Source organism: Pelophylax lessonae, assembly GCF_965119305.1.
Source record: "Pelophylax lessonae genome assembly, chromosome: 11".
NCBI classification, from domain to species: domain Eukaryota; kingdom Metazoa; phylum Chordata; class Amphibia; order Anura; family Ranidae; genus Pelophylax; species Pelophylax lessonae.
The window spans coordinates 7842964-7915052 of record NC_138778.1 but is presented as its reverse complement, the minus strand read 5'-3'; the positions used below and the strand labels follow the sequence as shown (position 1 = coordinate 7915052).

General features: G+C 46.4%; 2 protein-coding genes across 3 annotated transcripts in view; both read right to left on the bottom strand.

The window, feature by feature from the left end:
* The window catches only part of ARHGDIA (Rho GDP dissociation inhibitor alpha), a 31317-nt gene extending 27712 nt beyond the window's left edge, over positions 1-3605 (bottom strand). For both annotated transcript variants that reach the window (XM_082272363.1, XM_082272364.1), the window contains exon 1: positions 3508-3605. The gene's annotated coding sequence lies outside the window, so the exon portion shown is untranslated. The remainder of the gene's footprint in view (positions 1-3507) is intronic.
* Positions 3606-39962: 36357 nt separating this feature from the next.
* On the bottom strand, positions 39963-52024 carry ALYREF (Aly/REF export factor; the record flags this gene model as incomplete). Its single annotated transcript, XM_082271185.1, has 4 exons — positions 51642-52024; positions 43225-43356; positions 40264-40478; positions 39963-40161 (listed from the first exon to the last, which is right to left on the bottom strand). The coding sequence occupies exons 1-4, from the start codon at positions 51888-51890 to the stop codon at positions 39963-39965; spliced, it is 795 nt and encodes a 264-aa protein (XP_082127311.1). The 5' UTR covers positions 51891-52024.
* Between the last annotated feature and the right edge of the window lie 20065 nt (positions 52025-72089).

Below are 72089 nucleotides of genomic sequence, written 5' to 3'. Positions count from 1 at the left end.
TTTGTTTTTGTTTTGTTTTTGAATGTCAGAAATGTATATTTGTCCTGTTCGGCCGCGAGTAGGGGGTGTGACGTCACGCGCGCGTCCCGCTCATATATGCTCAGCATGTCCCTTAGCATAAAATAAGGGGCACGCTGATGGCCACATTTTATGTCAAGGGAGCACTCTGTTGGGCACATTTTTTTTCTTTTTTTTTTTTTTTTTTTAAGGGGCACTTTATAGGGCACTCTAATGTAATGAGCATGGCAAGTGGCAACAACATATGGCAGTCTGCACACTAATGCTTGTGCAGCTAACGTATTCTCCCCCAAATGTGCTCAGCTCCACATACCTGAACTGCAGCCAGGTCGGAGCCAAAAGCCGCAAACAGGGGGGCGGGGCGTGCACATAATGTCACGCTCGCTGGACCTAGTGTGAAGGAGCCGCAGTCAGGAGCAGGGGGCGGGACGCACGCGTGACGTCACACCCCCTACTCGCGGCCGGACAGGACACCGGCGGCGTGTGAGAAGGGAGCTGGGAGCTGCAATGAGGAAGGGGAGCGGTCCGGGCGGAAGCTGACATTGTTCGGCACAAAATTTTTCGGCCTTTTGACTTATTCGGCCGAACACCGAAAGTGCTATTTTCTCTATTTTCGGCCGAATAATGTTCGGCCGCCGAATATTCGGTGCATCCCTACTAAAAACTACTTCCAAAAATAGTCAGCTTTGATATTAATGAGTTTTTTGGGTTCATTGAGAACATGGCTGTTGTTCAATAATAAAATTAATCCTCAAAAATACTCATTTGCCTAATAATTCTGCACTCCCTGTATGGCTCCTGTTCACATAGGAGCGTATTGTCGCCTGAAGCTCAGAAAAGTACATGAGCTTCTTTTTTGGCAGATTACAGGCGTTTTGTTAGATGTCAATGCAAACACCTGCAAAAAATGCCTGAACAAAACGCCAGAAAAAAGCCCCCCCAAAAAAAATAAAAAAGCCTGAAAATATACGTTCAGGTGTGAATGGAGCCTAAAGTGATTGTGAAGTCTTGTTTTGAAAATAAAAAAAAAACCATGTTACACTTCCCTCCTCTGTGTAGTTGGTTTTGCACAGAGCAGCTCCAATCCTCCTCTTCTCGGGTCTCTCTTCTGTGCTCCTGGCCCCTCCCTCCAGTTGAGTGCCCCCACAGCAGGCAGATTACTATGGGGGAACCTGAGCCGAGCTGCAGCTCCGTTTGGCCATTGAGACACTGAGCTGTGGCTTGGCCCCACCTCATTCCTCTCCTGATTGGCTAACAGACTTTGACAGCCACTGGTGCCGAGGCTGTGTCTCAGCCAATCAAGAGTGAGAGTCCCGGACAGCTGAGGGACTCGTGGACATCGCTGGACAAAGATGGGGCTCAGGTAAGTATTAGGGGGGCTGATGCACACAGGTGTTTGATACCTTCCTGTGCTGACTTATTAACTGCATTGTTCTCTGAGGACTACAGGACCACGCCCATCTATAGTACAGGGAATAGGAGGGAGGTGGGGTTCTGTAGTACTATCGTTTTTCTGATGCCCTGATACAGTACTGTGAGTGTTGTCACCCTGAGACAGGAAGTGCGTCATTTCCCACTCTCTTTATTTTTACCCAATGAGTAATAGATGTGAAATAAAGAGAAATAGATGTGAAAGCTTCATCCACTTGATTGGTGAGATCTGCCCACTATTTGCAGTCAATATGAGCGTGTCCCCCCTCCCCCCCTTTTTTTTGCCCTCCACCTGAGTATGCCCCCCTGCGCCCCTTCACCCGAGTGCGTTCACCCTTCTGTCCCCCTTCGCCGGAGTCCAACCTTCTGCCCTTCACCCGAGTGCGTCCCCCCTCCGCCCGAGTGCGTCCACCCTTCACCCGAGTGCGTCCCCCCTCCGCCCGAGTGCGTCCCCCCAGCTGCCCTTCACCCGAGTGCGTCCCCCCTCCGCCCGAGTGCGTCCACCCTTCTGCCCTTCACCCGAGTGCGTCCCCCCTCCGCCCGAGTGCGTCCCCCCAGCTGCCCTTCACCCGAGTGCGTCCACCCTTCTGCCCTTCATCCGAGTGCGTCCCCCCAGCTGCCCTTCACCCGAGTGCGTCCCCCCTCCGCCCGAGTGCGTCCACCCTTCTGCCCTTCACCCGAGTGCGTCCCCCCAGCTGCCCTTCACCTGAGTGCGTCCCCCCTCCGCCTGAGTACATCCACCCTTCAGTCCTCCATCTGAGTTGCCCCCCCCCCCCCCCCGCCTGAGTGCGTCCACTTAGGGTAACCACCTCATCCCTTTAATCCAGGACACATATTAATTACACCGGTTCTGAGGCTGATATAATGCACATAAAGCACTAAGTGAGTTTAATTACCACCCTAATCAGCCAGAGAACGGTGTAATTAATGTGTGTCCTGGATTAAAGGGATGAGGTGGCAACCCTAGCGTCCACCCTTCAGTCCTCCATCTGAGTATGTCCCCAACCTGAGTATGTCCCCCCCGCCTGAGTGCCTCCACCCTTCAGTCCTTCACCCGAGTGTGTCCACCCTTTAGTCCTCCAACCGAAAGCACCCCCCTTCTATCCTCCACCCGAGTGAGCCCCCTCCGCCTGAGTACATTCCCCCCTCCACCCTTCTGTCCTCCACCTGAGTATGTCCACCCTTCACCGAGTGTGCCCCCCACCGCTTGAGTGCGTCCGCCCTCCACCTAAGTACACCCCCATCCTTCCTGTGCCCTACACCCACCATTTCACTGCGCTCCCCTCCACCCGAGTGCATCTGTCCGTCCCCCTACTACCTCTGCCCAACACCTGAGTGCCCCCTTCTTCCTCTGCCCACCACCTGAGTGCCCCCTTCTTCCTCTGCCCACCACCTGAGTCCGCCCCCTTCTTCCTCTGCCCACCACCTGAGTGCCCCCTTCTTCCTCTGCCCACCACCTGAGTGGCACAGGGCAATAAAAGTCAGGGAACCCAGGCCTCTCACCTCTTCAATTCTTAGAGCTATAAGAATATGGCGGAGGCCCCCCAGTCTGCTCCTATAACTGACATGTGACTTTACAATGGGTTCCCCCTTTAGCTGCAGCGGCCGGTCTCTCCATGGCATGGAATCCGGGCGTACATTGGGGTCACCGGGGCCATGTGCCACTCCTTTCTTGTGTTAATAATGGCGGTCAGACTGGGGCGGAGCCCAGCGCCTTTCCTCATTGGTTTAGCATTGTGAGGCCAATTCAGCCTCTGAACAACTACAAGTCCCAGCAAAGCCTCTGATTGACAGGTGACAGCAGCTGCTGCAGGCAGCCATGGGGACCTCTGCCCTCCCCAGGGCTCAGAGCATGTCTGTGCTGACCATAGTAACCAATCAGTTTCCAGCTCTCATTTACATTAGCCCTAATGGGTTGCTAGGGGCAACAGCCAGACTTCCCCTTTTCTTCCCCACTTGGGCGTCTCTATGGTGACTCCCCTGTCACGTGACAGCCGCGGCGGCATCCCCCCGCTCCTCCCTTCAGCAATCACTGCGAAGCCAGGCGCGCGCACTTACCGGTGCCGGTTCGGTTCCCCGCTCTTACAGCTCCCACCCTCAGGAATGGCGAATGAAGGCCGTACACGCCCCGTCGTGCGCGCTCCTCTGCTTTTCCGGGATGTGCGTCATTTCCGGCGGCGGCCATCTTAGTACACCCAAAGGCTGAGGCTCTTCAGCAGAGAAGGGAGTCGAGGTAAGGAAGCCGTGTCACAGTAAGTGGGTGGGGGTGGGGTGAGGATGTGAGCGAGAAGACAGACAGACAGACAATACAGAGAGCTGTGGGCGCCTTCTGAGAGATTCAGGCCTGAGGCTGCAGAGGGTGGACAGGCCTGACTAGGCCTCAGAGGCAAATAGAACAGTCAGAGGCCAGGGCCTGTCAGGAGAACAGCCACAAATACCTGACAACATTACCCATAAATATATAGAGCAGGGGCATTATAATTCAAGGAGGACCAGTAACTGAAATAAATCCCAGGTTTGTGTTATCAGAGTTCCCCCTTACATCAGGTGTCCCCATCAGAGTTCCCCCTTACATCAGGTGTCCCCATCAGAGTGTCCCCTTACATCAGGTGTCCCCATCAGAGTGCTCCCTTACATCAGTGTCCCCATCAGAGAGCCCCCTTACATCAGGTGTCCCCATCAGAGTTCCCCTTTACATCAGTGTCCCCATCAGAGTCCCCCTTACATCAGTGTCCCCATCAGAGAGCCCCCTTACATCAGGTGTCCCCATCAGAGTTCCCCTTTACATCAGTGTCCCCATCAGAGAGCCCCCTTACATCAGGTGTCCCCATCAGAGTTCCCCTTTACATCAGTGTCCCCATCAGAGTCCCCCTTACATCAGGTGTCCCCATCAGAGTTCCCCTTTACATCAGGTGTCCCCATCAGAGTGCCCCCTTACATCAGGTGTCCCCATCAGAGTGTCCCCTTACATCAGGTGTCCCCATCAGAGAGCCCCTTTACATCAGGTGTCCCCATCAGAGTGCTCCCTTACATCAGGTGTCCCCATCAGAGAGCCCCCTTACATCAGGTGTCCCCATCAGAGTTCCCCTTTACATCAGTGTCCCCATCAGAGTCCCCTTTACATCAGGTGTCCCCATCAGAGTTCCCCTTTACATCAGGTGTCCCCATCAGAGTGCCCCCTTACATCAGGTGTCCCCATCAGAGTGTCCCCTTACATCAGGTGTCCCCATCAGAGAGCCCCTTTACATCAGGTGTCCCCATCAGAGAGCCCCCTTACATCAGGTGTCCCCATCAGAGTTCCCCTTTACATCAGTTTCCCCATCAGAGTCCCCCTTTACATCAGGTGTCCCCATCAGAGAGCCCCCTTACATCAGGTGTCCCCATCAGAGAGCCCCCTTACATCAGGTGTCCCCATCAGAGTGTCCCCTTACATCAGGTGTCCCCATCAGAGTGCTCCCTTACATCAGTGTCCCCATCAGAGAGCCCCGTTACATCAGGTGTCCCCATCAGAGTTCCCCTTTACATCAGTGTCCCCATCAGAGTCCCCCTTACATCAGTGTCCCCATCAGAGAGCCCCCTTACATCAGGTGTCCCCATCAGAGTTCCCCTTTACATCAGTGTCCCCATCAGAGAGCCCCCTTACATCAGGTGTCCCCATCAGAGTTCCCCTTTACATCAGTGTCCCCATCAGAGTCCCCCTTACATCAGGTGTCCCCATCAGAGTTCCCCTTTACATCAGGTGTCCCCATCAGAGTGCCCCCTTACATCAGGTGTCCCCATCAGAGTGTCCCCTTACATCAGGTGTCCCCATCAGAGAGCCCCTTTACATCAGGTGTCCCCATCAGAGAGCCCCCTTACATCAGGTGTCCCCATCAGAGTTCCCCTTTACATCAGTGTCCCCATCAGAGTCCCCTTTACATCAGGTGTCCCCATCAGAGTTCCCCTTTACATCAGGTGTCCCCATCAGAGTGCCCCCTTACATCAGGTGTCCCCATCAGAGTGTCCCCTTACATCAGGTGTCCCCATCAGAGAGCCCCTTTACATCAGGTGTCCCCATCAGAGAGCCCCCTTACATCAGGTGTCCCCATCAGAGTTCCCCTTTACATCAGTGTCCCCATCAGAGTCCCCCTTTACATCAGGTGTCCCCATCAGAGAGCCCCCTTACATCAGGTGTCCCCATCAGAGAGCCCCCTTACATCAGGTGTCCCCATCAGAGTTCCCCTTTACATCAGGTGTCCCCATCAGAGTTCCCCTTTACATCAGGTGTCCCCATCAGAGTTCCCCTTTACATCAGGTGTCCCCATCAGAGAGCCCCCTTACATCAGGTGTCCCCATCAGAGTGCCCCCTTACATCAGGTATCCCCATCAGAGTGCCCCCTTACATCAGGTATCCCCATCAGAGTGCCCCCTTACATCAGGTGTCCCCATCAGAGTGCTCCCTTACATCAGTGTCCCCATCAGAGAGCCCCCTTACATCAGGTGTCCCCATCAGAGTACTCCCTTACATCAAGTGTCCCCATCAGAGTGCCCCCTTACATCAGGTGTCCCCATCAGAGTGCCCCCTTACATCAGGTGTCCCCATCAGAGTGCCCCCTTACATTAGGTGTCCCCATCAGAGTGCTCCCTTACATTAGGTGTCCCCATCAGAGTACTCCCTTACATCAAGTGTCCCCATCAGAGTGCCCCCTTACATCAGGTGTCCCCATCAGAGTGCCCCCTTACATCAGGTGTCCCCATCAGAGTGCCCCCTTACATCAGGTGTCCCCATCAGAGTGCTCCCTTACATTAGGTGTCCCCATCAGAGTGCTCCCTTACATTAGGTGTCCCCATCAGGGAGCCTCCTTACATTAGGTGTCCCCATCAGAGTTCCCCCTTACATCAGGTGTCCCCATCAGAGTGTCCCCTTACATCAGGTGTCCCCATCAGAGAGCCCCTTTACATCAGGTGTCCCCATCAGAGTGCTCCCTTACATCAGTGTCCCCATCAGAGAGCCCCCTTACATCAGGTGTCCCCATCAGAGTTCCCCTTTACATCAGTGTCCCCATCAGAGTCCCCCTTTACATCAGGTGTCCCCATCAGAGTGCCCCCTTACATCAGGTGTCCCCATCAGAGAGCCCCCTTACATCAGGTGTCCCCATCAGAGTTCCCCTTTACATCAGGTGTCCCCATCAGAGTTCCCCTTTACATCAGGTGTCCCCATCAGAGTGCCCCCTTACATCAGGTGTCCCCATCAGAGTGCCCCCTTACATCAGGTGTCCCCATCAGGGAGCCTCCTTACATTAGGTGTCCCCATCAGAGTGCTCCCTTACATCAGGTGTCCCCATCAGAGTGCCCCCTTACATCAGGTGTCCCCATCAGAGTGCCCCCTTACATTAGGTGTCCCCATCAGAGTGCCCCCTTACATTAGGTGTCCCCATCAGAGTGTCCCCTTACATCAGGTGTCCCCATCAGAGTGTCCCCTTACATCAGGTGTCCCCATCAGAGTGCCCCCTTACATTAGGTGTCCCCATCAGAGTGCCCCCTTACATCAGGTGTCCCCATCAGAGAGCCCCCTTACATCAGGTGTCCCCATCAGAGTTCCCCTTTACATCAGGTGTCCCCATCAGAGTTCCCCTTTACATCAGGTGTCCCCATCAGAGTGCCCCCTTACATCAGGTGTCCCCATCAGAGTGCCCCCTTACATCAGGTGTCCCCATCAGGGAGCCTCCTTACATTAGGTGTCCCCATCAGAGTGCTCCCTTACATTAGGTGTCCCCATCAGGGAGCCTCCTTACATTAGGTGTCCCCATCAGGGAGCCTCCTTACATTAGGTGTCCCCATCAGAGTGTCCCCTTACATTAGGTGTCATCATCAGAGTGCCCCCTTACATTAGGTGTCCCCATCAGGGAGCCTCCTTACATTAGGTGTCCCCATCAGAGTGCCCCCTTACATCAGGTGTCCCCATCAGAGTGTCCCCTTACATTAGGTGTCCCCATCAGAGTGCTCCCTTACATCAGGTGTCCCCATCAGAGTGCCCCCTTACATTAGGTGTCCCCATCAGAGTGCCCCCTTACATTAGGTGTCCCCATCAGAGTGTCCCCTTACATCAGGTGTCCCCATCAGAGAGCCCCTTTACATCAGGTGTCCCCATCAGAGTGCTCCCTTACATTAGGTGTCCCCATCAGGGAGCCTCCTTACATCAGGTGTCCCCATCAGAGTGCCCCTTTACATCCGATGTCTCTCCGCTCTCACTTGACATGAAGACATGACAGATATGAAGGAATACATATTGTTTTTTTTTTTTTTTTGGGGGGGGGGGAGTGTTATAGTCTTGTAAAATGATTTTATTTTTTTTATCCTTGTTTATAGGATTTTCTTTTTTTTATGCAACCGATAAAAAAAAAAATTATATATATATTATATATAAGGTAAAAGTAAGTAAAAATAAATACTTCTTCTGTTTTGCTCAGTTTGTTGCTGTAGATAACAAGTATATATTTTATTTATTGTCTTTATTACATATACATTTTACTCAATATTTTTCCCTATTAAAAATAACGATTCTGGTACAAAGCATTGCAAAGTTCTTTACAGATGAAATAATATAAGGTCAAAATTGGGTGCCCTGTGCATTGCCCACCATTAATAGACTTTAGCACTGGCACCCAAAAGCCAATCCACAAATAACCCTCTGCGGCCAGAAGATGGCAGTGTTCCTCTGAATAACGCATTACTTGCAGGATGGACACAAATAAAAGCCTACGATATTTTAAAAAATAATAAAAATAAGCAGGGTATTTATTAAATTAGAAAAACTCCACTTTTATTTTTGTTTTATTTAAACACTGGCTCACCAAGCTGTAATTGCAGGGAAAGGCGGTCCTACAAAGTATTGACTCCGGGGGGGGGGGGGGGGGGGGTGAATACAAATGCATCCACACTTTTCACAGATTTATTTGTAAAAAATTTGGGAAACCATTTATCATTTTCCTTCCACTTCACAATTCTGTGCCACTTTGTGTTGGTCTATCACATAAAACCCCAATAAAATATGTTTACGTTTTTGGTTGGAAATTTCAAGGGGTGTGAATACTTTTTCAAGGCACTGTATCTGTAATTATGTGCAGCCCCAATTCCAATAAAAAGTTGGGCGCTGTGTAAAATCTACATAAAAAAACAGAATGCAATGATTTGCAAATCTTATAAATCCATATTTTATTCACAATAGAAAACATATCAAATGTTTAAATTAACCACTTTACCACCGGAGGATTTTGCTGTCTTCCGTCCAGGCCACTTTTTGCGATTCGGCGCTGTGCGACTTTAACTGACAATTGCGCGGTTGTGCGACGCCGTACCCAAACGAAATTTACGTCCTTTTTTTCCCACAAACAGAGCTTTCTTTTGGTGGTATTTGATCACCTGTGCGATTTCTACTTTTTGCGCTATAAACAAAAAAAGAGCGTTTATTTTGAAAAAATAACAATATTTCTCTCTCGCTCATTGACAGACGTAGTCTTCTTGATTCTCAAGAGCTGGGTTATGTTGTCTCCGCAGGAGTAGGACTAGGCAGAAAGACAAAACGTTCTGGCTCCACCCTAGGGGGCAGTCCCTGAGGGTATATCCTCCCTCTCTCTGCTACAGGGAATCAGTTTTTTTCTGTCTAGTCAGGAGTAAGGACCTAAGTTCCTTGCTGGGATCTTTTGGTCCTGGCAAGACTTTTTTTCTTTAAGAAAAAGACATTTTTTTAGGTAGTTTTCTCCAGTGTTTTTTTCCTGTGAGATCTTCAAGCAAAAATGCCGGACTGGGCGACACTTGTGGTCACCCCAGCCGGCCTACGAGCGCGCGCAGACCATGGCATTGCGCTTGGTCGGCCGCGACATATTCAAGTAAGTATGCGGGGCCGGGCGACGGGCTGGATGTTGAGATCCAGTGGTCACCCCGGTTTCTGCCTACGAGCGCGTGCAGACCAGAGCTCCGCGCTGGGTCGGCCGCGACGGAGTCCCAGTGGAGGGACTGACCTTGCGAGTTAAAAGTCTCGCTTGGACGCCAGGTACCAGAGAGTCGAGGCGTCCGGAGTGGTCCACAAACCCCCACCCCGGTGGAGAGGGTATTGTGAAGAGAGGGTGCCTGTCGGTTCGGAAACTGCACTGCATCGGTTGGTGAGCCTTGGGGGTCCCTCTCTCTCTCTGTGGGATCGAGAAGCAGGTACTCTGAGGGGCGCTATTGCGCTAGGGGGAGACACACAAAAAAAAAAGAAAAAGTTTTTTTGTTTTTCTGGCAAAGGTGTCCTGTATTAACATGGACCCTGCCACTCATGTATCTCCTCCGGATCCCCTCGAGGGGTCTGCGGGATCCTCCAGCACCCCATTGACAATTGAATCTTTGTCAGCTATTATGGAAACTTTTGTGTCCCGGGTGGAAGTGGCTTGTCAGGGACAGGGCGCGAGAAAGCGACCCCCGCCTAACCCCTTATTATCTGTAACCTCGGATTCAGACTCTGAGCCTATTTCTGCAGTTGCAGGTACTTCATCTGGGATTGGTGTCTCGGGTCCTGTCTCTTCAGACAGTGAGGAGGATGTTTCGGCATCAGCCATAGCCCGAGAGGAAGCGTTGGTAAACGCACTCATTGTATCTGTGCAAGAGACCTTAAGGTTACAGGGTATTCCATCAGAAATAGCTGAAACTGAAATCCCTTTTGGGACTAAAAAACGCATCAAAGTGGCGAAGGTTTTTCCATTGCCCAAATGTTTTGGCAATCCAATCGAAGAAGAATGGCGTCTGCCAAAACGCACTTTTACTATTTCTAAACGCATTGACAGGCGTTATCCGTTTGAGGAAACCCTTATTAAGAAATGGACAGAACCACCTGTGGTGGATTCACCAATTGCTAGACTGAATAAAGCCACGGTTATTCCTTTAGAAGACGCTCCGTCTTTTAAAGATCCAGTGGATCGCAAGATAGAAGCTATGTCTCGCACCATGTTTTCCTTGATTGGATCAGCTTTCAGACCTATAATAGCTATTGGTCTGGTTTCGCAGGCTGTAACTGAATGGACCAAGTGGTTACGCCGGGACTTAGAAGAGGTCCCTCAGGCGGTATCAGATTTGTTGGAACAAATGATACAGGGGTTACAGTTTGTGTGTGATGCGGCGTTAGACGCCACTCCATTATTGGCGCGAGCATCTGTCTCAGCAGTGGTTCTCAGGCGTACACTGTGGCTAAAAGGTTGGCTAGCCGACCAAGGTTCCAAAAAAGCATTGGCAAATATCCCCGTTTCAGGAGAGCGTCTATTTGGAACCAACTTAGATGAGATCATCAAAGATCTCACGGGTGGAAAGAGCACCTTTTTACCGCAAAATTTTAAAGGTAGAGGAACTCGTCAAAGACGAGGGCCTTCTTTTTCTGCTCACAAGAGGTTTTTTCGTCCCGCGGGTGAAAAAACTAAGTCCTCCAAAGCTCCTGCAGGAGGCGTCAGGGGTCGTTGGTCGGGCAAGCAAAAGCCCGCCCCCTCCAGACCTGAAGATAAACCATCCAAAGCCTGAAGGTGCGCCCCCACCCATAACTGGGGTGGGGGGACGTCTTCGCCGGTTCCCGGATCCATGGCTTTCCAGAATCCCGGACAAATGGGTTTGCGAAGTCATAAGGTCAGGGTACAAGATCGAGTTTCGATCTCTCCCACCGGCGCGATTCTTCCCTTCCAATATCCGACTATCCTCAGATCGTTTAGAAGATCTGCAGAGAGCAGTCACAGATTTACTACAACAAGGAGTGGTAGTCCACGTTCCTTGGACAGAACGGTTTCAAGGGTTTTATTCAAACCTGTTTACAATACCCAGGAAAGAGGGCAAAGTGCGTCCAATTCTGGACTTAAGAGCACTCAATTCTTTCGTCAACATAAGAAGATTCAGAATGGAGTCCATTCGCACGGTAGCAGCCTTCCTGCATCCAGGGGATGTCCTAGCGTCCATAGACATCAAGGACGCCTATCTTCACATTCCCATTTTCGCAGGACATCAGCGGTTTCTACGCTTTTCCGTAGAGGAGAACCACTATCAGTTCGTGGCGTTACCTTTCGGTCTCGCCACGGCTCCGCGGGTCTTCACAAAGGTGTTGGCCCCAATGTTGGCACTTCTGCGCCAAAGAGGTATATCGATCCTTGGTTACCTAGACGATCTTCTGCTTCATGCAGAGTCTCCTCAGACCTTGCTACAAAACATAGAAATTACTATGATTTCTTTACAGGAATTCGGGTGGCTGGTGAACCAGCAAAAGTCATTTCTGGTTCCCACCCAGAGGCTCGAATATCTGGGTCTAATTCTAGACACAGTCAGGACAAGAGTTTTTCTTTCGGTAGGGAAACTCCGAAAGATTCAATCAGCAGTCCAGTTGTTACTGTCCAACAGCTGGTCTTCCCTTCGGACTTGCATGAGGGTTCTGGGGTTGATGGTGGCTTCGTTCGAAGCAGTCCCATTTGCCCAGTCCCATACCCGAATTCTTCAGCAAGAGATTCTCCTCAGATGGAATCGGAATCCGGAATCCCTGGACAATCAGATCCGATTGAGCAAACAGACCAGAGAGTCTCTGGTCTGGTGGCTTCGGTCTCCAATGCTCAGCCAGGGAAAGTCATTTCTGCCAATATATTGGACGATAGTGACCACGGATGCCAGTCTATCCGGATGGGGAGGAATTCTCGGTCAGTTATCTGTCCAGGGACTTTGGTCCCCGGAAGAATCCAGGTTACCGATAAATGTATTGGAACTGAGAGCGATCAGACTTTGTCTGATTCACTGGACCGAGCAGCTCCAGGGCAGCCCGGTTCGGATCCAGTCGGACAATGCCACGGCCGTGGCTTATGTCAATCACCAGGGGGGCACCAAGAGTGTCCGAGCGGCCAAAGAAGTGGCTTGCATTCTTCGCTGGGCGGAACGATTTGTTCCAGCAATCTCTGCGGTGTTCATTCCGGGGGTGGAGAATTGGCAGGCAGATTATCTCAGCCGTCAGACCCTGGATCAGGGGGAATGGTCCCTCCATCCAGACGTTTTCCACCAGTTGTGCCTACGGTGGGGCACCCCCGGTGTGGATCTGTTGGCATCACGACTCAACAGGAAAGTTCAGAGATTCGTGGCTCGCTCCCGCGATCCTCTAGCAGAAACCGCAGATGCACTGATCGCCCCGTGGGGGCAATACCAGCTAATATATGCCTTCCCTCCTCTCGCGTTACTGCCAAGACTTCTTCGCAGGATAGAGGAGGAAGGAATTCCAGTAATCCTGGTAGCTCCGGACTGGCCTCGTCGAGCTTGGTACGCCGACATGGTCAGACTGGTGGCGGACGTCCCGTGGAGACTTCCTCTCAGGGAGGATCTACTGTCTCAGGGACCGATCTTCCATCCTGCTTTACGATCGCTGGCTTTAACGGCCTGGCTATTGAGACCCAGGTGCTGAAGGACAAAGGTTTGTCAGCTTCAGTTATTCCTACTCTAGTTGAAGCAAGGAAAGCGACTTCCAGAAAGATTTATCATCGCACATGGAAGTCCTACATTGCATGGTGTGAACCTTTGGGGTTCCGTCCTCGGTCTTATTCGATTAGTCGAATATTGGCTTTTCTGCAACAAGGGGTTGAGCAGAAACTGGCCTTGAGTACTATCAAGGGTCAGGTCTCAGCATTAGCCATTTTCTTTCAGAAGCCTTTGGCTACTCATTCCTTAGTGCGGAATTTCATCCAGGGGGTGCGACATCTGGCTCCGCCAGTGCACGCGCCGTTACCCCCCTGGGATCTTAATTTAGTGTTGTCGGTTCTTCAGAAACCTCCCTTTGAAGATATTAGGGAGATTCCTCTACCTACGTTGTCCCAGAAGGTGGCCTTCTTGGTGGCTATTACTTCTGCACGCAGGGTGTCAGAACTGGCCGCATTATCTTGTCGTTCACCATATCTGGTGGTTCATAGAGATAAGGTGGTTCTTCGTCCGAATCCATCCTTCCTACCAAAAGTGGTTTCAGAATTTTATCTGAATGAAGAAATTGTATTACCTTCCCTGTGTCCTAAGCCCAGTCATCCTCGGGAGTTTGCTTTACACTCCTTGGATGTGGTCCGGGCGATCAGGGTATACTTGAAAACGACAGACTCGTTTCGCAAGTCGGATTCACTTTTTGTGATCCCAGATGGACCCAAAAAGGGGTTGCCTGCATCTGCCGCGACCATTTCCAGATGGATCAGACAGACGGTAGTACAGGCTTATTCTATTAAGGGTCGGGAGCCCCCGTTCCCTGTTAAGGCGCACTCCACTCGGGCACTTAGTGCGTCATGGGCCTTTCGCCATCAGGCGTCAGTGGTCCAGGTGTGCAAGGCGGCTACCTGGTCGTCGGTGCATACCTTTTCTAAACATTATAAAGTTGATGTAATGGCATCGTCTGATGCCTCGTTTGGCCGCAAGGTTTTGCAGGCCGCAATTTGAGGAGACCAGTGGTCTACCTCGAGGGTTTTTTCCGTTGGAAAATTTTTCTTTAGTCTCATTCTTTGTTTATAATGAGCCTTTAAAACTTCTAGTTTGGCACCGGTTGGGCCTTCTAGATTGGATTTGATTTTGTCAATCCCACCCCTCATTTGTGGCACTGCTTCTGGATGTCCCAGCTCTTGAGAATCAAGAAGACTACGTCTGTCAATGAGCGATAGAGAAAAATGGATTTTTGTAAGATCTTACCGTAAAATCCTTTTCTCTTAAGCTCATTGACAGACGTAGTACCCGCCCCTCTATCATTGAGTTGGGTTGGGTTAAATTCTCTGTACTGCTTTAAAACAGAACTGATTCCCTGTAGCAGAGAGAGGGAGGATATACCCTCAGGGACTGCCCCTAAGGTGGAGCCAGAACGTTTTGTCTTTCTGCCTAGTCCTACTCCTGCGGAGACAACATAACCCAGCTCTTGAGAATCAAGAAGACTACGTCTGTCAATGAGCTTAAGAGAAAAGGATTTTACGGTAAGATCTTACAAAAATCCATTTTTTTCACATTTTTTTATATGAAATTCCCCCCAAAAAAAATGTAAAAATCAAATTTTTTTAAAATTTTTGGCCAATTTGTTTTATGCTACCTATGTTTAGTAAAAAAAATCGCAATAAGCGTATTTTGATTGGTTTGCGCAAAAGTTATTGCGTTTACTAACTAAGGGAAAGATTTCTGTCATTTTTGGTGTTTTTTTTTAACGCGTAATGGCGGTGATCTGCGATTTTTTTTTTTTACGGGACTGTGACATTGCGGCGGACAGATCGGACCCTTGACTGACATTTTTGACACTTTTGGGGGTACCAGTGACTATCTACAGTAATCAGTGCTATATATATGCACTGTTACTGTAAAAATGACACTGGCAGGGAAGGGGTTAATTTTATTGGAGAGGGAGGGGTTAATGTATGCCTGGTGCTTACTGACGTGTGTGGGGGGGGAGGTGACTGAGTGACACAGGGACAGATCGCATGTTCAGCTATGCTGAACACTCCGATCTGTCAGTCCCTGTCACTATGGAGATCCGCCCGCTGTGTTTACACACAGCGGGCGGATCTCCAGACTCGATCCCCGACGATCGGGGCAGAGCAGCGGCAATCGCCGCTGCTCCTCCCCTGGCCTGACTCCCGCTGTGAATGAACACAGCGGGAGCGAGCCTCCGGCGGCGCGCGAGCGGCGCCCACAAGGGGCGGAGTCCAGCGACGTAGGTCTACGTCGCTGGACGGGATTGCGGCACTTTGCCGCAGTAGCCTCCATGTGAGCGGGGCTAAAGTGGTTAAGAAAATGTAAAATTTTAAGAAAAAAATAAGATCATTTTCAAATTGATGGCAGCAACATGTCTAAAAAAAAGTTGGGGTGGTGCCATGTTTAGCATCCCTTCTTCTTTTAACAAGAAACTCTGTAAACGTCTGGGAACTGAGCAGACCAGTTGTTGGAGTTTTGGGAGAGGAATGTTGTCCCATTTTTGCCTGACCAAATATTTTCAATTGGTGAAAGGTCTGGACTGCAGGTTAGGCCCTTGGACTCTTCTACTACGAAGCAATGCTGTTGTCATAGATGTCTGGATAGGAGCATACGCTGCTCTAAAACCTGGACATGTCTTTCAGCATTGATGGTGTCTTTCCAGATGTGCAAGGCAAGGCTTGACAAATTTTCCTGTAATCTAGGAGCCAGCTAAAAAAGTTAGGAGCCAGTTTTTTTTTTTTTTTAACAAACAACCAAGCTTTATTTCCAAAAAAAATAACGTACTAAATTTACACATAAAGACGACTAGAACCCCACTCTCCTCTATAGCGCAATCGGATGGAAACAGACTGTCTGTCTGTTTCCATCCGATCTGATCCACGGGATGGATGGAAAATAGAACCACCATCCGTCTCTTTTTGGCAGACAGGATCAGATGGCGGCAGATTACAGCTCCATAGAGGAGACTGAAGGGTCCGATCAGGTCTGCCTGAAAAACTGACAGGCGGACCTGATCAGACAGCCCATGTGAAAGGGGCCTTCGGCTGTGGCATGGCGATGAGGGAAAAAAAAAATTATATATTATTATATAATATATAATTTTTTTTTATAATTAAAAAAAAATAGAAAAATAAATGTTTTATTTTTTATAATTAAAAAAAGAAAAAAATATTTTTTCTTTTAATAATTTAAAAAAAAAGAAAAAAATATATATATTTTTTTATTAATTTAAAAAAATAAATTAATAATTAATAACCACACTCCCTGTCCACTTACCTTTTAAGCAAAGGTAAGTGGACAGGGAGATAAAGCCTGCAAAAACTTCCCTCTCATCTCCTCTTGGGGAAGGAGATGGACAGGTAGGGGAAATTAGTTACTGCTTGTCAAACTCCCGGCCACCACAAGAGGGCGCCAGTTCCCCGTTCTCTCACTGAAGAAGGCAGAAAAGCCGCTGCCTCAAATTTCTCACGGCGTGGTAGTCCGTGCACTTGGTGAGTGGTGGGGGGGGGGGTGCTAAAGGGATAGGACACCTCTTGCAGTGCACCCCAGGCGCCAGGTCGCCAATTCTAGTCGCCAATGCGACCTGGCGCCCGGGGTTTGTCAAGCCCTGGTGCAAGGTACCCATTCCATACACACTAAAGCCCCCCCCCCCCCATTCCTTACACACTAAAGCCACCCCCCCCCAATCAGAGATGCAGGCTTTTGACCTGAGCACTGATAACAAGCTGGAAGATCCCTCTCCTCTTTAGTCCACAGGACACGGCACCCATGGTTGCCAAGTAGAATGTCAAATTTCATTTCGTCTGACCGCAGAACAGTTTTCCACTTTGCAACAGACCATTTTACATGAGCTTTGGCCCAAAGAAGACGACCTTTCTGGATCATGTACAGATCTGGCTGCTTCTTTGCAGAATAGAGCTTTACCTTACATTTTTGGATGACATGGTGAACCGAGTTCACAGGCAGTGATTCTGAGTATTTCTGAGCCCATGCAGTAATTTCCATCACAGAATCATGTCTGTTTTTAATGCAGCTCCGTCTGAGGGTCTGAACATCACCGGGGTCCAGTATTGCGCATGACACTCAAAAAATTCACGTCAAGTGACGCTGGTAAATTTGGTCTGGACAGTTAGATGTCAGCGACCTCTGGTCATGAAAGGGTTAATATGTGAATGCACTTGGTCAAACGTAGAATATAACTAAAGGCAAAACTTTTTTTTGGATAGAATAGCGAAGTGGTTGAAGCCGCCGGCAGGTCTTTATTGCTGTCGTTGCCGTTGTTTGGAAGATTAAAGCCTCGTACACACGCAACGAATTTCTGCCGACCGGTCATCCGTCTTTTGCCCAGAGTGTTGTCTGTTGGTTGGAATGTGCCTAGACTGCACACGAATTTTCCCGTACAACAGAATTCTACTTCAGAAGTGATGTCATGTGTTGGATTGCTTTGTATGTGTTCTTTCATCTCTGAGCATGCCCAGTCTTGCTATTAAGATTTTTCCCCATCGAAATCTGTACTAATGAGACAAAAATCGGACGTGTTTTGACGGAGGACAAAAATTTTTATAGCCTGCACACCAGGATTTTTTCGGCCGAAAAGTCGGAGTCGGTTGTCGAGAGCACCATACTAACAAGCCGAAAATCGGCAGATCGGTCGTCGGACGAAAATTCCCGGCCGAATTTCCACTCGTGTGTACGGGGCTCTACTCCCAAAATAATTTGTCTGGATTACCATAAATCCAGAATTTTGAGTTGCCACGGCACAGGAATGGAGAGGAAATCTTCCAATGGGGGGAATCTTCTTCTCGTCACAATGAAGAGGAGATTTCTGTCACATTGGGAAAGATATCCTCTCACTTCCTGTAGTCTATAAAACAGGAAATTAAATCTCCCTAATGAGATACAGATGGCAAAAAATAGATTTTAACTTGCGGTGCCGATACTAAGCATTTGTGTGAGTATCGGTACTCGCTCCAATGCTCCCAATACTGAAACTTGTACTTTGCGGTGCGATGTGCATCAATAAAAAAAGAATGGGTGTAAATCGCACTGCAAAGAATTGCATGTAATTATAACAGGAATGCAGTGCGACTCCCCCAACCACTCCTGTGCGTGTGTATAAAAAGGGATTAACCACTTGCCGACCGCGCAAGTAGATATACTGCGGCGGTCAGCCCCTCACAGGCAAAGTGACGTATATATATACGTCACTAGCCTGTGAGGCTCTGGGGAGCGAGCACGCGCAGCCGGAGGCGCGCTCTTGCGCAGTCACGGACCCCCCCCCCCGCGCGTGTGACCGGTGGACCCGATGTCCGCCGGTCACTCTGCGATCGTCGCTGCAGAGGGAGAAAGTCAGGCGACTAGTGTAAACAATCCGCCTGTCATTCTCCCCTGTGTAGAAACACTGATCATACGGTCCTATTATGTAGGACCGTTGATCATTGTTCCTACAGCTCAAGCCACAGCCAATCACAGTTAGAATCACGCCCCTATGGACACACACAGCCCCTCCCTCTCAAATAAAGTTAACCCCTTCACTACCAGTGTATTTTTACAGTAACAGTACATATGTATAGCTCTGATTACTGCAGTAATGTTACTGGTAACCCCAAAAGTATCAAAAATGTCAGTCAAGGGTCCGATCTGTCCGCCCCAATGTCGCAGTACCGCAAAAAAAATCACAGATCGCCGCCATTACGCGTTAAAAAAAAAAATGACAAAAATCTTTCCCTTTGTTAGTAAACCCAATAACTTTTGCGCAAACCAATCAAAATACGCTTTTTGTGATTTTTTTTTTTTTACCAAACATATGTAGCATAAAACAAATTGGCCGAAAATGTTAAAAAATTTTGATTTTTACATTTTTTTTGGGGGGGGGGGGGATTTCATATAAAAAAATGTGAAAAATATTGTTATTTTTGCAAAATTAACGCTCTTTTTTTTGTTTATAGCACATGATCAAAAAATCGCACAGGTGATCAAATACCACCAAAAGAAAGCTCTGTTTGTGGGAAAAAAAGGACATCAAATTCGTTTAGGTACAGCGTCGCACGACCGCGCAATTGTCCCTTAAATTCACGCAGTGCCGAATCGCAAAATACCCCCTGGTCAGGAAGGGGGTAAAATCTCTTGGGGCTTAAGTGGTTAAAGTGTCCTCTAGTGGGCAGGTAAAAAAAATGTTTGAACTCGCAGTACATAGAACCTGCATCCACAGGCTGCTGGAGGTGCTCACCAGGCTGGAGGGGGTGTAGAGGCGGTCCGCCACCAAGCTGACATCACTTCTGCCCTATACCCACAGGGTCCTGGAACTTCTCCTGCAGCCCTGTGAGCACCTCCAGTGGCTCTGATTTGCTACCATCGGGGGACCTATGTAGATTATTTTGCGTGTTGCCAGATATTGTATGTACTGTGAGTTAACATTTTTTTAAACTGCCCACTAGATGGCGCTTTTACCTTTTTATGCACACACGCAGTTCTTTGCAGTGCAGTTTGTGCCAATTTTTTATTTTTATTTTTTTTGTATTTGCACAAAACTCGCCACAAAGAATCGGTATTGGATATCAGCGAGTACTTGACCAAAAGTATCGGTACTCTCCAATAAAAAAAAAAACAGTATCTGTGCAACCCTAATTTCTAACCCTCCCCTACTCTATCCAAATTTTAAAAAAAACTTTGACTTCAGATATACTATAAAGGAGAATGGTACAGAAGCAATCAGGATTTTTCTTTCCCGTTGTTACATGATGCAGATTGGTTGCAGCCACCCTGAGCTATCAGGAATAAGGAATTGCTGAGGATAAGGCAGCTCCCGCGCCTTTCATGAATTGACAAAGACCTGTTAACAAATGTGGCAGCTGACTGTCCACTAACAGCTGCAAATATTGAATGTCTTGTATGTGTTGTTCCTTCCCAGCATGCATCATCAGAAGCAGGTATGAAGGGAGGCAGAGCAATGCAAAGACAGCTGTCTCTTTAAAGTGATTCTAAAGCCTTCATTTTTTTCTTTAAATACCAAACATTTCATACCTACCTGCTCTGTGCAATACTTTTGCACAGAGCATCCCTAATCCTCCTCTTATGGGGTCCTCCACCGGTGCTCCTGGCTTCTCCCCCCTCTGAGTGCCGTCATAGCAAGCTGTTTGCTATGGAGGCACTAGTGCAGGCTCAATACCAAGCTGGGTTGTTTGCATCCATTGACACACACAGCTCGGCCCCACCCCCTGCTCCTTCCTCACTGGATTTGATTGACAGCAGCAGGAGCCAATGGCTCCTGTTGCTGCCTCCATGTCCAGTAAGGAGAGAAAGAGCAGCACCCCTGTGGTCGGCATAGTGCTGGATCCAAATCAGGTTCAGGTAAGTATTTTAGGGGATCACAGAAGGTTTTTTACCTTAATGCAACCTTCTGCCTTTACAACCACTTTAACCACTTCCAGACCGCGGACTGAGGAGGGGCACATGCGGCGGGTCGCTTCTGCTCACTCACAGAAGAAGCTAATCTGTGGGTGTCGGGCACTGGATGTCTGCTGGCACCTGCCAATCGTCGGGCAGAGACTCAGAATGGAGCTCTGCCTATATAAACAAGGCATAGCTCTGTTCTGACGGGGGGAAGTGATGGATTTTGTGTCCCTGCAAAGCAGGGTATAAAATCCATCACTTCCCTTTAGTAAAAGCACTGGTTCCCACAAAGTGTCAGTTAGTGTCCAATTGTCTGCCGCGATATCACAGTCCCACTATAAGTCCCTGATCGCCACCATTACTAGTATGAAATAAATATATAGAAATTCCAGTATATAGACCATAGTTTGTAGACACCATTGAACTTTTGTTCAAACCAATCAATATATACTTTTTGGGATTTTTTTTTTTTTTTACCAAAAATTTGTAGCAGAATACATATTGGGCGAAATTTGTGAAGAAATTAGATTTTTTTTTTTTAAATTTTTTATTGGATATGTTTTATAGCAGAATGTAAAAAATATGTTTTTTTTTTCTTTAATATTTTTTAATAGCGCAAAAAATAAAAACAGCAGAGATGATCAAATAAAATCAAAAGAAAGCTCTATTTGTGGGATAAAAAAATGACATTTTTATTTAGGTACAGCGTCGCACGATTGTCAGTTAAAGTAACGCAGTGCCGTATCGCAAAAAATGGCCTGGTCATTAAGGGGGTAAATCTTCTGGAGGTCAAGTTGTTAAAACTCTAATGTTTATGTCTTAAAATGTTCCCCTCCCCCCCCCCCCCCACCTAGTGAACTGAAAATAAATACATTCAAATAATTAAAACTAATAATTACCAGTACCTACCTGCCTCCTCCTCACACGGATTCTCAGGCTCATTACTCGCTGCCCCGCCGTTGGCAAACCCACTCTGCCATTTGAAAGAAAAGTCAGGTAAGATGAGGTGCATGATGTCATGAATACGCCAGCAGAGGACAAATCCAACCACCAATGACGTCATACCGCTCATGTCACTTTTACATCATATTACACCATCCTGCTGAGAGAATGAGAGAAAATAAAGGACCCCCCACCAACGACCCCCCTCCCCCTCTGCAGTCTCTGACCATCTCCTGTATTATGCCCACAGTCTCTGACCATCTCTTGTATCACAAGTCTGCCATCTCTGACCATCTCTTGTATCATGTCTGCCATCTCTTGTATCATGTCTGCCATCTCTGACCAGCTCCTGTATTATGCCCACAGTCTCTGACCATCTCTTGTATCATGTCTGCCATCTCTGACCATGTCCGCCATCGCTTTTATTATTTTCAAAGTCTCTGACTGTGACATTACTAACCGTCACTATGAGTGAAAGACAGATAAGTAATGGTTTGGATTGCTTCAATATTTGTCAGCAAATCTTCATATAGAAATATGAAGATTTAATACCACCTTACACAGTGTATTCCATCCTTGGCTGTGAGAGAGACACACAGACTGTCATTTGCAGACTTCCCTATTGTTTGTGTATTGGGAGGGAATGTGTATTGTGATAAAGTTTACCTGTCTGTTCCATTTTTAAATGTTAATGACCTCACATTGTTCTGTCCAGATGGCTAGATAATTAGTTTGGTTCCTTTATACACTTTCATCTGCATATGCTACTGTAATCGGCCAGAGGGGAGGGATTGTGTACACTGTATGAGAGTGTAAAACTCTGTTCCTATTGGATTGTGAATTTCACGTCCAGTCTTCAACAAGGTCCACCTGGGCGGTAACCTTGTGGGTGAAAACTGTATATAAGTCTGTTTCTTGTTCAATAAAGTTGTTCTAGAGTTACTTCACCCTCAATCTAGAGTCCTGTCTCTTATTGGGGGAATAAGCTACAAGGGATTGCTATGGTCTTCCATACTTCCTTGGATAATCACTAAGCTCTTGTAAGAGCTTGTTCTGCTGCACTCTCTGGGGAAAGAGAGGTTCACCCACGGGAACCTGGAGCCTTGTCGTAGGTCCAGGGTGGGTAGGAGACAGCGAGATCCCAACCAAGCTGCGGCGGTTTGTGGGGTCTAAAGTGGTTACGGTGTCTGGTGGAGTGCTTGGAGCCCTCAGGAAGCACAAGGAGCATCCGTCAACGGAGGTACCCGGTCAGGTGCTGGTTGATCCGTTACACTGACCATCTCCTGTACAGTGCCTGCCATCGCTTTTATTCTATCTATAGTCTCTGACCATCTCCTGTACCATGGCTGCAGTCTCTAACCATCTCCTGTACCATGTCTGCAGTCTCTGACCATCTCCTGTACCATGTCTGCAGTCTCTGACCATCTCCTGTACCATGTCCGTCATTACTTTTTATTATAGATATGTGGGTTTCGTTTTTGTTACGCTTTTCGGATTAAAAATTACATTTTGCAGATTCAGATGTATACAAATCTCTGAATGGACATAGTAACGAATGTCAACAAATTTGAGAAAAAGTTATAATGAAATTATTGAATGCATTTGTTTAATTCGGATGACGTCACATGATGCTATAGTAGTTTGGGCCCATGGGGAAGTTAATCAAATTTTCCAATTTGTTTCACAATTTGTAAAAAACGAATAGATCCGAATTTCATTCCCTTTGCTAATTCGGATTCACGTGATGCCAGTCGATTATTGTTCAATCATCCTAAGTAATTTCTCTTGGTGGGTTGGACTAGCATCCTAAAATATCAAATCCTTCTGATTCAATAATATATCGAATATAAAGCAATCGTCTGGAAAAACTGCAAACTTTTCAAATCCACCCGGACCAACGAATATACAAAATGAATGCTGAAGATAAGAAACAAATTCCGAATACGAATCAGTTTAACATAACGAATATGACGAAACAAAGTTCTTCAATGAACAAATGCAAACAAAATGAAAATTTGCGGCGTGCACATGTATATTTTATTATATCCATAGTCTCTGACCATCTCCTGTACCATGTCCTCCAGTGTCTGTATTATATCCATAGTCTCTGACCATCTCCTATATCATGTCCTCCATTGCTTGTATTATATTATTAGTCTCTGACCATCTCCTGTATCATGTCCTCTATCGCTTGTATTATATCCATAGTCTCTGACCATCTCCTGTATCATGTCCTGCATTGCTTGTATTATATCCATGGTCTCTGACCATCTCCTATATCATGTCCTCCATCGCCTGTATTATATTTATGGTCTCTGACCATCTCCTGTATCATGTCCTCTATCGCTTGTATTATATCCATAGTCTCTGACCATCTCCTGTATCATGTCCTCTATCGCTTGTATTATATCCATGGTCTCTGACCATCTCCTATATCATGTCCTCCATCGCCTGTATTATATTTATGGTCTCTGACCATCTCCTGTATCATGTCCTCCATCGCTTGTATTATATCCATAGTCTCTGACCATCTTCTATATCATGTCCTCCATCGCTTGTATTATATTCATGGTCTCTGACCATCTCCTGTATCATATCCTCCATCGCTTGTATTATATCCATGGTCTCTGACCATCTCCTATATCATGTCCTCCATCGCTTGTATTATATTCATGGTCAGTGACCATCTCCTGTATCATGTCCTCCATCGCTTGTATTATATCCATAGTCTCTGACCATCTTCTATATCATGTCCTCCATCGCTTGTATTATATCCATAGTCTCTGACCATCTCCTGTATCATGTCCTCCATCACTTGTATTATATTCATGGTCTCTGACCATCTCCTGTATAATTTTCCTCCATTGCTTGTATTATATCCATGGTCTCTGACCATCTCCTATATCATGTCCTCCATCGCTTGTATTATATCCATGGTCTCTGACCATCTCCTATATCATGTCCTCCATCGCTTGTATTATATTCATGGTCTCTGACCATCTCCTATATCATGTCCTCCATCGCTTGTATTATATTCATGGTCTCTGACCATCTCCTATATCATGTCCTCCATCGCTTGTATTATATTCATGGTCTCTGACCATCTCCTATATCATGTCCTCCATCGCTTGTATTATATTCATGGTCTCTGACCATCTCCTGTATCATGTCCTCCATCGCTTGTATTATAGCCATAGTCTCTGACCATCTCTTGTACCATGTCCTCCATCGCTTGTATTATATCCATAGTCTCTGACCATCTCCTGTATCGCTTGTATTATAGCCATAGTCTCTGACCATCTCCTGTATCATGTCCTCCATCGCTTGTATTATAGCCATAGTCTCTGACCATCTCTTGTACCATGTCCTCCATCGCTTGTATTATATCCATAGTCTCTGACCATCTCCTGTATCGCTTGTATTATAGCCATAGTCTCTGACCATCTCCTGTATCATGTCCTCCATCGCTTGTATTATAGCCATAGTCTCTGACCATCTCCTGTATCATGTCCTCCATCGCTTGTATTATAGCCATAGTCTCTGACCATCTCCTGTATCATGTCCTCCATCGCTTGTATTATATCCATAGTCTCTGACCATCTCCTGTATCGCTTGTATTATAGCCATAGTCTCTGACCATCTCCTGTATCATGTCCTTCATCTCTTGTATTATATCCATGGTCTCTGACCATCACTTGTATCATGTCTGCAGTCTCTGACTATCTCTTGTATCATTTTTTTACACAAATAGAGCTTTCTTTTGGTGCCATTTAATCACCACTGGGTTTTTTTCTAGTTTATGCTATATAAAAAAAAACACCCACATTTTGTTTCGTTTCAGTTTTAGAATTTTGCAAATAAATAATCTTTTTTTCTTAACGTAGGGCCAAAATACATGCATACAGTGCCTTGAAAAAGTATTCGTACCCCTTGACATTTTCCACATTACATGGTTTTCAATTTTTTTTACAATTAAATATGTTAAAAGTGTCGGGGGGGGGGGGCGCATCTGTATATACTTTGTAGAACCGCCTTTCCCTGCAATTACAGATGCAAGTCTTTTTGGGGATGTCTCTACCAGCTTTGCACATCTAGAGAGGACATTTTTGCCCATTCTTATTTGCAAAATATCTAAAGCTCTGACATTGGATGGAGAGCGTCTGTGAGTAGCAATTTTCAAGTCTTGCCACAGATTCTCAATGGGATTTAGGTCTGGACTGTGACTGGGCCATTCTAACACATGAATATGCTTTGATGTAAACCATTCCATTGTAGCTCTGGCTGGATGTTTCGGGTCGTTGTCCTGCTGGAAGGTGAACCTCCGCCCCAGTCTCAAGTCTTTTGGAGACTTTAACAGGTTTTCTTCTAAGATGATTGCCCTGTATTTGGCTCCATCCATCTTCCCATCAACTCTGACCAGCTTCCCTGTCCCTGCTGAAGAAAAGTATCCCCACACCATGATGCTGTCACCACCATTTGTCACGGTGGGGATGGTGTGTTCAGGGTGATGTGCAGTGTTAGTTTTTTTTTGCCACACATAGCGTTTTGCTTTTAGGCCAAAAAGTTGAATTTTGGTCTCATCTGAGCAGAGCTCCTTCTTCCACATGTTTGCTGTGCCCTCACATGGCTTCTCCCAAACTGCAATCAGGACTTCTTATGGCTTTCTTCCACCAATGGCTTTCTTCTTCTCACTCTTCCATAAAGGGCAGATTTGTGGAGCGTACAACTAATAGTTGTCCTGTGGACAGATTCTCCCACCTGAGCTGTGGATCTCTGCAGCTCCTCCAGGTCTGGGGACTTTCCTGGCCATGGATCCAAAACGTTGATGATTTGTTCCCCAAGTCACTTAGTTATGACTTTTGCCTTATGGCAAGGTGCCCCATCTTGCTGGAAAAGGCATTGTTCTTCACCAAACAGTTCTTGAATGGTTGGGAGAAGTTGCTCTCAGAAGATGTTTTTGTATCATTCTTTATTCAAGGCGGTGTTCTTATGCTACATTCACACCTGAGCGTAGCGTTTTTCGCGCGTTTTTTACCGCGATTTTTGCGGCGTTTTTTACCGCGATTTTTGTGCAGGCGTTTTTAGATTGAATAGAGATCAATGGAAAACGCCTGTAATCTGCCCAAAAAGAAGCTCATGTACTTTTTTGAGCGTTGGGCGTTTTGTAAACAGCGTCAAAACGCTCAGATGTGAACAGGGGCCATTGAAATGAATAGGATTTGTCTTGTTGGGCGTTTTGAGAGCTGATCCTAGAGCAGAAAAACGCCCCAAAAACGCCCCAAAACGCCTAGATGTGAACGGAGCCTTAAGCAAAATTGTAAGTGAGTCCCTCCCTTGGCTGAGAAGCAACCCCACACATGAGTGGTCTCAGGATGCTTTACTGTTGGCATGACACAGGACTGATGTTGGGGCTCCTTTTCTTCTCTGGATAAGGGGTTCCCCCAACCAATGGGAAAGGAGATTCATTAGGGAAAATTACTTTACCCAAGTCCTCAACAGTCCAATCCCTGGACCTTTTGCAGAATATTAGTCTGTCCCTGGAGAGAAGTGGCTTCTTTGCTGCCCTTCTTGACACCAGGCCATCCTCCAAAAGTCTTCTCCTCACTGTGCGTGCTGACGCACTCACACCTGGCTGCTGTCATTCCTGAGCAAGCTCTGCACTGGCGATTCCCCGATCCCTCAGCTGAATCCACTGTAGGAGACGGTCCTGGGGCTTTCTTGAGGGCCCTGAAGCCTTCTTCACAACAAATGAACCTCTCTCTTTGAAGTTCCTAATAATCCCATAAATGGTAATTTAGGTGCAATCTTAGTAGCAGCAATATCCTTGCCTGTAAATCCTTTTGGGCAAAGCAATGACGTCTGCATGTGTTTCCTTGCAGGTATCTATGGTTAACAGGGCAAGAACAATGATTTCAAGCTTCTAGTCTGTTATTCCAACTCAATCAGCATAAGGGTCCTTTCACACGAACGTTCCGATCCGCCTGTTAGTTTTTTTTAGGCGGATCTGATCGGATCCTCCATGCATCCCTACGGGGCAGCGGATGTCAGCAGAGATATGTCCACTGACATCCGCATCCGATCCTGTCCGTGAAATCCAGCCGGATGGAAACCCTATTTTCCATCTGTCCAGGGGATCGGATTAGAACGGACAGGCGGTCCGCTCTCATCCGGTTCCCCCATAGAGAGCAGCGGGGCTCTGACACCTCCTCTCTGCACACAGAGCGGAGAGGGAGCCGTCACCTGCCTGCTCAGCGGGGATCAGTGTATCGATCCCCCGCTGAGCAGCACTGAGTCTGCCGACAGAGCGGACCGTGTGAAAGGAGCCTAAGGCTTCTTTCACACGGTCCGCCTCCGCAGGCGGATCCGTGTTGCTCAGCGGATGACAGCTCCGTCTCCGCTTGCAGAGCGGAGAGGGAGGTGTCTCAGTACCCGCTGCCCTCTATGGGGATCAGAGGAGAGCGGACCGCTTGTCCGCTCTCATCAGATTCGCTCCGCTCCGATTACTGAACGGATGGAAAAATAGGGTTTCCATCCGTCCAGATTTCAGCACAGGATCGGATGCGGATGGCAGCGGAGGTGACCTCCGCTGACACCCGCTGCCCCATAGAGCTGCATGGAGGATCCGATCAGATCCGCCTAAAAAACTGACAGGCGGATCTGATTGGACCGCCCGTGTGAAAGAGCCCTTACAGAGTGATTTTTAGCCTGGTCCTCGTCAACACTGACACCTGTGTTAATGAGAGAATCACTGACATGTCCGCTGGTCCTTGTGTGACAGGGCTGAAATGCAGTGGAATTTTTTTTTTTTTGGGGGTGATTATGTTCATTTTCATGGCAAAGTGGGACTTTGCAATTCATTTTATGACTCTTCATAACATTCTGGACTATATGCAAATTGCCATCATAAAAATTGAGGCAGCAGAATTTAAATTAATATTTGTGTTATTCTCAAAACTTTTGGCTACAGCTGTAATATAAAAATTTGTTTTATAATCTGAATCATTTAAGTGTGCCAAATATGCAAAAATAAAAAATCAGGAAGGGGGCAAATACTTTTTCATATCACTGAATATAGGAGAGGGGAGGGGTTTATTTTAGGGGGGGGGGAGATTTTTCTAATGCAGCAGATTTCCTAACCACTAATCCCTCAGAGGATTAACGGCCAACTGTCTCCGCTTTAGCCTAAAAAAAAGGTTGGTAACTGAATAGGATGCAAAGAAAACTGTACCAAGAAAATATGGAGGATATCCTTGCCTTCTAAAAATGTAAGTTCCTTGGCTGTCAGCTTCCGTGCTGTTTTGCCTCACTAATTAGAAACAAGTATGCAAACCAGGAGATCTGACTTCACTTGCTGCATGCTTGTTCTGGGTTACAAACTCAAGGCTAGAATGCTGGGGGGGGGTTGGAGGACATGCTGCTGCCAACCCCAGCTCTCACAAACACAGACAGCTGAAATGTCATTGGTTGTTAAGGATGCAGCCGCCCAGCTCCTTAACAAGAAATCATTTCCGGCATTCTTTTCTTTACATTTCAGCTGTAAGGGGGAAAATGCCGCTGACAGCTGAAAGAACCAAGCCGAAGGTATTGGTTCAGGGTATCGGAGCACTTGTACGAGTACCAGTGCAACTCTAACTCCCATTTTATTTTGTGTTCTTTGTTCCTAGGATTTTATCCCATTTAATATCATCTAGCAAAGAGTGCAGTTTAGGGAAGTTGGCACTTTAGTGTCCTTATATTACCCTTGTGCTTCATAATGAAACTAATAAACCTGTGGTCACTGTTTGCCAAGTTTCCACAGCCGCAATCAGGTCTGTATTGTTTATCAGTAAGTCTAGTATGGCCTTTTCTTGTTGGTGCATTCACCATCTGACCCATGAATGTATCCTGCAAGACATTTAGGGAACAGTGAATCTTAGACCAATGCACACTTCTTTCTGCCCAGTCTTTATCTGGATAATAAAAATCCCCATTCTAATAGCATTTCCCATCTTTGCCGCCACTCCAAGCTGTGATAGGTGGTCTTCCGCCCCCAGTTTGAGGGCCTGTAGCATGCACCCACTATTACTTTCCTCCCTTTGGAGCTCCACCCACAAGGATTCCACCTAAAATTCATGCATTCCCCTGCCCCTTTCCTACCCTCCATATAGGGAATACCCCTGAATGGTTGCCAGCCAAATCATGCGAGTTGTTAAAGTTTGTGAAAAACCAACAAAATTAGCATCTCCAGTTCTCCCATCTTGTTAGCCAGCCTCGTAATTTTGTCCTATCACATACCCTTTCCTTGTTAGCTATGAGGCTGCAATTTGGATCTGCTAACTTACCTTGGATTTTGGTATTCTAGTCATCCTACCAATTATGCCCCCAATATTACCTGCTGAACCCTGCTCTATGCTGGCTAGCTCTACATCTGGAACCCCCCCCCCCAACACCTAGTTTAAAAGCCCCTCTAACTTTTCAGCCATATTCTCTCCCAGCAGAGTTGCACCTTCAACACTAAAAACCCAGAAGTCACCCAGTTCTCCAGGAAACCAGACCCCCTTGTTTACCCCAGCCACTTGTTAGTTTGAGCTCCCACTGCCTCTCTAGCATGGCTCAAGGTACCGGTCCGAGACTACCTTGGAGGTCCTTTTCTTCAACTTGGCTCCCAAGTCCCTGAAATTATTTTTTTAGGACTCACCTCTTCCTCATTGGTACTCATGTGAACCATGACAGCTGGGTCCTACCCAATCCGTTGAACCCAACCGCTCAGTAAACATACAGTTCAGCACTTAGTCTGAGACCTAACGCCCCTCTGTCCTAAATAATTGAATCCCCCACCATCAGAGGAGTTTTTTTCTCCTGGCAGCTAGGGGCATTGCTCTGCTCTAGCAATGCTGGGTTCGTGACTGGTTTCTCCAACATCAAACAGTGTGTACTTATTGAGATGTTCCAGCCCAGGACTGGCCTCCTTGATGCTTTCCCCTCACCCCCACCTAACTATTATCCAACTACTCTGGTGCCTGCACCCCTGTATCTCCACCCACCTCTGTGCTGGTCCCTGCCAGCAGACAGGTATGTTCCCAACTCGCTTTCAGGTTGGAGATGATTCAATGTTGCCCACTGCTTCCCTAGATTCAGGACCTGGCCTTCCAAGGACACAACGTGCTTATTTTGTGTGGCAGTATTCGCCCTAAATCGGATGCTTGAGGAACGCATACATGTCGCAAGATGTGTACCAAGTTGCATTTCCATACCCGTTGGGACATTGTACCGAATGCTTTAATGGGGATACTAGAAGGATTTGGAATTTTACTGTCCGATTAACTTAAAATTTGCTTCCCAATTCTAACTCCACAGTTTAACCGTACTCGGTACATCACTTCTCAGTGCTCTCATAGGGAACCATTGATTTGTACACATCATATGACATGTGCTTCCAAAGTTGAAGCGTATAGCCCCGTACAGATTGTCGGCCGTAAATATTCGGCCGATTGTAGGCTTGTAAGTATGATGCTTCCAACAGCGCATTTTCGGCCAAACAGAATGTCGTGCAAGCATTAAAATTTTTGTTGGCCAACACCAGAACGGCCGATTGTTCGCCAGTCAGTACAGATTTCGGCCGACAGACAGCAGATTAGCAAGACTGGGCATGCTCAGAAAAGAAAAAAAAAGACAAGGAAAGTTAACCATCACATGACATCACTTCTGCAGTCGGCTGTTGGCCGACAAAATTCATGTGCAGTCTTTTGCAAGTTTAACACACGACAGCCCTGGACAAAAGACGGCCGATCGTTCGCCCGACGATCGGTATGTGTGTACGAGGCTCATGTCACACCAGTGTGAACCAGGCCTTATAAGAAATTGGATTTTTTTTTTTTGCTAGAAAATTCTTAGAACCCCCTCAACTTTTTTTTTTAGCAGACCCTAAAGAATAGAATGGAGATAGTTGCAACATTTTTTTTTAATCTCTTTTATTTGCATTTAAAGTTTTTTGGATGCGAGAGCTGGGGTCAAGACCTCAGATCTCACAACTACAAAAAAAAAAAAAGCTCTTTAAATCCGTTGCTAGGAAGAGACATGTGATGTCGCTCCGGTCCTCCAAGACCATAGAGTCCAGTGATGGCATCCTGCCCTCACTTGACTTCCTGCCTGAGGGGACAGCGGACCGGATCATTTTGCCCGCTTACAGGACCCGTCGGTAGCAGGGGGGGGACTACCAGAATGTGGCGGGGGGACCTCTCCCACCACCCATAAAGGTAATCCCACAGCGAATCTGCCGCTGAGACCACCCTTATGTTAAAGCGGACCGCCTGCAGTTTGACAATACTGGGGTTATGGCAGCAGATAGCTGCGATAACCCCAGTATTTTTTTTAAAGTACCGACGTAAAACTGCGGCAGGTGGTCCAGAAGTGGTTAAGCAGCACACTGGATAGCTGGTCAGACTTGCAGTAAAAAAAAAAACAAAACCCCAAACAGTTTAAAATTGTCCACACAGTCTAGCGTAAAATCCCCAGCCACTTCACAGTCAAAGCGAAAAAGTGACCGCACTCCAGGAACTTAATGAAAAACATTGAAGCATTTACTCTCACCATAGATAAAATGCAGACAGTACATCACAGGGACATGCAACAGGTTGACGCGTTTCACGATACTGGAGATCGCATACTCATAACCACACATGGGATGTTGGTGATAGCTGCATAGGAAGGCAACATACCAACTGGAGCCAATCTAGAGGTAATTAACACCTCAAATCAATTTACCAGAAGACGCCTCTCATATGTAGCTTAACAACCCTCAACCAACATACCTGAAAAACAATTTTATCACAATACTTCTACTAAAAGAAGAAAAAAAAGATATACAAACAAATTACATGAATTGACATTAAAATGTCATAACATATTGAATGTTCAAACTGGTTTCCTCCCTCTTGTCCACACAAATTATAATTCAAATATCATAAAGTGCAAGAAAACCAGGATGCAAAAAATTTTATTGTTCAAAATGTGAAAATTTGTATAACGAGTGTATACGAGTATGTGATCTCCAGTATCGTGAAACGAGTCAACCTGTTGTATGTCCCTGTGATGTACTGTCTGCATTTTATCTAGGGTGAGGAATAAATGCTTCGATGTTTTCATCAAGTTCGAGCGTGGTCACTTTCTCTTTGACTGAAGTATCTGGATGGCGGATCCGACTCGCACCGGAGTGTTTTGTCTCACCTGAGCGGCTTTTGTCAGAATCAATAAAATCCCCAAATGCACACAGGAGCCACTGGTGCCGTTTACAGCTACCAAGTCAACTGCATGCAGCCAAACTCCTAACAGCCCAACTCCTGTTGATTGCTTCTGCATCAGCATTTACCCACATATAGCAGTAAACTTACTGGCACAGCCAGTCTCTTGTATACGGTGGCTGTATGCAGTACCTTTGGAAAGTGCTGGGAATTTTTCATTGTGTAAAGCATCCTTTTTGAATTAGGCCTTTCACTCAAAGGTTTGTGGCCCTTCAGCCTAGTTTACACTTGTGTGTTGTGTTTTAGAGTTAGCATTAAATCCTATTGACCTCAAGGCAGAGGCAGCCATTCCCACTCTCTATGGGGAGATGGGATGGAAACGGACTGCCTGTCCATTTCCAACCGATCCGCCAAATGGGGGGGGGGGAACAGGACTACCATCCCGTCTTTTTGGCGGACAGGATTGGATGGTGGCTGGTGTCAGCAGACATCTGCCGCTCTATAGAAGACTGGAGGGTCCAATCAGGTCCACCTTAAACTGACAGTGAAAGGGGCCTTACAGTTATCAGTGCTAAAAAAAACTGCACTGTTACTACCAATGACACTGGCTGGGAAGGAGGTTAACATCTAGGGCAATCAAGGGTTAAAGAGGTTGTAAAGTCCCATTTTTTTTTTTTTTTTTTTACAAGCTGAGAGAAAGACCTAATGAGCTCATTATGAAATACTTACCTTAGAACGAGCCCCCGCCGTGCCATCCGCTCACCTCTATGTCCAGTCGCCCGTCTTTTGGGATCGCAGCATCCGGCCATCTGATTGGCCGGAGCCGCGGTGACATCACTCCCGTGCGTGGGAGCCGACGGTCACGGCATGGGTCTCTGAAGAAACGGCACCAGCGGCCGTTCCTTCAGAGCGCATGCGCCAATGATGTCACTGGCTGCATGCAAAGTAAATATCTCCTAAACGGAAAATGTTTAGGAGATATTTACAGTACCTATAGGTAAGCCTTATCGTAGGCTTACCTATAGGTACAAGTGTCAGAGAAGGGTTTACTTCCTCTTTAAGTGTGCCTAACCAGTGTTTGGTGTGTATTGTGTGTGGCTTTTTACTAAGTGATGCAACTTTATTTCCTGCTTTGCAGGGAAACAAAACTGCCACATCCCCACTGACAGGACAGAGCTCTGTCCAGTCTTCCTCCTCACCGATCAGAAGGTTCCAGCGGTCACCCACTGGCTGGCATCAGCTGATCGGCTTGTGCTGTGTAAGTGCCCTTCCACCCAGAACATGTACTAGGTAGGTGATCTGGCACAGGAGAGCCACTTTGCAGCCATATAACCAAGTTATGCAGTCAGTAAGTGGCTGATGTGTATTTTGAGCAAACCACAAAAAAAAAAAAAAAAAACTCAAGCATGGTATACAATATTTACATATATATCCCCCATGAACACATGTGAGCATTTGACTTGGTGGCCTCTCCACATAACCCCCCCACAATAAATAATGAGTACAGAGATCAGAATATGCAGACCAAACAGGTGTTTAATAGTTACAATACTTGTTTTGCCTGCCTTGTAGCAGGCATTGTTCATAAAAAGAGCATTTTACATTGGCATAGAGAAAAAAACCCAGGAGAAATCTCCCACCTGTCCAACTGAAAGCACAAGGTGTGCAATGTCCAAAGAACAGGAACAGATATAACAAACACTTGTATTTTTTTTTTTTTAATTATGCGCACCCATCCCATGACACTCAACCAGTAAAATTTACCCCAGAAAATAACTCCGTACAAAAGAAAAAAAAAAAATAGGTCTGCGCAATAAAAAAAAAAAAAAAAAATTATGAGACTTTACATGAGTTTAAAACCTATCAGAAATAAAACCAAAAAACGATTTGTATAGAAAGGACTTCCGGAGCCGTAACATCACAGGAAAAAAAAAAAAAAAAGAAAGGACTGGATTAACTTGTATCCATCTGTAAAAGAAAAACAAAATCCACGTTAGAAGCAGGAAATGCCGCAGTCACTTTACACAGCTGTTACATCACATGCTAACGGCAATAGAACAGCTGCAGCTAAACAATTGTCAAATGACAGCTTGGGGGGGGGGGTTGGGCAGGTGGGCTTAGCCTTAAACCAACAAAAATGTGACCAGAGTACTGAATAATCACACTGACCCTTCAAAGTGTTCTGCAGTTACAGTCAAAGTATTATAGTAATGTGAGATTCCGCAAGGGAAGGTGGCAGGCGATTTAAAGTGGAGTTCCACCCATTTTCTTAACTTAAGATGTATGTAATCTCCTTTAAAACGACTTTTACCAATGGAAACTTTTTTTGCTAGTAAATACCTTATTTTCTTGTTTATTCCTCCTCTCCTCACTTCTGATCGGCGATGACGTCATTCAGCGATTCACAGTGTGTGCTGGGATGTATTCCATGCCAGAAATCTCGCACTATTACACAGGAGCTGAGCTGTACTGTGTATTGAGGCCGAGACCTGCCCCGCCTCCTCTCAGTGAGCTGTACTGTATGTAATGTATTCAGGCCGTGCTCTGCCCCGCCTCCTCAGTGGGCTGTACTTTATGTATTGTATTCAGGCAGTGCTCTGCCCCGCCTCCTCTCAGTGAGCTGTACTGTATGTAATGTATTCAGGCCGTGCTCTGCCCCGCCTCCTCAGTGGGCTGTACTTTATGTATTGTATTCAGGCCGTGCTCTGCCCCGCCTCCTCTCAGTGAGGATATAATGCTTTCAGTCCTCGCTCACTGAGAGGCGGGGCGGAGGCGGGGCAGAGCACCGCCTGAATACAATGCATACAGTACAACTCCCTGAGAGGAGGCGGGGCAGAGCACAGCCTGAATACACACAGTACAGCTCAGCTCCTGGGTAATACTGCGAGATTTCTGGCATGGAATACATCCCAGCACACACTGAATCGCTGAATGACATCGCCAATCGGACCCGGAAGTGAGGAGAGGAGGAACAAACAAGAATAGGTATTTACTAGGGGGAAAAAAAACAGTCCTTTTAAAGGGGATTACATACATCTATGTAATCCAACGTATTAAAAATGGGTGGAACTCCGCTTAAAGAACAAGTCCCCCTTCAGACAGTGCACGGTTTGCCCCTTGAAAAGAGAAGTACAGACTTCATTTTCAGAATCATACATTCCTAGGTGGATGCAGCGTCGGTCCCCCACTGGCTCCAAGACTGTGAACCGAGCGATCAAACACTGCTGCCTGCTCGGTTGTCAGAGCTTCCTGAGCAGAGAGTTGGCTCTGTCCCATCCTCGCTCACTGGGGTGCTGGGCTGTGGAGGGGGGGGGGGGGGGAGCGACCGGTTTAGGCTCTCAGCAGCTCGCTTCATTGTCGGGATCTTTCCAGAGCTTGAACTAGTTTTGACTTCAGCCCGCTGCCAGCTGAAAATGGGTCACAGGAGTGCAGAACAACCTGCATTCCTGTGATGTACAGAAAGTACAGCCAAATCACAAGTCCTGAGCATTACAGATTATATAGAAAGTTATACCAGTAATGGTGAGTCTTGGCACCCCAGATGTTTTAGAACTACATTTTCCATAATGCTCATGCACTCTGCAGTGTAGTCGATAATGGGAAATGTAGTTTCAAAACATCTGGGGTGCCAAGACTCACCATTACTGGCACCACTTGCCGACCGCCCGCCGCTGATCTACTGCCTGAACCACTGTACCCGTACAACGGTTCGCGGGTCAATCAAGGGCCACTATTGCCTTCGGGCGCCCTTGATTGCTCCCCACTGATAGAGGATTTCTCTCTGAAATAAACACAGCACCTGTGATCTGCCCATTTAGGATCACAGGTCTATTTCACAATTCCCTCCCCATACAATTAAAACAATCCAAGTCTAGGCTCACATTTAACCCTTTGATCACCCCTGGGTCAACCCCTTTCCTGCCAATGTCATTACAGTAAGTGCAAATTTTTAGCACCGATTACTGTAGTAATGTCACTAGTCCCCCAAAAGATTCAAAAACCTCAGTTAGGGGCCTGCTCTGTCCGCTGCAATGTCACAGTCCTGCGCAAAAAAAAAATAAATAAAAGCACAGGTGATCAATTACCACCAAAAGAAAGCTGTGTGGCATCTAATTTTAGGTACAGCGTCGCAGGACCGTGCAATTGTCTGTTAAAGTAACAGCTCCAAATTGCAAAAAATGGCCTGGTCATTAAGGGGGCAAATCCTTCCGCTCCAAAAGTGGTTAAAAAGGTCATCTGGGAATAAAGTTTTTCCCAGTATTAGTGTAACTGGTTACCATCACAGTTGCACCAAAATTTAGCTGGTTCAATTAAGTTTTGACAATAAAAAGCTAGAAGCCAAAATGATTACTATGCACAGCTGCACCAGTCATCCCAGCACCCAGCGAGTGTGCCACAATGTAAACTGAGCTGCACAATGTACATTCTACAAGGGGCTGCAGATGGCCGGGTATTTTTGCAATGCAAGGGTCTCTTCTGCAATAAAGACTGTCTGGTTTTAATCTTCTTTAACTTTAGTACCATTTTAAGACTCTAAAGTCACGCAACTTTGGAGTTAAGACTTTGGTCTGACTTCAATGCCAGTGCGTAAAAAATGCACAGTAAAGTAGTGCAGGATCGGATCGACTTGTGTAGTGTCAGAATGCTTTCATAGGGAAACAACGTTAACATGTCATCTGACTTGGGGGGGGGGGGGTCACTTTAGTCATTTGTGTGAACTGGGCCTAACTTTCAAGGTCTTGTCCCTACCCCAGCCTGAGACTGGACAGTGAGAAGGACGGGATAAGCTTCTGTCAGCACGCTCCTTGACACTACAGAACCAGAAATGCTAGGACTAGGGTTCTGCTGGGTACCCCAAAAATAGAATAAGGCCTACCTGCTGATCTCTGCATTACAAAAAGGCACTATAAAGGCATTTTTTTCTCCTCTTAGGGCTCTTTCACACGGGCGCCTCCGTGTGTCTGCAAATCATCCTATTTTTTTTGCGGATGATTTGCGGACATAATGTAAGTCTTTGGCATTGCGGATGTCAGCGGAATACCATCCTCCGACATCCGATTTTCCTCCTTTCAGTTCTGTTCCGTTTTTTGGAACGGAACAGAACCCTATTTTTCCTCCATTCAAAAAACAGAAAGGAAGGAAAATCGGATGTCAGCGGTGTCATTCACTGACATCCACAATCCCCATAGACTTACATTATGTCCGCATATCATCCGCAAACGGATGGGATGATATGCGGACCTACGGAGCGGATGACACAACTGTCATCTGCTCCGTGAGAAAAAAAAAAAAGTCCCGCAGCGGAGGTTTCACGCGGAGCGGCTGTGTGAAAGAGCCCTTAATGCATTGTAAGCATGAAGGAAAAAAATAAAAATGGATTTTTGTAAGAACTTACTGTAAAATCCTTCTGTGATGTTCATTGATTGACAGCTCCCGATTCTTAACCATTGGGGTTATACTGCCCCCTACAGGAGTAGGACAATAGGCAGGAAAAAGCTTGACTACGCCTACAGGCAGTCCCGGGGTGGGGGGTATACTCCCACACTCCACTATAAACACTCAATTTTGTTACAAGCAGTGTCCTAAGAAAGCCAACTCCAGAAAGGTGTGTTCTGTGTCCATCAATGATCAGAAACCTTTTATGGCAAGTCAAAAATCCCACTCTTGTTAATTGACAGACAGCTTCTGATTCTTAACCATTGGGACATCCCAAAGCAGAGTTAACCATGAGGGGTGGGAAAACAGCAGAAGAGAAAAAATAAATAAATTCCCAAGACTAACCATAGCCAACCAGGTAACATGGAGCTCAACCATAACTTAAGCTCCCCTGAAAACCGCAGCCTGAAAACTGAGCCATCTGGAAATGATCACAGCAGAAGCAGCCAACCCTTTGAGGTCCAACAGTGACTCCCTAAAATATATCAGATACTGACCCCACAGGGCCACCAGTGCATCTGTGGCGTCTGCCAGAGGATCCTGTGACCGAGCCACAAACCTCTGCACCCTTCTGCTGACCTGGGACGCCAACAGATCCACCTTGGGAATGGCCCACTGGAGACTCAGCTGATGAAACGACCCCTCCCCTTGGGCCAACACCTGCCGACTAAGATAATCCGCCTGCCACTTTTCCACACACGGAATGTGTACGGCAGAGGGCTGGGTCAAGCCATTCTGCCCCCCTTAGAATGCAGGCTACCTCCAAAGCTGCCAGGACACTTCTTATGCCTCCGCGATGATTGACATAAGCCATGACATTGTCCGATTGAGCCGATGGTCACGGCGCGGGGCTCTGAAGGAACCGCACCTGTGGCCGTCCCTTCAGAGCGCATGCGCCAGTGATGTCACTGGCTGCATGTAAGGTAAATATCTCCTAAACGGTGCATGTTTAGGAGATATTTACAGTACCTATAGGTAAGCTATGATAAGTCTTACCTATAGGTACAACAACTTTTAGAGGAGGGTTTACTTCCTTTTTAAATGCCGGAGACTTCAACCAAAATCATGGTTGCCTTGTTCAATCTGAAAACCAGTGGGTCCACCACCAGTGGAACAGTCCACTTTTTATGAGACTCCTTTATAGGGATACCACATAAGCAAATCGCTTAGGGACCACAAGGGAATGTTTTGTCAGCCAGGAGGAACGCTGCGATTTGGGCCGAGATCCAGTCGTATATATGACCTTGTGAGGAGTTTAACTTGCAGGCCAGCCCCTGTCCAGTGCAGCTATGTCACGGCCGACCTGGTGTGGAGCTGGGGCCAGAGTGGGGTGACCACTGGATCTAGATTATCCAGCCTGTCACCCAGTCCGGCAGTTGATTGAAGATCTCACAGGAAAATACCAGGAGAAAAAAAGTTCTATGCAGCAATGTAAATTCAGCAAAATCTGTATGGCTGAAATCGCATTTGCACCAAAATTGTGCAGGACCCTTTGAGCCACACTGGAATCAGATGGCATGCGTGTTCACACCCATGCGATCCGTATCCTTGACCATTTCATAGTTCACTTTACATTGACAACCTCAGCAGTTCAGAGATGTCAGTGTGCGATTCAGGTGTAATGAGAAAACCCGAACTTGAATCGCAGGGTTTCCTACATCGCACTAGTGTGAATCGGGACTTAAGCTTCTATGGGAGGAGAAAAAAAAAAAAAACACGGAGTACCTATAGCAAAGAGGGGTGGAGTATACTCCCTGGGATTGCCCATAGGTGTAGCTGGATTTTTCTGCCTAGTGTTCTACTCCAGTAGGGGGGGGCAGTATAACCCTATGGTTAAGATGATCAGGAGCCGTGTCCGTCAATGAAGGAATGATATACATTTTGTTAATATGTGCACACGATCTCTTTTTTTGCACATCAATCCACGGCTACTCCACTCATTGCTCAAATCTTGACTGCATGGCCAAGTTATACTAATAGTTTCCTATGCAGGTATCCAGACTTGGGCATTTTTTAAAGCTACTCAATCAGGATTTAAAAATCTCACTTTGAAGTGCAGTGAATAGATTAAGTTACAAGCTAACTGGTACTTACACGAGCATTGTAGGCATCAAGCTGTGCATCCAGCTCCTCCGCCGATAACTGCTGCTTTGTGTTTCTTCCTGCGCCCCCCCGTCCACGACCCCGGTTTCCTCCTCTGCCGCCTCTCCTGTTTCCACCACCAGTTGAAAAGCCAATGGGGCCACCCCGTTGCCTCGTCATAGCACCCCTAGCAGACCTGGAAAGATCAGTGTGCAGACTAGTGAATTTAATTAAATGTGCTTATGTATAAAGGAAAAACTGCAAATGAACAGATCATAGATGATGAGTTCCTACTTACGTTTGGATAGGAGGTCTCCTCTGTGATTCTATCTGTGATGTGACCAACTGGATGTTCATGGGGCGACCGTCAAGCGGCACTCCATTATACTGCTTCATTGCTTTTAGTGCATCAGCTTTTCTTTCAAAGTGAACATCAGCCGTCCCCAAGCTCCTGCCGGACCGGTCGTAGTGTACAGCTGCTTTCTTCAGTGTACCGAACTCTGCAAACAGCTCCTGAAAGAAGTAGAATACCCTTACTATACCAGCTAGAGAAACTAGGCACAGTGCCAACTGCTTACAGCTTATTAAAACCCAAAGCAAACATTACAGCTAGACTAGGACACCACTTTTATTTGGTTACAGCGTCACACGACCACACAATTGTCAGTTAACGTAACGCAGCATCGCAAAAAATGGCCTGGTCATTAAGGGGAGGTTAAACCTTCCAGTTCAGAAGTGGTTAAGGATAAAAATTGTATCTTGAGCTCACAAACTGAAGAAATTTCTAGCAAGCACAGGTATTTTTGGAATTGCTGAAAACGTACCTGAAAAATTAAATTGAATGCAGCCAACTGCATCCAAAGACCCACAATATACATTTAACAGCCATGTAATGTCACTAAGCAGCCTAGGACACATGTACCAATTCCAATTAAGACACAAAGTTTCTCTTGGACCCTCTAAAAGGCCCAAAAATAAAGATAAATACATTTTTTGTTTACTTAGAGGGTTGTGCATCATATGGCAAGTGGATCTGGTACTCCCATTAGACTGACAGCAGCTTTAGTTGTACTTCACCACTTCCAGACCGCCCGCCGCAGATATACTGCGCCAGGCAGCCCCCCCCCCCCCTGCATGAACCGGCGTAGGCAAGTCAGTCACACGCCTGTAGCTAGGGGGCGAGCGCGCACCGTCAGAATGCTCCCGTCCTCACTCAGCAGGGACTTCGATGCATGGGGGAGGCAGCTCTGATTGCCACCTGCAACCCACAATCGCTCCCCGCTGAGAGAGGACGAGCTGCTGTTGTAAACATAGCTGAGCGTTCTCGGGAATGATCACAGAGCGCCTGTGACCCTTCTATAAAGGATTACAGGTCTCCGATTATGTCAAAAGCCCAACCCCCATACAGTTAGAATCACTCCCCTAAGCTCACATTTAACTCCTTGACCCCCCCCCCCCCCCAAAGCCTTCTGGTACACATAGGTCCAGGACAACTACAGGACCATTCAGAAAGGGCAGCATACGCAGTAGGAAACCAGTAGTGAAGCCACAAGGCTTCACTTCCATTAACACTTCCTTAAGATGCCAGCGCCTACACCCAGAGGTGTTTGAAGAATCCGTTTGGGTGAAACCATTGCTGCATTCCTGGACAGGTAAAGGGTCCTATTAGAAGTCAGCAGCTACAGTTTTTTGTAGCTGTGGACAATTTTTGGGGGAGACCAAGGCTGGGTTCACATTTGTGCGATGACAGACATTGCATGCGATTCACACCACACTGCATGTTATCTGCACAGCAATGTAAATTCAGCAAATCTGTGTGGCTGAAGTCGCATTTGCACCAAAATTGTGCAGGACCTTTTGAGCCACACTGGAACCGGATGGCATGCGTGTTCACACCCATGCGATCCGTATCCTTGACCATTGCATAGTTCACTTTACATTGACAACCTCAGCAGTTCAGAGATGTCAGTGTGAAGCAGTGTGCGATTCAGGTGTAATAAGAAACCCCGCACTGGAATCACAAGGTTTCTCACACCAGTGTGAACTGGGACTTAAGCTCCTCTTAAAAGTTGCAAGAAAAGTGCTACATGAAAGCTATACAAAGACTAAGAGCCCATTCACACTGCCGCGACTTGTCAGCCTGACAAGTCGTGGTCCATTGAGTAGTACATGACCCGTTCTAATAGGAGCGACAAGTCGCGTCGACTTAGAAAAAGGGTCCTGTACTACTCTGGGGCGACTTGCATAGATTTCCATTATGTGAAGTCCGTGCAAGTCGCGCTGAAGTCACGGTGCACGCGACTTCACAGGTGGCCCCTCAAAGTCGTGTCGCCTCAGTGTGAACCGGCACCAACAAAGGAAGTTTATACAAAAGGGTGACTACAGAAGAATCAATGCTTTTCCAGGGTGGCAACAATGGCAGAGGGGACAATTTTATCAAAGTAAGGCCTAGCACAGAATTTACAGTGGTTTTTATAAATGCATGATCACCTGGGCAAAGAGACTGAGGGCTCAAACTGCCAGACTGCATTAGCAGCCATGTACACAAACTTGCAAAGAAATGATTAGTTCCTGCTGGAGTATGCAAATGTTGGCCCTCTGGCTGTTGCCCAACTACAGGTTCCATCATGCATCAGGCCTGTGACTCAGTCTGCAATACCTCATGGGACTTTTAAGTTCTGCAACAGCTGAAGTTTGCCTACCTCTGTGTTAGAGAAACATGAACCCTACAGAATGAACCATGCACCTGTGTTGATCAGGTGACCTGCAAGAGGAAACTAAAATTACATTGAATGTTTGTGCCCCACCCCCTGTATGGAACCCCACCTTGGGTTATGAGTAAGCGACCCATAGAGACGTGAAACGCGTCAACCATGTCCATGTCTGTGTGATGCACTGTTTTCGTTTCATGGGAATAAACACTCCAAGTTCATTTACTTTTGAGTGCGGTCAAGCTTCTTTGAATATCTGATTACTGGACGACGGATCTGACCAGGACCTGGGTGTTCGCCTCGCCTGAGCGGCTTTTCTGTGTTGTTTGAGCCACCTGATAGGCTCACCCTCCATAGTGGGGTGCTTGACCTAAAAACTCATCACAATGGCTGAACTCAGACCACCCCCTAAAAGGAACTGGTGTAAACCTCAGGTGTGCACTCAATTATGCGAGTATCAGTGTTCCAACTACACACAAGTGCTGTCGTGTTGCTATGGGTTACAGCAACAGCTGCTTGTATTATGTCACAATCCAAAAAGGCATTACCTGTATATCTGCATCTGAAACCCCAAAGTCCAGATTGGACACCAGCAGTTTTCCCCCAGTCTCCACTCCAGCGCCACCCCCGAATCCGCTGTCATACAGGTCATGCTGCCACTTGTCTGGAAGCTGCTTGGGCTGAAAAAGAAGAAAGCAAAATATTAGGAAGGATTCAATAAACTGAAGACAAAGATCAGCTTTTCACTGAGGTATCAATGGTGTCCGGCTACTATGGAAGAAGCCATCACAAGGACTGTATATACATGTGACCACCAATACTGGGAAACATACAACCCTAAAGTTTTCAACTGGTGCCAACACCATTCTGGCACATGAGATACCAGAGATGAGTTGCCACCCCCCCCCCCTTTTTCTGATCAGCACACATCTGGCCCCTCCCCTTTTCTGATCAGCACACATCTGGCCCCTCCCCTTTTCTGATCAGCACACATCTGGCCCCTCAGCTTGTCAAGACGTATTCCTTTTGTGCAAGAAACCACACACACCACAGCATCGCATTACTGAGCGGTAGGACCACCTAAGGAGGTCAGCATGTTCTGCACATGTTAAGAGCCCATTCAGACTAGCGTGACACGACTTTGGGGGGGGGGCGACCTGTGAAGTCGCGTGCACAGCAACTTGCAGAGACTTCGCATAATGGAAGTCTATACAAGTCGCTCCGAGGTCGCCCCAAAGTAGTACAGGACCCTTTTTCTAAGTCGGAGCGACTTGTGTTGCTCCTATTAGAAAGGGTCCTGTACTACTCAATGGACCGCGACCGAGCGCAACTTATCAGGCTGACAAGTCGCCTGACAAGTCTCGCTAGTCTGAATGGGCTCTTAATCGCAGCTCTCCCCAATGTTGACTTGTTGCTATAGAAATACAAGGAGCTGTTTATAAGAAAGCCAATGGTCTATTGAGGATTCCTTTGCAAAAAGAGCCATATGCCAACTTTTCTCTTGTGATTCTACTAAAAAGAATCGACAGTAAGGCCAGCCATGTACTGCAAAACCTCATGGGATGCAATCTAAAGAGCCTTCTTTAAAATTAACAGGGAAAATGGCACAGAGGGCAACTTCATGCCCCCACCCTCCAATCATCACCCAGAGGACTCCCTCCCAGTTGAGTTTTGCAGTCTCGGATCTCCTGGCACTGAGAAAGGATTGCCACAACAGCAAGCAGACTGGAGGTGAAATCTGGAGCAGTATACGGTCTGTACACCCTGCTGCCTCATTACATTGAAATCTTATATCCGATCGCAGCCATGAATGCATCCACTGGGCACTACTACAGATCCATACCTGTACCGCATGCTTGGCAAATGAGTATTCTGCACAGAAGTTAAATCTACAATGACATTCTTGGTGGTGCAGAATTTGTGGGTGACTACAGAACCACAAGTAACCTAATTTTACCCAATCTGTGCTGCATTACCCACAATGCAACCTAACTGGAACCCAGGGCCTGGTGATGTTCAGAGCACCCAGCAAAAATCTCCATACTCCTACAGTAAATGAGGGAATCGTGCAATCAGTGAAAGCACCTGACAAGGGAGAACACACCTGTAGGCAATTTGGGTGTGATGGGGCCATCCCAGTACAGACATTGCATTAGACACAGCTGTACTATTCAGCCCCTTTCACACGGGCTTTCCGATCAGGTCCCGGTCAGTTTTTAGGTGGACCGGATGCTGCATGCAGCCCTATGGAGCAGTGGATGTCAGTGGTGACATCTCCACTGACACCCACTGCTATCCGATCCCATCGGACATCCAGGCAGATTGAAACCTTAAGCCCCGTACACACGAGTCGATAATTGGCCGTGAATTCTCTGCAAACGTCCGATCGGCCGATTTTCGGCTTGTTAATATTATGCTTCCGACAACCAACTTTTCGGCCGAAAAAAAAATCTGGTGTGCATGCTATAAAATTTGTTGGCCGTCACCACAACGGCCGATTTTCATGCAGTCAGTACAGATTTCGGCAGACAAATCAGATGAGCAAGACTGGGCATGCTCAGAGAAGAAAAAACACACGGAAAGCAAACCATCACATGACATCACTTCAGAAGTAGATTTTTGTTGGCCGAGAAAATTCGTGTGCAGTCTAGGCACATTCCAACCAACAAAACACCACTCTGGACAAAAGTCGGACGATAATCGTTGCGTGTGTATGAGGCATTACTTTCCATTTGTCTGGAGGATTGGATGAGGACATGCAGTCTGTTCTCATCCCATAGAGGAGAGCGGGAATCTGACAGCTCCGCCTCTGTACACAGAGCACAGACAGTTGTCATCCGCCTGCTTAATGCCGAATCGTACCCCCGCCGAGTAGAGCGGACTCCGTTGGGCGCACTGCCCGTGTGAAAGGAGCCTATGGCTCGGTTCACTATGGTACGATGCAGGAAACCCTGCAAAACCGCTGCGGGTTCCCGCATCGCACCCGACTCACAGGCAGTTCACACCACCATATGCGAACAGAGCCTTAAATATAAGCTGTACTATAATCTCCAAACACTGGCCCCGAGGTCAGATGTGGCCCTTTGCTTGCCTTGATCCAGCCATTGGTGCACTACCCTTCCCACCAACACCCAAAAAGGAGCACTACTTCTATTACAACCAATGACGGGGCATTGCATTCTTCCACTGACCAGTCTGCCCACCCAAAGTCTAAAGGACAGTAAACTGGCCCTTTGCTTTGCCAACCCGGCTTCCATCAATGCCAATAAAATGAGACGACAAAAAGTGCTGCTCTCAAACCTAGGCATTTATACCTCCTATCTTTACCAGTTGTGGACGCCGAGTACGCTACTGGTGTGGGCCCTGTAATGCTGGACGAAAAGTACCGCATCCAACCCTCTAATGGCTCGTTTCCACTGAGCTTTCTGGCTCGGTACCGTACGCTATTTATACCATTTCCATTATGAATGGTACCCTAATTCCGAACCGTACCACTTTTTTGGTACCCTTTCGTTGGGGTACCAAGCACATTAGTACCGTACCAACAGGGTGGAGCTACACTCTGCAGAACTGATTGGTTGACAGAATTCTCACAGCTTTCCTGCTACACCACGCCTATCATGAAAGGGTACTATTGGCAGTGGAAACGCAATGTGTACCGAACCGTACTGAACCCAACCGTACCACTCGGTGGAAACGAGGCATAAGTGTTAGATTAAGAAAAAAATAGCTGTAAGCCATAGATCCTCCTAACCGACCAAAAATCAGAGGACAGCTGGCGGGTCATGGATCAACTTGTCTTCAAAATAAAAACAAGATCACTTCAATTCATCCCTATCCAATGCAGGCGAGGAGCGATCTGTACAAATAGTGTAACCAACCACAACGCTGTAACCAGATCCATGTCACCAAAGAAAGGTATCTGCTACAAAGCTGTCAGGGTCAGAATTGTGGCAAACGCTTTCATGTGAAGAGTGAAAAATTCTTTCCATTCTCTACTTAAATGAAGAAGTGATTTTTCAGCAGGTGCACAAAATCAACTGACTTCTAATATTACAAATAAAAGGTCAGCCTTTGGCAATTCTCCCCGGTTTCACCTGCAGAAAAGTCACAAGGCCTGGAGCGGCCGTAGGCAGCTTTTACATCCGCATTCTATTCCTACTGCCACTTATCTCATTTAACCCCTTCCTGTCCTCTGCAGCCCTTTAACCAGGTCTTAAAGTTAGTGGGGGCTCTGTAAGGACTTTATGATCACTTGACCACACAATTGGCAGTCAATGGTCACATGATCAGGAACTGGTACCAGCTCTTCATCAGAACTAGAGACCAGAAAGGCAGTGCACACCTCCAGCATATGGGTGTTAAGGCAGGCCTACCCACTGCTACATGGTTAGCAAGATGTATGCTTTATACATCTCATCGCCAATAGTAATCCTTACCCTCCGTCCTCACTGGGTACAGTGACCCCCCCCCCCCTCCATATTTGTCCTGGTGATCTTTGTAAACAGGAAGTGCCAGGAAAACCCAAAACTTTACAGGTAGGTACTCTCCTGTTCCAGCAATAACTTCCCACTGAGAAACCACAAGAAAATCTCCCTGCCAGGTCAGACAATATAAGGTGATTAACTCCTCATACTCCCATCAAAACTTCAACCACTTAAGCCCCAGAAGATTTTACCCCCTTCCTGACCAGGGTTTTTTTGCGATTTTTTACTGCGTGACTTTAACGGACAATTGCGCGGTTGTGCGACGCTGTACCTAAACGAATTTCAGGTCCTTTTTTTCCCCACAAACAGAGCTTTCTTTTGGTGGTATTTGATCACCTGTGCGATTTTTTAATCACGTGCTATAAACAAAAAAAAAGCGTAAATTTTGCAAAAATAAAACTATATTTTTCACTTTTTTTTATATGAAATTCCCCCCAAAAATGTAAAAATCTAAATTTAACATTTTCGGCCAATTTGTTTTATGCTACATATGTTTGGTAAAAAAAAAAAAAAAGCGTTTTGATTGGTTTGCGCAAGTTATCGCATTTACTAACAAAGGGAAAGATTTGTCATTTTTGGTGTTTTTTTTCTTAACGAGTAATGGCGGCGATCTGTCATTTTTTTTTGCGGTACTGCGACATTGCAGCGGACAGATCGGACCCTTGACTGACATTTGACACTTTTGGGGGTACCAGTGACATTACTACAGTAATCAGTGCTATACATATGCACTGTTACTGTAAAAATGACACTGGCAGGGAAGGGGTTAACTGTATTGGAGGGGGAGGGGTTAAGTGTGTCCTAGGGGCGTGTTTCTAACTGTAGGGGGACATGTCTCCTGTTGTAAAAACAGAGATCAATGGTTCTACATAGTAGAACCGTCTGATCTCCATTTTTACACAGGGGAGAATGACAGGCGGCTTGTTTACATCAGCCGCCCGTCTTTCTCCCGCTCTACCTACGATCGTAGTGTGACAGGCGGACATCGGGTCCGCCGGTCACTCGCCCGGACTCCTCTGTGAACTAGCAGATGCGGGTGCACACTTGCCCGCTATTGGCTCAAAACCCAGTGACAGGCGAGTGGCGTAGATCTACGTCACTCTGCCTGGCCAGGGGCTGACTGCCGCAGTAAATATACTGTGCGCAGTCGGCAACCAGTTAAAGCATCAGCTCAACGTAAGAAAAATTAAATAGTAAACATTGTACACCCCCCAACGCATTTGCCTTCCTGGACAATGAGCTGTCAGTGCCCATGCAGGCAGTCCAATGGTCCAGAGATTTGTTCCTGGACCGTTCCGTTAAGAGGGAGGCCCTGACCAATCAGAATCACTCTGGTACTGCCAAGTCAGGATGTACTTGCCCAAAACCAAAAGTTTAAGTATTTTTTTTTTTTATAGAATTGTAAAAAAAATTCATCTTTTTAATATCATGAACTTAATGAATTCATTGTCGCCCATTAGCACAAGAACCGGGGCTCAACTGGGCCCCCCATCCCACCAGGAGACCTGTGCAACCAGCTGGCACGTCCGCTCGCTGGCCATAGACCCGAAACAAAGCCACATTCGGCTCCGATGTAAAAACAAGGAAGTGATGTCATGACATCACATCTGGGTACTGGAGCATTAAAGGCACCAAATAAACATGGCAGCATTCAAAACCACAGAACTTGGCGTTTTGAATGCATTTAAGTGCAGGAGGGGTCTTTTAGACCCCCAGATCTCTCCATAAAGAGTACCTGTCACTGCCTATTAGACCCGGTTCACATTAGCGCGACTTGTCAGGTGACTTGTTCACATTAGCGCTCCCTCGCAGTCCATTGACTGCTACAGGACCCGTTCTAATAGGAGCGACACAAGTCGCTCCAACTTAGAAAAAGGGTCCTGTACTACTTCGGGGCGACTTGCATAGACTTCCATTATGTGAAGTCCCTGCAAGTCGCTCCGAAGTCGTGGTGCATGGTAATGCACAAGACGCCCCCGAAGTAGTACAGAGTCGTGTCGCCCCAGTGTGAACCGACTCTTAGGCTACATTCACAACTGAGCGTAGCGTTTTTCGCGTGTTTTTTACCGCGATTTTAGCGGCGTTTTTTACCGCGATTTTTGTGCAGGCGTTTTTAGATTGAATAGAGATCAATGGAAAACGCCTGTAATCTGCCCAAAAAGAAGCTCATGTACTTTTTTGAGCGTTGGGCGTTTAGTATACAGCGTCAAAACGCTCAGATGTGAACAGGGGCCATTGAAATGAATAGGTTTTGTCTTGTTGGGCGTTTTGAGAGCTGATCCTAGAGCAGAAAAACTCCCCAAAAACGCCCCAAAACGCCTAGATGTGAACGGAGCCTTACTGTCACAAGGGATGTTTACACTCCTTGTGACACCAATAAAAGTGATACATTTTTAAAAAAGACAGTGTAAAAATAAAAAAAGCCGAGCGCGAGCACAGAAGAGAACGCATACGCAAGTCGCGCCCACAAATGTAAACGGTGTTCAAACCACACGTGAGGTATCGCCGCGATCGTTCGAGTGAGAGCAATAATTCTAGCCCTAGAACTCATCTTACTCCAAACAGGTAACCTGAAGAAATCTTTAAAGCATCTATGATATGCAGAAGTTTGTCACCATACCATAAACGTGCGCAATTTTGAAGCATGACATGTTGGGTATTATTTGCTTGGCGTAACATCTTTGGCATTATAGAAAAAACAAAAATTAAGAAAAATTGGGCTAAGTATTTTCCTCCCTCAAAAAATTGCAATTTAAGTGCAAACACAGTGTGAACAAGTATTGCAACGATCTCCATTTTATTCTCTAGGGTCTTCGCTATAATAAAATATATAATGTTGGGGGTTCCAAGTAATTTAGAAAAAAAAAATGGATTTAACTTGTAAACAAAGTGTCAGAAATAGGCCTGGTCCAGAAGTGGTTAAAGGTCCAAAACCGTGACAGAAAAATTTGCAACGACTGGCATTTTATTCTGTAGGGTCTCTGCTAAAAAAAACAAAAACACTTGGGGGTTCTTAGTGCTTTTCTAGCAAAAAAAATACGTAAAACAAAAACTTGTAAACAAAAAGTTGCAGAAAAGGCCGGGTCTGCAGGATCTTCCTGCCAACACCCGGAGTGTAAACATTACAATGTCTGCGTACAACTGTCCCCCACCAGACAGAAATCTCCTAACATGACTGCTGTGAATGAGGCACAACAACGATTTGGCTGGGTGATGCTCAATCCGATTGGAGTAGAAGTAACCTGAGAGCCCCCCATCCCCTCCGATCCACCGGAGACGCTGTGCGGTATTGGGAAGCTGAGCTCCAGGTAGAGGACAGATCCACCAATGGTAAGAGTGGTGGCCGACTGGCTGTCCATGCAGCACCACCATCTGGATAATGGGCTCTGTAGGCCAGGGATGGTGGTGGGAGCTCATCAATAGCTCTATATGGACAGCTCCGGGTTGGGATCCCCATCATCAGAAATAGGGCCCACCAGCCCAGGGTACCCCCTTCAGAGATAATGGAAAGGGGTCCACCAGCGCAGATTCCCAGGGTACCCCCCATCAGATAATGGATGGGGCCAGCAGCCCAGATTCCCCCCCATTAGAGATAAAGGGGGTGACCAGCTTAGATCCCAAGGTACCCCCATCATTAGAGACAGGGGGGCACTAGCCCAGACCCCAGGTTACCCCCATCATTAGAGACAGGGGGGCACTAGCCCAGACCCCAGGTTACCCCCATCATTAGAGACAGGGGGGGCACTAGCCCAGACCCCAGGTTACCCCCATCATTAGAGACAGGGGGGGGGGGGGCACTAGCCCAGACCCCCAGGTTTCCCCCATCATTAGAGACAGGGGGGGCACTAGCCCAGACCCCCAGGTTTCCCCCATCATTAGAGACAGGGGGGCACTAGCCCAGACCCCCAGGTTACCCCCATCATTAGAGACAGGGGGGGGGGCACTAGCCCAGACCCCCAGGTTACCCCCATCATTAGAGACAGGGGGGGGGGGCACTAGCCCAGACCCCCAGGTTACCCCCATCATTAGAGACAGGGGGGGGGGGGCACTAGCCCAGACCCCCAGGTTACCCCCATCATTAGAGACAGGGGGGGGCACTAGCCCAGACCCCCAGGTTACCCCCATCATTAGAGACAGGGGGGGCACTAGCCCAGACCCCCAGGTTTCCCCCATCATTAGAGACAGGGGGGCACTAGCCCAGACCCCCATCATCAGAGACAGGGGGGGCACTAGCCCAGATCCCAAAGTACCCCCATCATTAGGGACAGGGGGGCAGCAGCCCAGACTCCCCCGTATCAGAGACAATAAGGGGGGGGGGCACCAAAAATAAAACAATCGTTCCCTTCCAGTGATCAGCTCCCCTTCTACCACTGAGTGCCCACACTCAGCCAATCACAGCCCGCCACACCACGTGACCAGCTGTTGCCTATGGCAACTCCACGAAGGCCTCGTGCGGCCCTCTCAGCTCCCCGCCTTACCCTGATGTACGGGGCCGGCCGGTTCCTTCCACCTCGGCTCAGCATGGGCCTCGTCCTGAGCGGACCGCCGCCTCCTCCTCCTCCGCCGCCCCCACCAATTCCTCCTCCACCTCGGCCACCTCCGAGCACGCGGCCTACTCCGGCTCCCCCGCGAGCCCCTCGTCCTCCGCGGCTCCCCCGGCTCGTCGTCCTCTGGCTCCGGTTCATCTTGATGATATCGTCCAGGGACATGTCCATCTTGTCCCCCATGGCGGCGGGTGTACGGGAATCACGTGTCCGGGCGCGGCTTCCGTTCTAACAATACAACGGCCGCACAGAGCCGCGCTTATATAGATCCGCCCTCAGAACAAGCCGCGGGCCCAACGTCACTTCCGGCTGGTGACGTCAGAGGAGAAGAAAGGCGTGCGTTCCACGCCTCACCCGCGCACAGGGATAGGCTGCCTGGCTCGATCGCCACCTGCTGATGAAGACAGTAAACGTCAGGCTGTAGTTGTCCACAGCGCCATCTGCTGGAAATAAACACTAACCACCAATAGAGACATCACCAAAGGCATCATTTTCTTTTTAGTTTTAGACTGTCAATGAAAAATGAACTTGAAATGAAAAGTTGGGGGTTCCCTTAACTCCCCTTAGAAGGACAATATGGGAATCCATATACTGTACTTGGAATGACATCATGGAGATCCCCTTACCTCCCCATGGAATGACAAGATGGGGTCCCCTTACCTTCCATTAGAATGACAATATGGGGTCCACTTACCTCCCCTTGGAATGACAAGATGGGGTCCCCTTACCTTCCATTAGAATGACAATATGGGGTCCCCTTACCTTCCATTAGAATGACAATATGGGGTCCCCTTACCTTCCATTAGAACAGACTTGTATAAAGTACTCAAAATTTCTACTTGAGTAAAAGTACAAGTGCTCGATCAAAAAGTGACTTGAGTAGAAGTGGAAGTGCTCGCAGAAAAAGTTACTTAAGTAGAAGTACTAAAGTATTCAACATTTTTTTTACTTAAGTATTGCAAGTAGTTTTTTCAAAAAATTTGCTACTTAAGTACTAAAAGTAAAAAGTACCAGTAGTTTTGAAAAAAAATTTCTACTCAAGTACTGAAAGTAGAAGTACAAGTACTGTGTTATGTAGTTATTAAAGAAAGAAGTCAAAAGTTTGAACATCATATTGTTTTTTATTATTTCAAATGATTTATTCAAATGATTAACCTGTGTTTGTTAGTAGTTTCTTGATGCACTTTAAGCGCTGTAGCACCATTTATTTGTTTGTTTCATATTTTCTTTTTATTGGAAAGTTTTGGTATAGCAGCTTTTATTATACACAGCCTTTATTTTCGTATGCGCTGATTTACAAATGACATTATACACATTTTTTGAGCTTTATGCAACCTGCCATCTACTGTTCTGGCAGTGGTAATTTTTTTAAAAGTAACGAGTAACTATGCAGCACAAAAAAAAAATACTTGAGTAGAAGTATCGAAATCATCGAAAAAATGTAGTGAAGTAAAAGTAGAAGTAGGAGAAAAAAATTCTACTCTAGGAAAGTACAGATACCGCATTTCGGTACTTAAGTACAGTACTTAAGTAGTTCTACTTCGTTACTATACATCTCTGCATTAGAATGACAAGATGGGGTCCCCTTACCTTCCATTAGAATGACAATATGGGGTCCCCTTACCTTCCATTAGAATGACAATATGGGGTCCCATTACCTCCCCTTGGAATGACAAGATGGGGTCCCCTTACCTTCCATTAGAATGACAATATGGGGTCCCCTTACCTTCCATTAGAATTACAAGATGGGAAATCCTACTCCTCCTAATGGAGTGGCAAAATGGCAGATCCTTTACCTCTGCTTGACATGACATTCCCTTACCTTCCCTTGAAATGACAAGAGGGGTTCCCTTATCTCCCATTGGAATGAAAAGATAGAGGTCCCCATACCTCCCCTTGGAAAGACAATATGGAGGTCCCCATACCTCCCCTTTGAATGACAATATGGAGGTCCCCATACCTTCCATTGGAGTCACAATATGGAGGTCCCCATACCTCCCCTTGGAATGGCAATATGGAGGTCCCCATACCGTCCCTTGGAATGACAATATGGAGGTCCCCATACCGTCCCTTGGAATGACAATATGGAGGTCCCCATACCTCCCCTTGGAATGACAATATGGAGGTCCCCATACCGTCCCTTGGAATGGCAATATGGAGGTCCCCATACCGTCCCTTGGAATGACAATATGGAGGTCCCCATACCGTCCCTTGGAATGACAATATGGAGGTCCCCATACCGTCCCTTGGAATGACAATATGGAGGTCCCCATACCTTCCCTTGGAATGGCAATATGGAGGTCCCCATACCTTCCCTTGAAATTACAATATGGGGGTGCCCTCACCTCCCACTAAAATTACAAGATGGGGGATCCTATACCACTCCTTGGAATGAGACAATGAGGGGTCACCTTCACTCTCCTTAGAATGATAAGATAGGAAATCCTATACCTCCTATTAGAGTGAGAAAATGGTGGATCCTTTACCACCCCTTGCAATGACAAGATGAAGGTCCCTATACCTGCCATTGAAATGACAAGATGGGGTCCACTTACTTCTACTTGAAATGACAAGAGGGGTGCCCCCTTATCTCCCATTGGAACTAAAAGACAGGGGTCCCCATACCTTCCCTTTGGAATGACAATACAGAGGTCCCCACGCCACCCCTTGAAATTACAAAATGGGGCTGTCCTCATCTCCCATTGGAGTGAAAAGATAAAGGTCCCAATACCTTTCCTTGTAACAACAATATTGAGGTCCCCATACATCCCCTTGAAATACCAAGATGAGAGTTCCATCACCTCCATTAAGAAGGTCAATATGGGGGTTTGTATACCTTATTTGCAATGACATATTAGGTAGACTTACCTTCTCTTGAAATGACAAAATGGAGTCCCCTTAGCTCCCACTAGAATGACAAGATGGGGGATCCTTTCCTCCCATTAGAAGGACAATATGTAGGTCTACATACCCTCTTTGGAATGACATGATGGGGGTCCCCTTAACTCCCCTTGAAATGAAAAGATAGGGTCCCCTTACCTCCCATTAGAATGACAAAATGGGGATGCTATACCATCCATTGGAATGACAAGTTGAGGGTCCCTTAACCACCTAATAAAATGACAAGATGAGGGTCCCTATACCACCCCATAAAATGACAAGATGAGGGTCCCTATACTACCCTCTGGAATGACAAGATGAGGGTTCCTATACCACCCCATGAAATGACAAGATGGGGGTCCCTATACCAACCCATAAAATGACAAGATGGGGGTCCCTATACCACCCCATGAAATGACAAGATGGGGGTCCCTATACCACCCCATAAAATGACAAGATGGGGGTCCCTATACCACCCCATGAAATGACAAGATGGGGGTCCCTATAACACCTAATGAAATGACAAGATGGGGGCCCCTATACCACCCCATGAAATGACAAGATGGGGGTCCCTATACCACCCCATAAAATGACAGGATGAGGGTCCCTATACCACCCCATGAAATGACAAGATGAGGGTCCCTATACCACCTAATGAAATGACAAGATGGGGGCCCCTATACCACCTAATGAAATGACAAGATGGGGATCCCTATACCATCCCATGAAATGACAAGATGAGGGTCCCTATACCACCTAATGAAATGACAAGATGGGGGCCCCTATACCACCTAATGAAATGACAAGATGGGGGCCCCTATACCACCCCATGAAATGACAAGATGGGGGGTCCCTATACCACCCCATAAAATGACAGGATGAGGGTCCCTATACCACCTAATGAAATAACAAGATGGGGATCCCTATACCATCCCATGAAATGACAAGATGAGGGTCCCTATACCACCTAATGAAATGACAAGATGAGGGTCCCTATACCACCCCATGAAATGACAAGATGGGGGTCCCTATACCACCCCATGAAATGACAAGATGGGGGTCCCTATACCACCCCATGAAATGACAAGATGGGGGTCCCTATACCACCCAATGAAATGACAAGATGAGGGTCCCTATACCACCCCATAAAATGACAAGATGAGGGTCCCTATACTACCCTCTGGAATCACAAGACGAGGGTCCCTTCACCACCCCATGAAATGACAAGATGGGGGTCCCTATACCACCCCATGAAATGACAAGATGGGGGTCCCTATACCACCCCATAAAATGACAGGATGAGGGTCCCTATACCACCCCATGAAATGACAAGATGGGGGTCCCTATACCACCCCATAAAATGACAGGATGAGGGTCCCTATACCACCCCATGAAATGACAAGATGGGGTCCCTATACCACCCCATAAAATGACAAGATGGGGATCCCTATACCATCCCATGAAATGACAAGATGAGGGTCCCTATACCACCTAATGAAATGACAAGATGGGGGTCCCTATACCACCCCATGAAATGACAAGATGGGGGTCCCTATACCACCCCATGAAATGACAAGATGGGGGTCCCTATACCACCCCATGAAATGACAAGATGGGGGTACCTATACCACCCCATGAAATGACAAGATGGGGGTCCCTTTACCACCCCATGAAATGACAAGATGGGGGTACCTATACTACCTAATGAAATGACAAGATGGGGGTCCCAATAGCTCCACTTGGAATGACATGACAAGCATTGGGACACTGTGCATAAAGTAGTACACTAAACCTGCAGCATAATCCTATCAATCTGAATGGTTCGGGGGGACAGAGAAAGCCCAGCTGTATTGTATAGAGTGTTATTATTCCCTCCCGGGGACTAAAGAGATGGAAATGATCTCCCCACCCAGACACATACTACACTAACCAGAAATGTAGAAAGAACAATACCATGCAGCCAGCGCCATTGTCAGTCACAGTATTGTGTAAACTAGATGTCAACGCCTTTTTTACCGAGTCTAAAGCCCCGTACACACGTACCGATGGTCGGCTTACAAATGTTCCTCTTTTCTCCCCGGGATGTCGGTGTCTGCTGAAAAGTGCAAAGACAGCACAAGGACAGCACAAGAATTTTGTCCGCCGACTGCAGAAGTGATGTCATGTAATGGTTAACTTTCCCTGTGTTTTCTATTTTCTGAGCATGCCCAGTCTTGCAAATCTGCGGTCTGTCGGCCGAATTGTGTACTGACAGGCGAACAATCGTCCGTTCTGGTGTCGGCATACAAATATTTTCATGTTTGCACGAAAGACTTTTGTCCGCGGATTGTGCGCAGACATCTGTCGGAGGCACCATACTAACACGCGTACAATCGGCAGATCCTTCGTCCACCGACGTTTGTATGCCGACGATCGGTACGTGTGTACGGGCCTTAAGTCTACCCAAAATCTATATTGATGGAAATATGGCGGCTGATGACTTCTTTCTCTGAAAATGCTCATTATCAGACTGCGATACTTTTAAAATCAACAACCCAGGAAATTTCTGAAGACCAGGATTACCGAGGAGGAGTGAGAATTTTTAATTTCCTCAAAAGTTCAACAAAAATCAGATTTGGGTGGAATGTCACCATTTTGGAAAAAGGACTGTGGTTTTTAAAGGTGCAATGGGCTTTAAAGGCTCCTGAGGGCTACAGATGTTCCTTCCAACTATCCTGGGCCTGTACTCATGTCCATAACGTCCCCTTTTTATTTTAATTTTTTTTGTTTTTTACAGAAGGAAAAGATGTTAAAAAGTTAAATAAAGGATTAAAAGCAATAATACGCCAAAAAAAAAAAAATATATATATATATATATTGTAACAGGAAGTCAGCTAAATCTGGGAATGTAGTCACAGGAAGGAGATACATTTCCACCTGATTTAGAAAGTCCATTAATTAATTTAGGGTGTTGGCTACAGAGCTAGCCAGCAGGAAGTTGAAAGGCCTCCACCTGTTCAGAATGAGGGAGTTAAGGCTCTATAATTTGTTCAGAGAAAGTCCTATTGTTTGCTGCCTCCAGAAGCTGTGTCCTGAAGCCATGTGGGCTGGGAGCAGGAGGACAGTCAGCGTGTGCCTCCCGACAGGATGTGTGGGCCTGGGAGAAGACCCCCCGGAGTGATGTGTGCCCGGGACGGTAACCAAGGGTGAATACGTCTCAAAGGTGAGAAGACGAACTGTTGATGTGAAAGAAACAAAGGACTGTGTTGCCCTGTGAAGCTATTATAAAAGGACTATTGAGTGTCCGTTGTAGGACAAGGAAGTCTGCCCGACGGTAGGTTGGAGACAGACACTTAGGCAGGTTCCAGTTGTGAGAAGGTAGCCGCCCACAGAGGCAAGGATTTATTTTCTGTTTTATTTTATTTTGGATGTTTTGCTGCATACAGCCTGGTGAAGAAAACACCATTTAATAAACCACACTGTTTGTTTGCAAGCACTTGTCGGCTACCTCTCTGGGAAAACGCACCCCCCAAGGGGTCATCCACACCCGCCACCGAGCTAATCCCTCACATATGGTGGAGGTATGCAGTGGGCATAAGCAGAGATCCCTGCAAGGAAGTGCATATGTTTGATGAACTTTATCTGGTGCATGAGATTGCACAATCTATGTGTGCAGGAGAGAAGATCCTGACAGAAAAAAAAAAAGTGTTTTAAAGAGACAGCGGTCTCAAAATTATTTGATGAACTTTGTTGTGTCTGGTGCAAGTGACTGCACAAACTGTGTGCGCAGGAAAAGAGATCCTGCAAGAGAGAGAAAAACTACATGTGTTGAAGAGACAGTGGTCTGAAAATTGTTTGCTGGACTGTGAAAAATTTGTTTGTGGAGTTATTGAAGATGGGGCGGTCCAAACGCCTGAAAAATGCAAAGATAGATGAAATGAGAGACCGGATTCTATGGATGGAGGGGATGTTGCCGTCTGAACCAGCCCCATCCATGCCTAAAGAGAGTCTACTAAAGAGGAAGGTTGTTGTCCCTAGCAACACTGATGAAACTGCTATGGAGACGCAGTGTGCTCAGATGAAAAGTAAACTCAAAATGGAGGAGATGTTGAAACATCTGATTATATCAAATGCAGCTCAACAGCAAGCAAATGCAGCTCAACAGCAGGCAAATGCGGATTTTCAGCAGAGCTTTGCAGCTCAACAAAAGGCTCATCAAGAGAGCATGGCAGGCTGGAAACAGAGACGCCAGCAGCCAATGGAGGCCATCGGTTTGGAGGAAACCGAGTATGTGTGCAGGGCTGAGTTGGATGCCTTGCAACGGAAAATGGAAGAAAAGGAACAAGCCTTGGAATTGCTTAAAATGGAGCATAGAAACTTGCAGGAAATGAATGAACTACTCAAGTCTCATGTGTTACAGTGGGAAGAATCCACTGCTCTTCTTTTGGTCGAGTTGCAAAAACGCAGAGAGACTATAATGGAGAAAGATACCATCCTCATGGAAAAGGAAAGTGAAATTCAGACTTTGCAGAAGCAAAGTATGGCTGATATGTTGGAGTTGCGTAATCAGCTGGAAAAAAGTCTTCAGTGTTTGGAAGTTACAAAAATAGACCTGCAGGAGTCGCAGGAACAGAATGTCGCTCTGAAAACGACATTGTCTCTCAGCGACAACGAGAAAAGTGAAAGAGAAGCTAAATTACTGAGTACTGTGTATGAGCTCACTACTTTAAGCAATGTGGTAGATGAATGGCGTGCGGACTGTGAAAGTTGGAAAGGGGAAGCCCAACGTGTCCAGCAGCAGTTAAAGGAGAAAGAAGCCTGTGTGGCAGAATTACATTCTTATTCCCAGATGCTAGCCAATGAGGTGAAGGCTCTTATGCAGGGAAAAGAAGATTGTGAACATAAGAGGGAAAAAGTAGAGGCACAGCTTCTGGAATCGCAAGTCAAGGTGTCAGAAGGTGACCGATTGTGTGCTAAGCTGTCAGAGAAGGCAAACCGACTGCAGGTTGAGTTGGACAATGTTACAAATCAGCTTTCTCAAGCAGACAGAAAATCTAGAGAAATTGCGGAAGATTTTTCTATCTTGGAATCGCAGCTGCAAGACACGCAGGAACTCTTACAGGAAGAGAGGTGTCAAAGGCTGAGTTTTAGCACAAAGCTCAAACAAATGGAAGATGAGAAAAATGGCTTCCTGGAACAATTAAAAGAGGAGGCGGAAGCAAAGAAAAACCTATCAGAGCAAGTCGCAACATTGCAAGCTCAGATAGCGGATATGAAAAAACGCATGGAAGAAAGCGTTGGTTCATTACAGTGTGTTGAAGATGTGAAAAAGAAGTTTGACCACATGCTTGGTGAAGAGAAGACTGTGTCTGCAAAATATGCAGAAGAACGCGCCCGTGCAGAAACGGAGGTGCGTGATAACGAGAGCAAAGCCCTGTTCTTGGCTCGCTCTTTGGAGGAAGCTCTAGAGTGTAAGGTTGAACTAGAAAGAGTTAACCAACAGCTGTGTACAGAAATGGAAGATTTGGTCAGCTCCAAGGATGATGTTGTGAAAAGCGTTCAGGAGCTAGAAAAGTCTAAGCGAGCCTTAGAACAGCAAGTAGAAGAGATGAAGATTCCGTTGCAGGAACTGGAAGAGGAATTCCAGGCAACAGAGGATCTGTCCCAAAGAGGGGATAGTGTGCCTGATGCAGTTTTTAAAAGGATCAGTGTTTTGGGGTCTGTCCTGAGTGAGCCTCAGAAATGTGATGACACGTGGCTTGAATCACCCCTTTGGAATAAACCGTTCCTTCAAAAACTTCAAGCATTGGAAAATGTATCATTAGAGCTTCAGCAAACAAAGGAGCTGAGTAAGAAATGTGGTGATTTCTCAGTTCAGGCTGAAAACCTAGTGGAGAAAACTAAGGCTGTTGGTGAAAACGTGAAGCAAATGAATAAGTGCCTTTCAGGGAGTGTTTCCAAAATGGAACTGGTGAAAGACGGGTGGCAGAAGTTTGATCGTGATCTTGAGATGCATTCCATGTGGAATTCAGATAGAGAAAAAGAACTAGGTGACCTTGAGCGGTCAAATAGTTCAGCAGAAAGTGCATTGAAGAAACCTGTAAAAGAATGTGTTGCAGTTCCATGCTTCTTCACTGATGCAGAGAGGAGGTCTATAATGGATACCACCCAGATCGCTGGGTTCAACTGTGTTGTTGCCTTTGACCCCTATGTTGGTGGAAGGAAAGTTGATGATGTTCTGGTTGGCTACTTCTGTGAAGAGTTTGGCAAGAAATATAAACTGAATATCAAATCAAATAGTAGGCCTTTACTGCGACTCGCTCAGGAGGGCGAAAAGTTTAAGAAGTTGATGAGTGCAAATGCTTCAGATCTGCCTATGAATATGAAATGTTTGAATGATATTGATATCTCTGGGAAAAGGAACAGGGGTCACTTTGAAGAAATGTGTGACAGCCTGTTGTCTCAATTGGAAAATCCTCTGCACAGCATCTTAGAGCAAGCAAAGCTCAAGAAGGAAGATCATTCCCTTTTACAACAAAAAGTCAATGATTGTGTACAGATGTATGGAGAGGCAACTCAAGTCACAGAGGGATGTCAAGAGTCCCTACTTGGAACAAAGCTTAGTGAAGCAAAGGTTCTCAAAGTTTTGTGGAAAACATTTATGGATTGCAGAGAGAGGCGTCTTAAGAATGTTGAAGACATTAAGACTAGCCCAATTGAGTTGCCTATGGATCACGGTCCTCCGTGGTGGATTGGACAGACGGTTATGAGGGACAAGCTGTCTGACATTTATGAGAAAGCTGTCAATGAAGATGACAGAAACGAGAAGGAGCAAAATGATGCCAAAAATGCAGTTGAAGAATGTGTATATGAGATGAGAGACAAACTGTGTGGCATTTATGAGAAATCCGTCAATGAAGATGACAAAACAGTTTCATCCGGAAGCTTGAGGATAATAGGAGGCTTATCAGTGAGTCAGCAGTGCTTGACACATGCGTGCCTGGAAATCTGTGTCCCAACCCTAGGGTTGAAACAAGAGGGGGGGGTATGTAACAGGAAGTCAGCTAAATCTGGGAATGTAGTCACAGGAAGGAGATACATTTCCACCTGATTTAGAAAGTCCATTAATTAATTTAGGGTGTTGGCTACAGAGCTAGCCAGCAGGAAGTTGAAAGGCCTCCACCTGTTCAGAATGAGGGAGTTAAGGCTCTATAATTTGTTCAGAGAAAGTCCTATTGTTTGCTGCCTCCAGAAGCTGTGTCCTGAAGCCATGTGGGCTGGGAGCAGGAGGACAGTCAGCGTGTGCCTCCCGACAGGATGTGTGGGCCTGGGAGAAGACCCCCCGGAGTGATGTGTGCCCGGGACGGTAACCAAGGGTGAATACGTCTCAAAGGTGAGAAGACGAACTGTTGATGTGAAAGAAACAAAGGACTGTGTTGCCCTGTGAAGCTATTATAAAAGGACTATTGAGTGTCCGCTGGAGGACAAGGAAGTCTGCCCGACGGTAGGTTGGAGACAGACACTTAGGCAGGTTCCAGTTGTGAGAAGGTAGCCGCCCACAGAGGCAAGGATTTATTTTCTGTTTTATTTTATTTTGGATGTTTTGCTGCATACAGCCTGGTGAAGAAAACACCATTTAATAAACCACACTGTTTGTTTGCAAGCACTTGTCGGCTACCTCTCTGGGAAAACGCACCCCCCAAGGGGTCATCCACACCCGCCACCGAGCTAATCCCTCACAATATATATATATATATATATATATATATATATTACAAAAAAAGGGAAAAAAATCAAAGATTACTTACTAGTAGGGATCGACCGATTATCGGCAATGCCAATATATCAGGGGCCGATATGCACTTTCCCCAGATATATCGGAATCGGCCCCGGAGGTTACCAATATTTCAGGAAAGTGCTGTACCGGAGTGATGCCTGCAGCTAGAGGCATCACCCCGGTACCGGCATCCATAGCCGACGGTTAGGAGTCTTGTAATGACAACCGATGCGGCTTAGATGCCGCTCGGCTGTCATTACAAGGAGCGGGAGGGGACGTCCCCTCCCGCCACCTTCCGCGGCTCACCGGGGTCTCCCGTCCCACCGGAAGACCCGGGCAACCAGCCTGCACGGCTGCTGAAGAGAAGACCCGATCAAAGCCGCATTCGGCTCTGATCGGGTCTCCATGTAAAAAAAACGGAAGTTATGTCATGACATCACTACCGGGTACTCGGCGCCAAATTAAAAAAAATGACAGCATTCAAAACAGCCAAACTTGGCGTTTTGAATGCTTTTAAGTGCAGAGGAGGGGATTGGGGTCTTTTAGACCCCCAGATCCTTCCACAAGAGTACCTGTCAAGTGCTAAAAATAAAAAAATTATTTTTTTTTTTTAAATGTATGAAAATATTGGCCGATAACGATATCCAATGGCCAAAATATCGGTATCGGCAATGAAAAACCGATATCGGTCGATCATTACTTACTAGTACATAAAGATAACTAAACAATGCTAAATACACAAAAAAAAAACAAACATCTAAATAGAGAAAAAGAAGTTGATTTTTTTTCAAGAAAATGTTGCCTATGCAACTTAATGACTGAGAATAAAGTGGAGCCCTAGATTAAAAATGTATTTTTGGGGGCTTTTCCCCCACTTCCTGTATTTAAAAAAAAAAGAGGTGTCCAATCTCTCCACGCTCCAGTGCTGCCCCTGGTTTTAGCCTCAATCTGGCTGCACCAGTCCTTTTTATGTAATTCTGTAAATTTCCGATCGCTTAACACATAGAAGACTTATCAATAAACTGCAGTCATTGAGCATGGACTCCCATATTGTTGAGTGGATTAGGCAGTGGCTGAGTGACAGACAACAGAGGGTTGTAGTCAATGGAGAACATTCAGAACAAGGTCATGTTACCAGTGGGGTACCTCAGGGATCTGTACTGGGACCAATTTTGTTTAATATCTTCATAAGTGATATTGCAAAAGGCCTCGATGGTAAGGTTTGTCTTTTTGCTGATGACACAAAGATATGTAACAGGGTTGATGTTCCTGGAGGGAAACGCCAAATGGAAAAGGATTTAGGAAAACTAGAAGAATGGTCAGAACTCTGGCAACTGAAATTTAATGTGGATAAGTGCAAGATAATGCACCTGGGACGTAAAAACCCAAGGGCAGAATATAGAATATTTGACACAGTCCTGACCTCAGTATCTAAGGAAAGGGATTTAGGAGTAATTATTTCAGAAGACTTAAAGGTGGGAAGACAATGTAATAGAGCAGCACGAAATGCCAGCAGAATGCTTGGATGTATAGGGAGAGGTATAAGCAGTAGAAAGAGAGAAGTGCTTATGCCGCTGTACAGAACACTGGTGAGACCTCACTTGGAGTATTGTGCGCAGTACTGGAGGCCATATCTCCAGAAGGATATAGATACTCTAGAGAGAGTTCAGAGAAGAGCTACTAAACTAGTACATGGATTGCAGGAAAAAACTTACCAGGAAAGGTTAAAGGACCTTAACATGTATAGCTTGGAAGAAAGAAGAGACAGAGGGGATATGATAGAGACTTTTAAATACATAAAGGGAATCAACTCGGTAAAGGAGGAGAGCATATTTAAAAGAAGAAAAACTACCACAAGAGGACACAGTTTTAAATTAGAGGGGCAAAGGTTTAAAAGTAATATGAGGAAGTATTACTTTACTGAGAGAGTAGTGGATGCATGGAATAACCTTCCTGCAGAAGTGGTAGCTGCAAATACAGTGAAGGAGTTTAAGCATGCATGGGATAGGCATAAGGCTATCCTTCATATAAGATAGGGCCAGGGACTATTCATAGGATTCAGATATATTGGGCAGACTAGATGGGCCAAATGGTTCTTATCTGCCGACACATTCTATGTTTCTATGTTTCTTAAGCTGGATACACACTATACAACTTTTGTTGTTAGATTTCCCTTTGATTAAAGCCCCGTACACACGTACCGATTGTCGGCCGTAAATATTCGGCCGACGACCGTTCAGCCGATTGTAGGCTTGTTAGTATGATGTTTCCGACAGCCGACAGCGCACTTTCGGCCGAACAGAATCTGTCCTGAAAGCATTAAAATTTTTGTATGCCGACACCAGAACGGCCGATTGTTCGCCAGTCAGTACAGATTTCGGCCGACAGACAGCAGATTTGCAAGACTGGGCATGCTCAGAAAAGAAAAAAGACAGGGAAAGTTAACCATCACATGACATCACTTCTGCAGTCAGCGAACAAAATTCGTGTGCAGTCTTTTGCAGTTTTCAACAGACACGACAGCCCTGGTCAAAAGACAGCCGATCTTTCGGCTGACGATCGGTACGTGTGCACGGGGCTTTACCTTCAACTATGTAGTGCAAGGTCCGGCCTGATTGCATACAAATTTAAAGTGTTTAGGTTTGACCTCATATTATATGGTTTTGGTAAATCTAAAGGAAAAAATCTAAAGAAAATTGTATAGTGTGTATCCAGCTTTACACTCTGATCAAGGGTTACTTTATCACAAAGGATGGGCTCATAATACTGTGGCACATTTTGAGGGGGGGCTTAATATATTTCCACTAATGCTTTCTTTTAGGAAGGCCCTATGTGTACAGTACCCCTTGTATGCAGTCATTCTAAGTGTATATTACGTAGTGTTTGGCGGTTGGGGACAAGGTCAAGGGACAGGTGCAAGGACGAATATGCGAATATGTCAAATAGTGAGAGTGAGAGGCAGTGAATTGTATTTGTATTCCTTCATTGAATTGCAAGTGCTGCAATTGTGCAGACAATGTATGTACTAAGCTGTGCAAAAACAACAACACTTACAACAACAAACAGTTTCTTCAACACAATAGGGAGGCCGGAGGTGTGAAATAAGCAGCCACAGTCTGAATACCAATTGGTACATAGCAATGACCCCCTATGACCTGCGGGATTTGATGGGCCCACCTTGTCTTTCTACCACTGATTTGCCCTTCTGGAAGAGCACAGAAAAAAAGAGAGCCTTGTTGGGATGAAAAAATGACACAATGGGGTGTAAACCGCAATGATATTTTATTTGTTGCAACCAAGTGCTAACATTAATAAAAGATGATGTTGTTGGCAACTCTGAGTTTAGCAAAAATGAAGATGGGGTGAAAATACAAAAACAGTACAAACAGTAACAACACAACAAAATGTTAAAAACATGAATGGATGTATGCGTCCGGACACCAGGTAACCATGGGCACAGATGGCAAACTCCCACGGCAATCCAAACAAGTCTCTCTCTTTTTTTCTGGGCTCTTCCAGAAGAGTTTGTATTCAGTATAGAGCAGAGGCGTAACTAGAACCTTCAGGGCCCCGATGCAAGAAACCATGAAGGGCCCCCCAGACCCCTGGCCGGGGCCCTTCCCTTCAAGCCCGGGGCTCTTCCCACTAATCCTGGGGCTCTTTAATCTCATTGCATGGCCTTTTATTATGGTCCCGCATCAGGATCCTTTCACAAGTTCTGCAGTGGGCCCCCTTCCTGCAATCTTGGGGCCTCCCCACAGTGGTGAAATGCCAGGGCCCGGTCGCAAGTGTGACCTTTGAGATCCTAGAAGTTAACCCACTGGTTTGCTACCGGGCCCCCTGGAGCATGGGGCCCGGTAGCGATTGCAACCCCTGCAACCCCTGTAGTTACGCCCCTGGTATAGAGCCAGGAGATGAGCACCAACTTGGTGGTAACCGCTGGGGTATTTAACCACTTTACCACCGGAGGATTTTGCTGTCTTACGTCCAGGCCACTTTTTGCGATTCGGCCCTGTGCGAATTTAACTGACAATTACGCGGTCGTGCGACACCGTACCCAAACGAAATTTACGTCCTTTTTTTCCCCACAAACAGAGCTTTCTTTTGGTGGTATTTGATCACCTGTGCGATTTTTACTTTTTGCGCTATAAACAAAAAAAGAGCGTACATTTTGAAAAAATAACAATATTTTTCACATTTTTTTTATATGAAATTCCCCCCCAAAAAATGTAAAAATCAAATTTTTTTAAGTTTTTGGCCAATTTGTTTTCTGCTACATATTTTTGGTAAAAAAAAAATCACAATAAGCGTATTTTGATTGGTTTGCGCAAAAGTTATTGCGTTTACTAACTAAGGGAAAGATTTCTGTCATTTTTGGTGTTTTTTTTTTAACGAGTAATGGCGGCGATCTGCGATTTTTTTTTGTGGGACTGCGACATTGCGGCGGACAGATCGGACCCTTGACTGACATTTTTGACACTTTTGGGGGGACCAGTGACATTACTACAGTAATCAGTGCTATACATATGCACTGTTACTGTAATAATGACACTGGCAGGGAAGGGGTTAACTTTTTTTTGAGAGGGAGGGGCTATGTGTGTCCCTAGGGGCGTGATTCTAACTGTGATTGGCTGTGGCTTGAGGTGTATGAACAGTGATCAACAGTCCTACATAGTAGAACCGTATGATCACCATTCTTACACAGGGGAGAATGACAGGAGGCTTGTTTACATTAGCCGCCTGACTTTCTCCCTCTCCACCGACGATCGCCGCGTGACCGGCGGACATCGGGTCCGCCTGTCACACGCGCGGGGGGGTCCGTGACGGCGCGGGAGTGGGAGCGCGCCTCAGGGGGCACGCGCTCGCTCCCTAGACCCTCACAGGCTACGTCACTCTGCCTGGGAGGGGCTGACCGCCGCCGTAAATAGTCGTGCGGCGGTCGGCAAGCGGTTAAATAAACCTAACAAAAAGGGCCTTCTTTTTCATATTTTTTTGTTACAGTGATTTACCCTGTAGCTGCAGCCAGATGCTTATTTACCCACCAACAGTGACCAACAGACTTCTTCTTCAGTTATCATATTTTTGCTTCTCTATTGGCTCATTTGTCTGTGACAGCCATTCTCAGTCAGGATTCTATAGAACCCTCCACAGGTTGCTAGGGGTTCCTTGAGCTGTGGCTAATTCACCTCCAAACTGATGATGCCTTCATAGTTCCATATCCATCCCTATTTGGTAGAGCCAGAGGCATGACAACAATGATCTTTTTATCTGACTGCAAGGGTGGCATTCTGACCAATGACCACCAATGTAGGGGGCATTTTTCTAATAGCCACCCCGATGGACTAATCTTAACAGGGGTTTCCTGACACCTGTAAATGATTTCAATGGTTTCCCTGGGGTAAAAATGCTGAAAAAAGATGGCCTAGGGCAGAGTTTCCCAGCCAGAGTTCCATGGCGCCCTAGGGTTCCTCCAGAGTTTGCTTGGGGTTCCTTGAGCAACGAGCAATTTCTGCCTCTCAGATAGGTTCCCATTGACACCATGGATCCTTTGAGGTATCTGTAAGGGGGGTAATTCTTCCCAATGACCACAAGTGTAAGGAGCATTCTTCCCACTGACCATCACACTAATGTATCAGTACAGTGATTTATAGCAGGAGTTCCCTGAGACTGGAAAGTTATTTCAAAGGTTCCTCTGTGTTGAAAAGGTTGGAAAAGGCTGATCTAGGGCAGTGGTCCTCAACTCCGGTCCTCTGGCCCACTAACAGGCCAGATTTTAAGTATTACCTTGGGGAGATGCAGACTAGAATACTGCAATCACTGAGCAGCAAATTATATCACCTGGGATGTATTTCAGTTTTCTTGCAAACCTGGCCTGTTAGTGGGCCCTGAGGACCAGGGTTGAGGACCACTGATCTAGGGAATAGAGGGTTCGGATATGGAATACCCCAAAACAGCAGAAAATTCCCTCTGCTTATTAAATTATTAAAGTATCTTTAACCGCTTGCCGACCGCCGCACGACTATTTACGTCGGCAGTCAGCCCCTCACAGGCAAAGTGACGTACAGGTACGTCACTAGCCTGTGAGGCTCTAGGGAGCGAGCACGCGCCGCCGGAGGCGCGCTCCCGCGCGGTCACGGGCCCCCCCGCGCGTGTGCCCGGCGGACCCGATGTCCGCCGGGCACTCCCGATCGTCCGTTACACCAGAAGAAAGGTAGGCGGCTAATGTAAACAAAGCCGCCTGTCAATCTTCCCTGTGTAAGAATGGAGATCAGACGGTTCTACTATGTAGGACCGTTGATCTCTGTTCTTACACCAGTAGCCACAGCCAATCACAGTTAGAAACACGCCCCTAGGACACACTTAACCCCTCGTTCTCCAATACAGTTAACTCCTTCCCTACCAGTGTCATTTTGAAGTAACAGTGCATATGTATAGCACTGATTACTGTAGTAATGTCACTGGTACCCCCAAAAGTGTCAAAAATGTCAGTCAAGGGTCCGATCTGTCCGCCGCAATGTCGCAGTCCCGCAAAAAAAATCGCAGATCACCGCAATTACTCGTTAAAAAAAAAACAATAAAAATGACATAAATCTTTCCCGTAGTTAGTAAACGCAATAACTTTTGTGCAAACCAATCAAAACAAGCTAATTGCGATTTTTTTAACCAAACATATGTAGCAGAAAACAATTTGGCCTAAAATGTTAAAAAATTTAGATTTTTACATTTTTTTGGGGAATTTCATATAAAAAAAATTGAAAAATAATGTTATTTTTTTCAAAATTGACGCTCTTTTTTTGTTTATAGCACAAAAAGTAAAAATCGCACAGGTGATCAAATACCACCAAAAGAAAGCTCTGTTTGTGGGAAAAAAAGGACGTCAATTTCATTTGGGTACAGCGTCGCACGACTGCGCAATTGTCCGTTAAAGTCACGCAGTGCTGAATTGCAAAATAGGCCCTGGTCTTTGAGCAGCCAAATCCTCCGGGGCTTAAGTGGTTAAAGTATCTTTAACCTCCACCATAGGCTAGTGTGGATAGGCCAGATGGACAGCTACCATTCAGTATCTTCAAGCTCTCTCATGGACTAGTTGTGGACCTTTAAGCCAAGACTGGCTATTTGTCTTGCTGTACCTTTTAGTGAGGGCCAGCTATTGACCAAGCAAGACTTCGTCAGCTTCAGCAGACCTGAGAAGCATGGACTGGACCACTCTGGAGCCATACACAACAGGCCAGTGTTTTTTTTATTTTTTATTCATGAAACCATTTTTTCTAAAAAAAAACGAGTTTGAAAAATTGCTGCGCAAATACAGTGTGACATAAAAAGTTCAGATAGAACACCAGAACGCCTGCAGTCAGAAGGCGGCAGCGGACATCTTGTTACACCCAGCCAAGTCTTGAATTTCAGACTCATTAGAGCAATAAAGTCAGCATGTATGCTTAAGTGAAATGAGAAGGGTGCGCTAACTTAACCACTTGCCGACCAGTCACTGGGACTGTACTGCGGCAAAGTGGCTCGATTCCGTACAGCGACATAGACCTATGTCGCTGGACTCCTCTCCCTGTAGGCGGCGTCACAGCGGGAGTCGGGCCAGGGGAGGAGCGGCGGCGATCGCCGCCGCTCATCCCCGATCGCCGGGGAATCGAGTTTGGAGATCCGCCCGCTTGTGTAAACAGAGCGGGTGGATCTCCTAAGTGACAGAAAGGGACAAATTGCACGGTTCAGCATAGCTGAACATGTGATCTGTCCCTGTGTCACTCAGTCACCTCCCCCCACACATGTCAGTAAGCACCAGGCATACATTAACCCCTCCCTCTCCAATAAAATTAACCCCTTCCCTGCCAGTGTCATTTTTACAGTAACAGTGCATATGTATAGCACTGATTACTGCAATAATGTCACTGGTACCCCCAAAAGTGTCAAAAATGTCAGTCAAGGGTCCGATCTTTTCCGCCGCAATGTCGCAGTCCCGCAAAAAAAATCGCAGATCGCCGCCATTACTCGTTAAAAAAAAAACACCAAAAATTACAGAAATCTTTTCCTTAGTTAGTAAACGCAATAACTTTTGCGCAAACCAATCAAAATACGCTTTTTGTGATTTTTTTTACCAAACATATGTAGCAGAAAACAAATTGGCCAAAAATTAAAAAAAATTTTGATTTTTACATTTTTTTGGGGGGGAATTTCATATAAAAAAATGTGAAAAATATTGTTATTTTTTCAAAATTTACGCTCTTTTTTTGTTTATAGCGCAAAAAGTAAAAATCGCACAGGTGATCAAATACCACCAGAAGAAAGCTCTGTTTGTGGGAAAAAAAGGACATCAATTTCGTTTGGGTACGGCATCGCATGACTGCGCAATTGTCAGTTAAATTCGCACAGCGCCGAATCGCAAAAAGTGGCCTGGACGTAAGACAGCAAAATCCTCCGGTGGTAAAGTGGTTAAATATAGGCAGCAACTGGGATTCCAACCCAATGGAACAAAATAATAACCAATAAATATACAATAATAAACTCCAATAAGAAACATCAGAAGAGATGTATAAGGTGTGAATAAAGTGCCAATCCCACCAAGTGAAAAGTGACAACTTAGACTCAATAAATGTGCAATAAATAAGTCCAAAAATATTTTGTGTATTGTGACAAAAAATTCTTTCTGGAGTCCTCCGAATATTAGAGACTGTCCCTGTTCACACAAGTCCAGGAATTCTGATGATTCCAGATGGTAAAGAAACCGTGAATCAACAGCCGTGTAAGATGGCTCCTTACCCACCTTCCCCCATCTAGCAGCATATAAACTCCAACTGATGGAAGGAGGGTCTAAGGGCCGATCTTCACCCCCACAAATGCAGTGCCACCACGTGAGATAAATGAATAAGCCTCTTACCACAACCTGGATGTACATGGGCTTTACACAAACGTCATGCCAAGACCACAGTGTACATTAGGCCAGGAAGGATGATCATCCTCCAATCCCAACTGACGCCTTCTGAGGGGAAACGCGTCGGGCCGGAGGGTGTCGCGCCGTCACGTCTCGTCACATCTCGCGGTACCGCACTGCAGGCGTCCGCGATCCACGGCATCCACAAGCGATTTTGTTTTTCATCTCAATGTGAGTAGTTTTACACTGTTTTAATAAAGTTGTTTATCGGCGTAATGCACTATTGGCTCCTTTTTGTATGAGTACCTCCTAGTGCTATGAAACCTTTGATGCACTTCGTATTGGATATACCGCCTTGTTATTTATGTGGGAAGTGGCAGTCTCATATCCGTCCATCTTGGCTGGCCTAATGTACACTGTGGTCTTGGCATGATGTTTGTGTAAAGCCCATGTACAAACCCAATTCCAAAAAAGTTGGGACACTGTACAAATTGTGAGTAAAAAAGGAATGGACTAATTTACAAATCTCATAAACTTATATTTTGTTCACAATATAATATAGATAACATATCAAATGTTGAAAGTGAGACATTTTGAAAGGTCATGCCAAATATTGGCTCATTTTGGATTTCATGAGAGCTACACATTCCAAAAAAGTTGGGACGGGTAGTAATAAGAAGCTGGAAAAGTTAAATGTACATATAAGGAACAGCTGGAGGTGGAGGACCAGTTTGCAAGTTATTAGGTCAATTGGCAACATGATTGGGTATAAAAAGAGCCTCTCAGAGTGGCAGTGTCTCTCAGAAGTCAGGATGGGCCGAGGATCACCAATTCCCCCAATGCTGCAGTGAAAAATAGTGGAGCAATA